The sequence below is a fragment of the Rissa tridactyla genome, chromosome 4, assembly GCF_028500815.1.
Source record: "Rissa tridactyla isolate bRisTri1 chromosome 4, bRisTri1.patW.cur.20221130, whole genome shotgun sequence".
Lineage (NCBI taxonomy): Eukaryota > Metazoa > Chordata > Aves > Charadriiformes > Laridae > Rissa > Rissa tridactyla.
In genome coordinates this window covers 83996504-84047655 of record NC_071469.1, presented here as the reverse complement: position 1 = coordinate 84047655, position 51152 = coordinate 83996504, and the positions used below count along the sequence as shown (strand labels likewise).

General features: G+C 40.8%; 1 protein-coding gene across 1 annotated transcript; it reads right to left on the bottom strand.

Annotated features, from left to right (window-relative positions):
• Positions 1–20951: 20951 nt before the first annotated feature.
• Positions 20952–44579, bottom strand: GPI (glucose-6-phosphate isomerase). The gene is made up of 18 exons (XM_054200555.1): positions 44390–44579; positions 39333–39423; positions 38341–38409; positions 35372–35491; positions 33196–33279; positions 32944–33090; positions 31098–31169; positions 29988–30032; positions 29135–29188; positions 28162–28222; positions 26433–26476; positions 26065–26217; positions 25595–25724; positions 25200–25276; positions 23729–23857; positions 23136–23211; positions 22985–23051; positions 20952–21395 (listed from the first exon to the last, which is right to left on the bottom strand). Exons 1-18 carry the CDS (start codon positions 44506–44508, stop codon positions 21272–21274), a joined length of 1662 nt encoding a protein of 553 aa, XP_054056530.1. The 5' UTR covers positions 44509–44579; the 3' UTR covers positions 20952–21271.
• Positions 44580–51152: the final 6573 nt, after the last annotated feature.

Genomic DNA, 51152 nt, shown 5'->3' with positions numbered 1-51152 from the left:
GCTAATTCAGACTAACAACTTGAGTGAAACATTAGCAAAGTCCTGAGAACGCTACAAGTATTGAAGTGGACTGAGTAAACAACATGATGAAGCCTGAGTTGTGATAGTGACTGATGTGACATTTTAAAAGAACCACAAGATACCTAATTCTATACTGAAGAAAAAAGAACAGAGATGTCACCTTGAATGTGAAAGTAGCTAGAGCATACCTAGCAATAGACCATAAAAAGTCAACTGAATTGGAAGAGATTTACTATATAATATACACTGATACATAACATTTTTAACCTTGGAGGTTAAAAAAAACCCCAAGTAATTTTATGTGGATTTATGCCATACATGGAGATTGACTGTTTTCCTCACTCAAGCCTACCTTCTGTGCCATTATGTTTGTTTTGCAAGCATGTAAGGAAACCCAGTTCAACTGTGCTCAGCTCTTGTTTCTCCCTCTGCCCATCAGGCAGGCTTCCCTACTAATCAGAGTTGCACCGACTCCATCTCAAATACTGCCTTCAACTCTTTTCTCTCCAGAAAACAGGAAGACCAAGAGTATCACCACCTTTCCTATGAGTGAGACAAGGGATAGACATACTTTCAATTTTAGTTGTTAAATTAGAAGCTTCTACCTCATATCTCTTCCCAGGAGAAAAAAAGAAATGTTTTTGATTCATCCAAAAGCCTTCTAGGACAACCAAGGTCTGGCAACAGCTCCTACTGCATTCCCCAACCAGGCACAAGCACGGATTCAACACCATCATGTACTTGTAGAAAAATTCAAGTTAGCTATTCCAGCTGAATTTAATGCCTGGTGAGCTGTTATAACAGTTATCACCCAGATTTATGAAGATAAAAGGAGGAACTGAGAGATACTATCATACACCACTACCTCATGGCCACAACAACAAAAAAAAAAATGAAGGCATGACAGAAAACCTGTGTGACACCACAGAGCAGCACTGCCACCTCAGCACTGTACCACCCCTTTCCACAGCACGCAGGGACACTGCAGTCAGGATCTGAGTCCTGCAAGCACAGTCCTAAAAGAGCTGTCTGGTATGGGCATTCTCACGCAAACTTCATTACATGGCAGATTCACCATTCACAGATTGCTTTTTCTTTCACCTTCCACCACAAGCTCAGGGTTTAAATGCTCTTTAGTCATTCACTCATGCACCATACTTTTCATTCTCTGACTAGAGATCATTAGCCCAGACCCACTGTCGCTCTGGGAAACACGGGGGCAAAGCCCCAGGAACTGGGGAAACGGGCTTCCGCAACCACACACGAACTGTTCAAACATGAACTGTTCAAAAGCAAAGGTGAAAATAGAAGTAGTCTCTATTTCTCCAAAAAGGATGACCCTGGAGATTACAGCGATTCTCCCAGCTCCCTGAGCTTTCTGACATGGCCTGAGAGGCTGACACTGCCCCTCTCAGCAATGGTGCATTGCCACTGCCACCGCCACCGCCACCCTGCAAGCCAGGGAAAGCAAAGAGAAACCCTCATTGTCCCCATGGGGCCAAATTTGACTGGAAAAGTAGCATTAGCATTTCTGCTATCCCCAGGGTAATGTAAGCATGTTTTTAACAGAGAAATAATTAGCACATCAGAGCGCACAGTGCAAGTTAACATTCAGGTGCAGCTTGGTTTTAAACAGGAATCCAACAACATTCTATAGCAAGAGTCACATCCCCAAACCCCACCCCACTTGATTATGTTATAGAGATATTTGCAAGGGTGTAAACAAGCCAGCCAGATCTTTACTCTGAAAGCAGCACACGCATCAGGTTCCACCACTGCTGTGAAACTGTGATGCTCCTGTGCTGCTGTGGTTGATGTATTCCAGTGCACCTATGCAGACCTAGGTGAGAGACACAGGAAATGAGGTGAATGCAAACATTGTGGAGAGGGTTGAGATTTTTTCTCTTTGCCTTGGAAGAGACACAAATAGCTGAAGGCTGGAGGTCACTGGAGCCCCCAGCAAGTCTTTGTAATAATAGGCAGCAATCTCGAGGTCTGCAGGTGATAAGCTATCGTTTTTCAGAAATGTTTTGTATACCTCCTGCTGAGCTTTTCTGGCATTCAAGGGACAGATCAATATTTGGTATTTTCACTGCGCTTGAGGTGCTATTGTTCTTTGTATCTGAAAACAGAGTAACTGTTCAGATGTTTATAAAGGTAGCCAGGGCAGCGTCAGAAGGAATGCGAACCAGGAAAACACTAAAATATATTAAAACAAGTAAAAACATCTTCAAACTCAGGTTAGTCCAAAGGGTTCTACGAAATCAAAGAAACGATACAATATTTCTTGGGCAACACACAGAGCAACTGTCAAGTGGCCACAACTAGAAGCTACTGTTTCCCTTAGTGAAATTTTATCTAAAAATTTGAATACTCAAGTGAAGCCAAAACAAAAACCATAAATAAGGGGGGTTTATGTCTTCAGACAGCATTCTAGAATGGTATTTTTATAAATTAAAGAATAAGTGTATTAGAAAGGCTTACATATTTCTTGTGTTATAGCTAATGGACCTTGGGAACTTCTCTCACTTTTGAATTAATGAAGTCTAAGCCAGGTTACCTATTTGTGTGCATGAGGTGTGCTTAGGTGGAGTAGAGAGAAGGACCAACCATGCTTGTCCATGAGATCAGAAAATGAAAATAATTGACAATTCTACAGGATTTTTTTTTTCTCTAAAAACAGCCCCAAAACAGTCAATTGCTTAATTGTTACTTTCTAAAATGTCTGTGTTGCCTGAAGAAATTTCAATCTACAAAAGTTAATTTTGCCTATGTCTGTTTTAGTCTGTCTTTAACCACTCAGCACTGGGCTGCACCACTCCAGAGTGAGAAGCCGAGAACAGAGATCAGATGTTTCTGTGGTGCAACTCTCCTTATTTAAAGGGAACAGACCCAACCATGCTCCTCTGATATACATACCCGGTGCTAATCACAACAAGCAGCTGCTTACCTTACAAATCCCAAGCCCACCTTTTTAGTTAGGCGTGTGTCTCAGGAAATCCTGTCTCTCTGCTTCTGCCCAGAACCTCTTCCCTTTCCTCCCACCTTCTCTTCCCCACTGCTCACACCCACCCACGCAGCTACAGCTCGTCGTCCCTGACCCCTGTACACTTTCCATCACTCCCAGCTTGACTTCAGCTCATCCCATTGCCTCCAGCTCCCTATGGCTTTCTGCTACAACTCTAGAAAAGGCTTTTCATTTATTTTTCTGCTTGCTATGAAAGAAAGCATTTACCCTACTCACAAGCATCAACAAGGCCTATGATTGCCTACATATCAAACAGCTGTGGTCACTATAGTCCTAAGGATACAAGGACAGAATTAAATTAAATGGAAAAAAATGGGATTCACAAAGAGTCTGTCACTGTTCCCTACGTGCCCTCTGCAAGCACTCAAAATCAGACTCTGGCTGTACACATGCATGCTTTTGCTTGCTGCTGTTCTAGGGAAGGGAAATACCTGCCTGCCAGCCTGCTCCAGGCTCTTTGTTATCATACTCCGTTCTACATGTTGGTCACTTGCTATTAGAAAGCACCCACATTTTCATTAATGTAAAGTCAAAAATTGCATTGTTGGAAAAAAACAAACAAACAAACAAACATCAAAAAGACAAGCAAGGGGTTCTGCACTTCCCAGGCTACTCATCGAACTACGCTATATTGTCTGGGCTTTGCAGACAAAAATGACACTAAAAATGTTTGTTTCTTTACTAACGTGTAGTCGCTACAGCAACAACGCCATCACCTTGTCAGTCAGCAGCCACCACTCAGCCTCACAGTTTCACATGACATTGGTAACAATCTGGACTTGGCTCTAGTCAGCAGTAGCTTAAGTTGGTTTAGTGATGTGGCAGGACTACATATAAAATTTAACCATATATAAAATGGTTGCAGGCATTGGATCTGAGGACTATAGCGAGTATGTAGCTGTACAGGCCAGCCTTCAAGTCTCAGGATCCTGTCTCCTAGTCATCGTGTTCATTGTGGTACAGCAGGAATGAGGCTAAAACCTCAGTTCTGACAAGTACAGACTGCAATAGATGGTTGACAGAAAGGCAATATGTCCATTTTTAGATATTGCCCTCGTTGCAGTGGTATTGCATCATCTCATCCTTTTTTCTGTGTACTTTCAGCCCTTAAAACACACAGCAATATCGCACCATCCCATCCTTTTTTATGTCTGCTTTCAGCTCTATAGCATATGGAAACACAAGGGCAAAATGAGGTATAAAGGGACTAAATGGCTTATCAGAGGCTGAGGCAGAGCAGTAAACCAACCTGGTCACACCACACGCCCCCAGGGGCTGGGGTCCCTAGGGCTTCCTGGCCTTGAGCGTGTGCCCAACGTAAGGGCCACTCTTCTCTACAGCAAGTCAGTGAATAGTCCCGAGTAAGTCCCCTCAGTTACACAGCCTAGATCTGCATTATGTGGCATGGCCCCCTCTGGAGGAAACAGGTATTTATTCTCTTGAGGTCTTTTGCGCGTTGAAGGTGATGGGGTGGTCTGCAGGGGAAGCAGGAATCAACCTTAGCACCACATGAAACGCTCAGGCCAAAAGGATTTACCCAATCCCCAGGTGGAACTAAGTGGGAACAAAGGATAAAAGCAGAGATTAAACCTTCCTGCTGTATTTTCTGTTGGTGTAATCCTGGAAAAGATTAAATTAAAAAAAGAGAGAAGATTCAGGAAAGAGTTATAAGGCAATGTCAAGTACCAATACAAGAGACCAAGTGAGAGGCTGAGGGAGGCTGGTCTATTTAGTTTGTTCTTGTCTGAATTGAATGTGCTGTTTTAATCTTAAAGAGATTGTGCTTGTTGCACCATATTTGTGTTGTATTCCTGTTGTCCAAAATAGGCTAGGAAACTGTATATATTTATCCCTTTTACCTATAGCTTGACTTTTTAGGACTTGTGGTGGAAGAGGTAAAATTGATGCCTGAAGTAGCAGACATTAGGTATAGCCAGGGTATTCAAGTTCTTGATGGTATTGAACATCTTTGATGCACAGGGTTAGGCTTTTAATTTGGATCAGATTGTTAAGGAACATGACAATAATTGTTTTGTCTTCTTGTGTACTGTAGTGCATAGTTTGCTTTCCAGATAATCTGAGAATGTCACTTAACAAGTTCTATGTTAATGTGAGGATCTAAGAGCAGAATGAAGCTCTTACTCACTCCAGATCTCCTCCAGTGGGACATGGCAGTTTGCAGCTTTTGATCTTTTACATAAGATTAATAGTTTTAAGTTTGTTACAGGGTGTGTTTTGCAACCTGCGGTTTGTAGAAGCATGTGTAGTGGGTGTTGCGAAGAACATTCTGGACTTCCCAGACATAACTACAACATGGTGGCAGCAGGCAAGGCTTGATGAAAAGGTGATTCCTACTAATCTTCTAGTCCTACCTACATGACCAGAACAGAATTGTAATGTTCCGTGACAGCAAATCCTCTGGAGGTTTTGAGCAAGCTGTCTAATTTTGACCCTATTGTTTCTGTATCAGGTCAGGTCAGGAGAAAACAGAGCTCCTTTACTCCACAACAGAGTGGGATCAGCTAACGCGAGTAAAGCTCCTGAAGATGGTATATGTTGGGTAATGAAGATACAGGCAAAGAATTTGATTCTCATAAAGGGAGTTCCCTTTGCAGCACTGTGAGAAACACAAAGAAATCCTGTTTTGACTAGTTAATTGAACAAACATTCCATCCTGCCCTAAAATATGCTTGCTATGCTTTTTCAGAATTTTTTTTTTTTTGGAAGTGTATCACCCCTTAGCATGTTCATGTCTTCACCAGTCTGAAGAGCAACTGTCTGTTCCAGCCCCTGGGGCTCACCTGCTGCTCTCCCACTCCTGTCAGGTTGTATTTCTTTAAAGAGCATGTCGGTTGCAGCAAATTGTTTCATGCACTGGGAAAGGGAAGATTTTTCTATTTCCCACCAGATTGGTTGTGCTGTCTACTCCCCCACCAAGCTTCTACCTCCCTTCCTCCCTTGACTGTCCTCTGTAGTGCTATTTAGCGCACACTGTCAGCCCTGCCTTTGCTTGCCTGTCTCTCCCAGAAATGCTGGCTGAGTGCTTTTCCACCAGGTGCTGCTTCATCTGTGCCAGACTGCCCTTCTGCCCTCCTCCATACAAAATCCGAGCCTCTCCCATCACTGGCAAAACTCCTACCTCTGGTGCTCTGGTTTCTCCCCCTCTCCTCGCTGTGCTTTTTCATCACACACAAGCCCCCTTTGCCAGCTCCCTGGCCTGTCCCCTCAGCCTGTTGTCCCCGTGCTGTGCCACCCTGTGCCTGCATTCCCGGCCCCCTCCCTGAAGAACTATATCCCAATAGACGTGCCAGGCCTGGACCACATCACCGGGCTCTCTCTGTTTTCTGTACTGTACTCTTGACGTGTTTTCAGCCTGATGCAAAGCTCTTTCAACCAACAGAAAGAGCTCCTTTGACTTTAATGGATTTCAAATGAAGACTTTAGACTATGTCTCCACAGCAGCACAGAAATAATGACAGTGTTGTATAGAGATACCCAAGCCAGCTTTAAACTAATTAGGTTGGATCCCAATAACCACTTAATCATAGAAAAAGGGAGCTCAGTACTGGGTAATTTACCCTAATGAGACTGCAAGCTTGTCAAAGGAGAAAGCCTGTGTTTACTTTAGTCCAGTTCCAATTTAACACCATATGCCTACTGCCTTTTAAGAAACACCTACTACTATTTAAAATCAAACCAGCACATGTCAAGATAATCTCTCCTTTTGTAGTAATGCACCTATACAGAGCAACTGTCTAAAACATTCAGTGTCTCATTGTTGATTTTCTCCTCTCTTATCTGCCCTTCTGCACACAAAACAAACATTATATGTACCTAAAAAGGAAAGTTTTACAAAAAGAGTACAAGAGAATATGTGATTTATCCATCAACTTATTAGGGAAAAAAAAAAAGCAACAAATCCTTTGTTCCCCAGTACACACAGAGATAGCTATACCTTTCCTTGTAAAAAGTATAAATGTTGATTAGTATTATTTTATCCTTTCAAAATGCACAAACAAGATACAGGGCTCTCCAGTCAGAAGCATAGGTTTTTCCCTTGGAAACCAGAGGTAATCACACCTGCAGTCTTCAGACACAGAAAAACCTGCTAAATTCCATGTAAGAAGAAAAGCACGTTGAGTGGACATACACAGGATGTTTCCTATGTTTCAGCATGTACTCCAAATTCCAGTTATGCAAAACTTACACCTTGGGCTTCACTTCAAAATGTTATTTTCTGTCTTATACTTGCATATAATTTTCTGGGGTTTTTTCCCCATTCTGATTTAAGGAAAGCTTTGATTGTGTTTTAAGTCCATACACAAGTGTCATTGTCACATTCATTGTAACAAAATTGTCTGAAACAAGTGTTCGCATTTCTGAAAGGAGACGCCTGTCTTCTTGTAGGTAATGGGCTTTGCATTCAGCAGCCACCACTGAAGCCAAAAGGTATCTCATCTCCATACTCTTAAAAACCAGACAACATAAGCAGCAGCCTAAACACGGATTTGGGAGTCTAATTTTGGGTTTCCAGCTTTGAAAGGTGTGATTTGACTTTGCTAATTACTCCTTAAACCGTGTAGTCACCACAAATGCCTTAATTCCTGAAAGCAAAGCAGAAGAGGAAGGAGCAACATTAGAGGCATATATATGAGCATCTTCTATATGATACTGTTAGGCCTAAGAAGATTAGCAGCTACACCTGCAAAAATACCTCCTCTGAAACAGCAGGCTGTGAGCAAAGGCAGACATGAGTATCAGTGTGGTAGCAGAAGCTGGAGAGCTCTGGGCTTGTGTTGCCTTGTTTGATTTTGTTACCCAAAATTGTTTGGTGCCTTCCCCATATTGCTTCCTTTCCTTCAATGTGAAGTCAAAGGAAAATTCTGAACTGAGAACTGAGAGTATTTGTGAGTTTTCCATCAGCTTTAGGAAGAGAAAGTTAAGCCTCTAGCTAGGCTGGAAACAAGTTCCTTCTCGTCCCCCCCCACTCCCAAAACAAACTGAAGCTTGTGAGCAACTACTAGTTAAGACACCATCCTTTGGAATTGCTCCCTTTCCTCAAGGTGAGACCTGTCACAGGTTGCTGGTGGTTTTGGAGCTCCTGCTTCTCATCAACTACAGCCTCTCTGACGAGTGAGAGACAAAACTTAGGAAAAGCAAAAAATAGGGTGTGCTGATGAAATGCCTGCTAACATCCAAACTGGACCACGGTGAGCCTGGGACAGCAGCTGTACAACACAGAGTTAGCAGGACCTTGCGGACACTGCCATGTCCTCAATGTGCCCCGCTGGGTCAGGGAGGGGATAGTTTCCCAAATGGCAGAGGCCAAATTCAGAGCTGCTCAGCTTTGTCCCGCTCACATCTCCTCAGAGCATTTGTGGTAGTCTTGTTGATCTGAATGCATTTAATGCTAATACCAGGTGTACAATGAAGATAAATGTCCTACTCATTTGTAGGATATGTAATATTTACTCCACTATTTCTAGTCTCCCTGAGCAAATACCTCCGCTACCTCCACTATAACTTTGGGTTTCTACTGTGTTTTGAATATTCTTCTATGTCTTTTCTGGTACAAGCAATAGACAATAGATCCAAAGTCTTAAAAATATAGGTTATGTATGAATTGTGCCACTGTTCTTTTTTTAAAAAAAACAAACAAACTATAAAACCTCCAATTTCCCCCCCCCCTTTTTTTTTCGAATTGAAAATAGTAAGGTTTTATTTAACATTTTCTGGAGAAAACAGTTCAAGTATTTCAGCAAGTATATCCTAAAGAGTGAAACCCTGTATTTTGTCAGAGTTGTACACATCTTTACAAAGTTCAGACTGTTCTATTTATTTTTCAAATCTCATCCACAAGGCACTTACATATTTTTAAAATACAGAAATATATGCCAAAAGAGAAAATAATTTGTTTTCTATAATCCTGAATCATTCTCAAGAGCTTTAATAAAGTTAATGATTATCTGTCTCCATAATTAACATATTAGGCAACATGCTTCATTTCACCTAATGTTAATGTTTTACTTTTGAGGGAGAAGTGTAAGAATGCTGAAATATAACTGATTTGCTAAGGGAATTGTTTTGGTTTTTTTCCCCAGTCACACAAATATAAGGTATTAGAAATCAGTTTAAATTGGCAAATGAGAATTACACCAAATAGAGCCAATAAGAGAATTAAGCACATACAGATAGGGGGAAAAAAATGTATTTAAAAACCAATCACTGTTAAGAACAAAAATATACCCACAGGGAGATTAATTGTATTTTTCTTAGAGTCAAAATGCAGTCAGTTGGCTAGTGGGCAAAGCAAGGTATGTTATAGATCTGATAGATTCTGATAGACGTATTTCCTACTCCAAGTGAATTCTAGCAAATACAGTCCTTGACCATGGCACCGATTTGCCCAAACCATTATGCACACAAAGAAATGCATTTAAACTAATAGGCTCTATGCCAACTCAAAATCCCATCTTCATGGGTGAGATTTCGGGATCAAGAACATGAAAACCAAATTTTAGTGTTGTTAATGTTGGTGTTCTTATTACAATGACAGGCTTAGTAAAATTAGATTAAGTTACATAGCACAGGTTGACAAGAAATATAATTGGGAAGGACAGAATTGCATGCATTTAATAGTTTGCTTCTGTGAAAAACAAAATCTGCTTCAAAATACGGAATATGACTCATCTCCATTGCCAGCATCAAAACAGTAATATCTATTGTCCTTGTAAAGCCTTCATTTATACCAGTGACATTACTGCACTATTTTGAGTCTAGAGTTAATACTGGGGCTTAAATGTACTTTGAACTCTATCGACACTTGAAGGGAGAAAAACACCTGATTGAGAGAGAGAAGGCAAGATGATGAAAGCAGCAATCGCACAGCATGCCTCCAGACTGAGTTCAAACTGCGTGGGGGGAAATAAAATACAGCCAATCCCCCTGAAATGTATTGACATAGTGGGTCTCCCCCACCTCTGGCTTGCAATTTTGCTCATTACCTGGAATTGTGTCAGCCTCTATAGACTTACCATAACCTCAAGTTTGGTATGACTTAAGGCTTTACAGCTGAATGATCACCATGGCTGCAACACAAGGACACGGCCTCTCTGCCACCTCTCTCCCAGTGGCCACATGCCACCTGCAGGCAGGACCTGCCGCAGCTGCACTCCCTTCTCCAGCAGCCCTGCACACTCCCAAAGCTCACAAAAACATCAGGGCTCCTGCCGCAAGGCAGGGCTGCCCAGTGCCTGCCGTGCCCATCCACGCTTCCGCAGCACTGGGGGTGGAAGTAGCCTCCCCACTACCCCAGTAAAGGTTGCTGATGCTTGGAATAAGATACTCATGTCTTTCTCTTTCTCATCATCTATCCATCTCAAATGAATACTACAGATTAACATGGCGAACAATCCTGAACTACCTGAGCAAAATGTGGACCAGATAACCCAGAATACAACACCGAAATTTAATATTTATCAGTTGAAAGCTAAATTTTCTTTTGCATTTTTAAATATTCATACCAACTTCAAAATTATAATTCTTTTTCAGGTTGACATTCCCAAGCACATTTTTCAGAATTTTTTTAAGGTCTGTAAAAACAATACCAGAATTTTTACTTTTGATCCCAAAGTGAGTTGGGGTTGCAACATCTTCAGAGACAGACCTTTGCAGTTTTGCCCATCTCTATCTGTTATCCTACTACATACTGGCTTGTTTCATAGACTCACAAATGAAAAGTGGGATGAAACTACTCTGTATTTGAGCAGGAGTTTTCTAGTGGGCACCCCTAGATTTTGCAGGAAGGAAGTAATGGTACTCAGTTAATCTTTGAGTCCAGGAAGACCTGATGTTTGATCTTGGTGTTACAAAACATTTTGCTTCTGGCAACACTATCTTCTTCAGAAGATACAGAAATTTAGCTGATTTCTAGAGTCAGGAGATTAAATTTTTCTTAAGTCATTCTCTCCAAATTCTAGATCAAACAATCATGTTCTTTCTTCCCTAAATTCCCTTTTCAGTTTGGGTTAATTTCTAGCCCAACAGTTTCAATCCTAGACACCATGATATACTGTTAAACAAAGGCTTCATCATAAATCTTGCCATACTTAATTGATTTTAAATGCCCCTCAGCTTTTGTTTCCCCACAAACCACCTTGGGTGACAAATTCACCTTCAAATTGAAGCCAATAACAACCCTTTATCATCCAGTCATTCCTTCAGTTTCGTGTGTCATTTGGGCCAAAGATTGCAATTTACTATGATGAAGATTTTTAGAATAACTGGAGGTAGTGGCAGTTGAACGTGGTTATTCATAATGAATGCTCAACAATTTCAGAAACCATCACAAAACTTACAAAAAGACATTATACACATGTACCACTGGATAAAGCACATCTATACAAGGCTTTTGTGCACTGCCAGAAGCTACATATTAAACCTTAAGATTTACTAAGTTCTGTTTTCTTTGAAAACTCTGTAGATTCTCAGATCCAAAGTTTCTCATTACTTCGTGTTCAAAATTTCATTCCAGCAGAAGGGAGCGAAGATTTAGCAACCGGCATTACCACCTAGTGGGCACAGGCTGCTGCTCCAGCTCGGCTCCAGCCCTCTCACCTCCATCCTCACGGGGTAACCCAATGTTTCCCGTTGTTCATGTATTAATCAACAGATAAACTGCTGTATCTGTGTTTGGATCATAATTATTTGTTCTTAGTATGCTACCACTGAAGCCCCACATCTAATGAACCACAAAGACACCCATTAAATCTCCAAGCACAGGATAAATCAATCCTCCCAAAGTTATTAAGTCTCAGCTTGACGGTCCCCGTCATTTTTCAACCTTTCCTTAACGCTTTCTACTTTATATTAAAACACCTAGCATTGCAGAACTCTGAAAAATCCCAAGCTATCCTTTAGGATTCTTCATTTAATAAATATATTAAGGACACTACTAACATGCTTTGGTTCAAAAGGAAATTAATGCCCTGTTAAATTTAAAACCACATGAAACCTAAAAGGAACATAAGAGTCCAAAGTAAAGCATCTGGGACTACACTGCAAAGCTATTTAGGTACCGGACTCCTGCTGATTTAGGAACCAACATACCTTGTAGACTAAAGCTGATTTATGGTTCCCTCGGGGAATTCTGTGTTTCATCACTGAATTTTCTGTTACCATAACACTTTGTCAACATCCTCATTCCCTCCTTTGCACCTCTCCCTGAATTGTTAATCTTAATTCTGTAAAGTCCATTAAAGGACGCTCTTTTTCTTCCATTTCCTTTCATACTGTTTAATTGCTTTGAATGCTTCTGCTGCATTCCAGTCCTATCATACTCCTGCAATGCCTGTAGGTTTATGGTCTTGTATTTATTAAGAGATTACACAAATTTAAATCAGTTTACAACTCCGATTCTCCTATTTTGGACGTTGCCTGTTTTTTCCTGCACTTCTATAATCCAGGAACCTCTGTCCACCTGGACTCATTAGTATCCCTCAGAACTGTAGCAGGATTCAGACATTTATGTCCACTATCGAGATCCCCAAGATCCCTATTTTTCTGCTACCCTCTCACTACTCATTTTTCCAGCAGCATCTGCCTTTCTCCAACGACTATATTTTATTGCAGAAGAACAGCTCCATGCAATATCTAAAATTTAGGTAAAAATCCTGTGTTTTAACTGGACAGGTAAGTCTCAAAAAGAATGCTCTGCCACTTCTAAATCTGAAAGCTTTGAGAAACATATCAGGGTATATTTCCCAGCTAAAGCCAAGTCTAGCAAGGGAGTCAACAGGGACTATGCGATTACAGAGGTATATGTCTCTAAATGTGCTGTTACAGTGGCCAGACAGAAGCACTTTGAGTATTTGAGGAGCCTTCAGTCTTTTTTCTACCTGAATGCTGCATATTTCTGACTTAGAAGTAATTTTAATTACAGCCTACCGATCACAAAATGTAACAGACTGACAGCCAGGAGGCTCTTTGGCATGTGACCAAATACAGAAAATGAGACTATGTTGAAAATCAAACCAGGTTGTCGTCTTCCCATATGCCATCCTCAGCTGTTGGCTTAACACTGTACCCCGCCAGGGTCACCTCTCCTGAAGCTGAATCCTGACTGCATGGTGAAGTGATCCTGACTGCACCCAGAACAGCAGCCCTTCATACACTCTGCCATGCAGCCTTTAATCGGGAACCCCAGATAAGGCATACGTACAGCAGCAAACAGTGCAGTACGTGCACCAGGAGAGAGTGGCTCTGCTCAGGCACAGCACAGGCGGTGGGAAGGAATGCTTTTCCCACTGGTGCACATTAGTCAAAGCCCAGTGCTGTTTTTAACATCCTGCTGAGGCTCACAAACTTTCCCCAGATTCCTAAATGCAAACTAACCTTCTCTTCCCATTTGTTTTACTTTGCCCTAGCAAGTTTAGGTAACTTTACTTTAGTGAATACTTCCTTTTGGTTTTGTAGAGTCATCGCCCATTTACATAACAGACTGCAAGACAAAAATAAAAAAATATGATAAAAGATACATTTCTCTAATGAAGTATGATTATTACTCCTATTGTAGTAACAAGCAAGAGGCAGAGTCCAGCTCTTTCTGTTAAGGCCACACCAAAATCTTTTATTTTGATTTAACATGACTGGATTAAAAAAAGCCAATTAATGCTTGCACAGTGTCCAATAATACATCTAACCATCAGAGTGCCATTCTGCATTAGGGCAGCAGAAACCCCCAGTGCTGGAGGAAGAACTGTGTGTGTACTTGTGCTGAGCGGAAAGCTAATGCTACTAACCCTTTCGTGCGTGGAACAAATCCTGCACCTTTGCTGGAAAACATCCTTTCAGGCAGAGGAAGTTTCCTGCTAATGGAAGTCACACAAACCTCTCGATCATTTGTTTGGTTTCTTCACCTGTGAAGATACATGGGGAGATGAAGCTGTGTGCAACTACACAACCACCTGTCATATAGTGAGGAAATTGGCTTGTTTTCCTGCAACTGCCCTTAAGTTAGCTTGTAGCTACATCACACAGAAGGGTGATTTCTTATTAGAAGAAAGGGGTATTTTGTAAAGCACCTTACTTCTGATATACATACACCAGGATGCCAAAGACTACCATGCATCCACCACAGCCTACGTGCTGAAGATCGCAGGGAGGCCAGTGATCCTGTTACAGTTAGTGCTGTCACTCTAATCTCTCAGGGAAATAAACTCTATCCAATTAGCAGCTCTGTACCAATAAAACTGCACCCAAACTGAAGGGGATATATTAATTTCATTGTACTGGTTTAATTACAGTGGTACAACCTGTGAGCACACAAGGCTTCAGTATATATAAAGAAAACATGTTTTCTCTCGAGACAGTGGGGTAGGATTTAATTCCATTAAAGTCACAAAATTACTCTGGAGGTGATTGAGGCCCAGTGCCTCTGATAATGAATATTCCTGTAGCTGAATCCCCTTGCAGGCCAATTAATTACCTCCATACCCTGCTGGTGCGTTCCAAATTTTATTTTTATTTCAAAATCAAAGCTAAATAACTAGAAAAATCATGTGGCTGAGCCAAACTGTGACTTTATGGGTTTTAATTTTTGAGATTAAAGCGAAGTACAAAGACACACCCAGTCAGCAAAGTCTGGAGACAATAAGATGTAAAGCAATCCTCCTCCTGACCTCACATTAACACAGAAATCACCCTACAGCATGCAAGTGTCAGCCAACAACGGCACCTACTTATTTCCTGTCAGCTTGTCCCTTTGATCTAACCTGATCCTTCTTCACTTTATTAAAAACGTTCTAATCTTTTGTCTTTGATCTCCCTGTAGGATTCTTCAAAGAGCTTCAAATTAGCAAACATGCAAACAACAAAAAAATGTACTCTGTATCTGTATCTGCAAGAAACAATGCTGTGGAGAGCTGTTTCCTTCCTCAACACACAAGTTTAACAAGGGGCAGCATTTTAAAGCCAAAAGATGCCATAGTTATCTGTTGTTTATTGGCATTAGGGTGGATGACAGAGCCCAAGCATTTTTACTGGGGGGTGGTTTGCTCTGAAGGTGTAACAAGGCAGCCCAGCAGGGGTAGCAAAAAAGCCATGTGCATACTTCATTCAGCATGCCAGATGAAAGGATTATGTCACATTCAAGAGCAACAAAGAGCTCTGTTTAAGTTTGTACCAGGCTGGAACTGTGGGGCAGCCGTTAAAGACCACCAAGGTTTTAAATAAAACCGGACACTTTTAAGTTTCCTCTAGCTTTCCTTGCGGTAAATCCACCCAATATGAAGGGAATGTCAGTATCTCCCAGGAGGAAGATCTCTGAGGCATTAAAGAGGAAACCAAGCTTAATGTATTTTTATATACGTAAAACCCATATCTATATTTTAAATATGTATCTATATATGCATTTATTTCTTATTAAAGGTACCATCAAATTTAAGGGCATCACCATACGGCAAAATGTTTAGTGACAAAATATTTTTTAGCAAGGAAGAGCACTGCTCTAGGACCTCTTCTACCGCATCACTCCTCTCCTATAACTTTAATTTAGCCCCAAAGGTACACTTGCTCCAAATAAAATTGATGCTTTTTGTTGAATACTGCTCACCTCTGAAAAGAGTTGTGAAGCCAGGTTAGAAAGACTCTATAGGCTACACTGTAAGTTTCTTGCATGTGCGTCTGCCTCTCAGCGCAGAGACTTTTTAACTCTCGCTCCATAGAGAAGTAGATCTGTAGCCAGGCTGAAACAGTCCAAAATATCTGCCAAGTAATCCAGGTCACCCGAACCCCCTCATGATTGCAGTTAACAGTCCAAGGCCCAGACCAATATCTACTGAAGTCAATGAGACATTTTAACTGGTCCATGAAATCCTAGTTAAGAGTTGTGAGACAAGTCTTCTCAGTAAAGCTCAGTCCCGTGGAAATATAACTAAGCAGGATCTGACCCAAGCTGTACCTTGGCCACTGGTCCTTATCCCATGCTCTATACTTCTAAAATTAAAATGGATAAAGTTCCCATACCCATTCTTTTTTCCACTTCTTTATCATCCTAAGAACTACTATGATTACAGGTAGCAAGCGTATATCCTGAGAATTAAACATGACTTAGGCAATAAATAATTATAACTCTTCCAACTCAAAATGATGTAATTTATGTTAAAAGGCTATTGAAGATCAACACTGATATAACTATTTATGGAGAGCTCCAATGAGGCTCCAGATGATGCCCTGTACTCTCTCCTGTAACACTAGTTTTCATAGCAGTTCAGGAAACACTGCTGCTAGCTAAAGCAAACATTAAAAAGACCTATTAGATAATGTATCAAGAGAAAAAAGGCAAAACTGCACAGAGATTAGTCTGTATAATTAAAAAAATGGTATGGCTATAGATGCATTTCTTGAAAAGCCCGGAGGAACAGTTCGAAAATGAGCAGCTCTACTAGCACAGCAAAGCACTTCAGTTAATCTAGGAGTCCCTGCATAAAATTTAAGAATAAATTAGACCAACCGTAAATCGATATTTTTATGAAAAGTCATATTCGAGGTTTGAACTTGCCAAACTCATTAACTACTTAGACATTGATTACCCCCTTTACTGACTTATAAAGACAAAAGTGGTGATTTTAATTAGTCCAAAACCACACAGGAATATTCAGCAAAACACTACTGGAATTACTACTAAGATTTTTTTTTTTTTTTTACGGTTCACTAGCACTCAAAATCTATCCAACAACAAATGATATGCTATGCTTTCATCCTGTATAAGTGAGAGGGATCTTTCTACCAGATATTGTCCCTTGTGGCTGTTGTTAATGATGAAAGGCAGAGCTCAGCCTTTCTAGGAATTACCGCATACTTGAGAGTGCTCCAGATGCATGGTCCCAGGCCAACTTCTTAGCAGGCTTCTCGACAGCTAGCTCTTACCTTGGCTGAATCTCCCGCGCAGCCTGCCTCCAGCCTCTGCGAGGGTTATCCATTCCCGAGCTCCTCTCCTTTCTCACAGCCTGGGACAGCCCCATTCAGCAGGAACTGAATGGGCAGCCACACTGCGTGTTTTCTCCACACAGGACTCATTGGTCCACAAGTCTAGGCTCAAATTATTTCCTTAGAGGTAATATTACATAAATCTCAAAAAATACAATTTAGAGAAATACTGAGAAACGTGTCTACTTGTGAAATCGTCAAGTAAAATCCAGATACCATGACTGACAACCTGACTACAAATACTTTTTAGAGTATACTTTTTGAAATTCCACGTACATTCAGCAGGTCTGGGAACTGTTATTTCATTGTCGTTTATGAGAACCTCTGAATTTTCTATTTTTCTTGTGTCAGAAAACTCAAACTGAGAAAGAACACAGGAATAAATGAAGACACAATAAAGCTATGTGGACATGAGCAGCCCTCTGGAAATGTTTAGCTCTGGAACTATTTTTTATCTGATCCGTTTTGAAAATCCTCACATGCCACAAAACTAACAGAAACTTGAAAAGCCTCTCTCAAAGAGGGTAGAGTAATATGATTACTGGCATTCAAGTTTGACTGAGACAACAGCTAAAAAGAGTGCTCTTCTCTGCTGAATTTTCATTAATAATCCAAGTTGCTTAACACTTAACTCTGGAAGCCAAACTACTTGCTATTTGTCACACTGTAATCCATAAAATACTTACTAGCACAGCCTGCAAGCCAGTTCACTTTTATCTGCATAAGAGTTGACAAGATGCACACACCCTGTCAATATTCTGAAACTTCACAAAACCAGACTTACACAAAACTTCAATGCTCTAGGCTTCACTACTCTATTGTACTTACCTAACCCTCCAAAATCAATTTCCTTTTAACAAAAAATAACAGCAGAAATTGCCAAAGCAGAATGTTTTTAAGAACATCTAAATATAAGCACTTTGCCTGGAAGAACATAAAGATAAAAATGAATGAACAAGGTAAAACTATCTTCTTTTTACTTGACTGATCTATACAGAGTCATGGCCTGGGTGCTTCAGCTCCGATGCTGCAGATCCGTAAGTGCTTTTTGCTCCTGCAGAACAGCAACATGTTCAACTGAGGCTCTTGGTGTAGCTTGGAAAGTTTTACTCATCTTATCCTCCTTCAAGCAGTCTAAGCTCAAACCATTACCATCCTTGAGTCTGCAGGAACTCTGCATGCAGCAATAGATAGTTTGGAAATTGGAACAACCCCAGCAGATCAGATCATTGTGAACTGGGCCAAAGGGCATCACTTATTGATTATTCCTGCTAAATTCTCTTTGAAGAAGAGAGCCAGAAAGTGTCTTCACTGCAATTGTAGCTCTCAGACAGTCTTTTTAGATGAATTACAATGCAAACATATTCCTCTAACCTCGTACTCACACAGTCTATATTAAGTGTGTCCAATGGGAATACAATATGAATTTAACACAATTTTCTTTAAAAATATTAAAATTTTCCCTTGAATGCAGTAATTACCTTCTCAAGAACTCTTAAAGTCTATTCATAGATGAATTTTGACTTTGAAAAGTTATGATTAGTCAAATTAGCATTGCAAGTGTAAAAGCAGTGTTTTATATACATATATCATTCACTTAACTACTTACAGTGACTGAAGCATCCTCACACTGTATTTCTTCAGAGGCCTTCAAGAAGAATGTCTGTCTCATGGCTAATGTACTGGGCTGAGGATTGGGATCTTGTTCCTGCTTACAGGTCTGAGAAGTGTCTGCTTACTTTGAGCGCATTACTACCTTTCATTCTCTCTTTAGTATGACAATACAGTTTCAACAGGGAGCTCAGCCATGACCATTACACTTTCCCAATTAGAATTGACTGGGTCGGACCTTCTCATTACTGATTTAGGAAGAAATCTATTTTGTTCTTGCAGGAGTTGTCTGGCTTGATATGATACAGAAGGATTTAAACCGATTCACTGGAAGTCAAGGACTGGAAACTGAGTAAAAAGCTTGTTCCATTTTTTATTCAACGGGACGTATCTCACCGCCAAAGACAAGACCAGCAGTACCAGGCTGGGGCGCTATGGCCTCCAACATGGCTGTAAGGACATGCCCCAGGAAGAGCAACACGCAGGCAGGCACGCCATGATTTCCATGGCTCTTGGCCTCCAAACTCTTGTCACCAAGTGCCTTCCTGAACCATGTGTGGTTTTTAATGCCATCTCATCTTCAAGATGTAGCCACAGGATACTCCCTTGCACTTTGTGACCTCTCAGACCATGCCCTCTTCAACTGCTGCAGGGAAAAAAAATTTCTCCTTTTAAAGCTTCTGACTACAGCCAGGAGCTGTTTGGCCACAGAGCAGCCATTTTCACACTCCGTAAACTTTCATGTAATAATTTTGGCATCCAGGTTGATAAAAACAGCAAGCTGCTGTTAAGTGTCCCTTCACTTACCCCGGTAGTTTCACCACCAGTTAATAAATACCGTGCGCACCGAAGAGGATCTGTAACCCCAGGCCCAGCCGAGGCCTCTGCACGCGCTACCTCAGAGGAGCGCTCGCGCAGGGCGGGGCCGCTCCCGCGCGCCGCCAGGGGGCGCCCTGCCGCGTGCAGCTGCGGGCGCTGGGGCCGCAGGCAGTGTTCTGGGGGTGGTTTGGAGCGTTTTGGGTTAAAAGGGGGTGGCAAGAACACCTGATGTGTTATAGTCAGACATGTTATATTGTACATCAGTAAACCCTCTGCAAGGGGAAAAAAAAAAATAGTTTTTGGAAACAACTGCAAAGTTAGAGAAAAAGCAAGGAGTTAAAGAACACACACAGCTGCCTTCCTTCTGCAAGAGCAGCTGCTGGGGTCTAATTGCTGAGAGGAACAGACAAAAGGTGAAACAGCTGTACTGAAACAAACCAGTAGGGTTTACCCTTGAAGTGAGAAGGTGTGAGTTCCCAGCGCGCGCCCCCCCACCCCCCCCACCCCCGAGAAAGAGGACAGGGCTGTGCTTTAGTTTCAAACCTCATATGAAAACGTGATGCCTCCCTCTAGTGGGTTCTCTTTTCGTGACCATGTTTTACATGGAGAAATTGCTCCACAGAGTTGATCAGAAGCAAAGCATCTTAGCACTATATATATACTTGAGTCTAACGACTCCAATCCATGGAGACAGACAAGCGCTACATGTTTGCGCCATGTCAGTGACATCAAGCTTTTGATCCTGCCCGTGACTGTGCAGCAAACATGCATTGAGAATTACACTCTCAGACTCTGTAGCCACAGTAGCCTTTGTCATGAAGAGATCAGGGTATGAGAACCACAGCGAACATATTTTTCCTTTCAATGCTTGTGTCTTACCTTTATTAAAGGTGTTACAGAACAATAGCAACAGCATGCTAGTCTGCTAGCAGAGAGGGTTAACAGCGGTAGAGAATGAAAGCAGGTAAGCAACTCGTTTACAAGTAGTTAAGTTGTTCTCAATTCATTTTTTTTCTGTTGGAACAGTGATGCCCATTTAAGAAGCATGAGAGAAACTGCCTCTGGAGGAGACCAAAAATACATTTCTTCTGCAAGTGATCCCAAGCTTATGCTTCACAAACTCTTGAAAACTGTTTGGAAAATAAAGATATCCCTGTCACTCCAGCAACTAACTTCCTTTTTGAATAACTGTCCACACAGGGCTTCCATAGCTTATAGACAAATCAAAGAGGTCTTTTGCCAAACATTAGTAAGCTTTCCTTTCCACAGTAGCATTGGAAAAAGCCGTATCTTGCTCAAATGCACCAAACTGTGCAGTCTGAACAATCTACAGCTATAGACTTGATTCTCTGAACACATTCTAGTTTCCAGTTACAGCAGAACCGGTCCAAAGAGGCAGAAGTTCATTTACTTGGCTTCAGAGGGCCTTACAGAGTCAGCAAGGCAAGTATTCCTAGGTCTGCACATTGAAGTTAGAGTGAAGAAGTTTTACTCATCCATCATACCTTTTATTTTCTAATACCAATATGTGATCATCTTTAAGGAAGTCAAGGGATAAGAACTGAGGGACGTACCAGCTGCACTTTACAGATTAACAGCCACAAAAATAGAAAGCAACTATACAATCTCTGGGTTTCACAAAACTAGTTTTCATTTGTAACACTTGACGCAACAAGATTAAATGCAACAAGTGAAGAAGCTACCTCTGTAAAGTGCTACTTTTGTTAGAAGTGGCTAAAAAAGCACAACTACAACAGATCTGGGTATCCGGTGGTTAGATTGTCGATGTCTTCCAAATCTTTCATTTCAGGCTCTGTGTTTTTTGATGAAGCTGATGAGCCCATTTGTTGAGCTGTCATGAGATGTCACTGGAGCATCTGACTCCAGTTCAGGCTCAATTTTCTTGGCAAGTTGTTTTCCAAGCTCGACTCTGCATTTATAAGAACAGGAGAAGAAAGAAGAAAAACGCCATTAGTGCTAACAACTTAAAGTATTTACTATAAGCCATTGATGTTAAAAATAGGTGCCAGTAAAAAGTAAGTTGACAGTGAACACTATGACAAATGTTTTTTCCTTCACAAATTGACAAACTTAATATTATTCAACTCAGTGCCAGCCATGGACAACTGGAGTCCTCACAGCTGTTTAGCTGAACAGACAGCTCTCAAATTACAGAATGTCTAAAGAGAGAAAGTTTTGTTTTAATAATTAAGTAGAGTCTTTTCCCCTTGGTACTCATTTGTGTTACACAGCCTGCGCCAATGCAGAAGGCGTTCAGCCTGCTCCTCATTGCTGTTGAACATGACATCACTCACAACACTTATCTGTAGCACCAAGACAATAAACAACAGTTTGAGTTGCAGGCCTGGAAGCCCTCCCCAACACTACAGCGTGCTATCCAGGAGCTACCACTGCAGACAGGGCAAGAACCTAGGATATTCCAACAGCTGCAAGGAACTAGCCTGGTTCAGCGTCCCCATACTCAATAGTTTTGGATGCCGTTTTAGATTTTGATGTGTTGCAGTAAAAGCCGTACTTACTCCTATCTCACTCCTGATTTCAGAGTTTATAGCAGACATCAGCTTTTATTAGACAGTCTTCCATTTTCAGTTTCTACTACAATATCTTAGTTAAAGAACTTGCTGTGGTAGCACAGTTCTAATAAAACATATTCAGAGACAGAACTACCTTTCAGCCTTTAAGAAGAAAGCTTAGTGTAAACTGCTGTTCAAAACCTGTAGAGCAAACTTTCTCTTCCAAATAACCCCTCACAGCATAGGCAGGTTTCACCTGGAAAAATCTTACTAATTTCCCAATCCCCCTTTCTCCTGCATAAGTCTTCATACAGTATATTGAACAGTTAATATTACTACAGATTAAAAAGAATCTGATTAGCTCCCGATTAAGTCTTCAATTTTTGAAAGCAACAAAGTGACAAACTCCTCATAAAGCTGCTGTCTCTCTCTACATGGTGGGTCTACCATGAATCTTGGTCACAGGCGCAGCTTTGCATGAGACCTTGGGCTCCTATATATGAAGACATCTGCTGAGAATGTTCTCGTATCTCCAATTAGGAAAATTAAGATGTGGTCAGTCTTTTGCTTAATAGATGCCATTCAAATGCCTACTGAATGTTTCCACAGGTAAAATAATTCTCCTTTCACTTCTGTAAGGGAAATTACTTCCCTAATTCTCAGAGCATGTGTTCAGCCTGCTTGACTATTTTACTCATTACTACTGGCTCTTTTCTGCATTCACAGTATTTTATTTTTTTTTTTTTAAATCAGACTAAACAAAGGTCCTTAGCTTAAGTTGTACCCACAACACCATCGTGCATGGCTGAATAAGGATACCTGCTGACTTATCCCCAGAAAATCTGTTTTCATTTAGAACTATCCTGTAATAATTTGCTCTAAGGATAACACCTTTTTTTTCCCCTAATGTCTTTTCTCTAAATCATGACAGATTAAGGAATACCACAGTCAGTAAGTACACAAGAAACAGATCGAGGAGACTTACCCCCACTGGTCATAACTGTTGATATCCCAGACAATTCCTTGAACAAATATCTTGTGCTCATACATGGCTGTAAGCAGAAAAAGAGATTTATCAATAAACTTCATCAGAAAATCTTAACGAACACTCACAGATGAGAGATCTATTTACTTACCAATGATGGCTCCCAGCGTGAATGGGTTGAGTTTTGTAAACATGATGGAATTGGTTGGTCGATTTCCCTCAAAGACCTTTTAAGACAAGAGTTACATTGTTATTTAGTATGTTGCAAAACACACTTGGGTAAACTTGCAGTTTATATTTTCCTTATAACCCACATTGGATTATTTGTATTAGTAGCAAATGCTAAACCCTGAAAGCTTTAAGGTTAACAACTTCAACCACTAAACTGTTATGCTTTATTACAAACACAATGGCAAAATGTGATCTCCAAAGCACCATTACTGGCTATTATGGGCTACCGGAAGAAATAAGACACAAGTCAATATCCCAGGGGCTCATCCTTTCTGAGATGCCTCAGAAGGCTTCCAGATGCACGTGCTTTAGCAAGAGTGCCATTCACGGGCTGCTCCACCAGACCTGACAAGGTAGAACCCGTAACACAACCTTCACAGCAGCCAAGACAGTAGCACTTGGCAGCCAGCGGAGGGCACTGCCCCACTCGCAAACTCCACCGAGCAGTGTCCAACACTGGGCCCTCACCACCGAGCACAGCAGCTAACCAGAGGAGCGCCAACGCCTGGTTACCTTATGGGGAAGGAGCTTCTCCAGAGCATCTCCACTGAGGCCTGCCGCTTGAAGTTCCTTGCGAGCTTCATCAGCAGTCTTTCCCTTCATCAAGGCCTCAGTCTGAGCAAGGAAGTTGGCCAAAAGGATCTAGCAGGTAGAAGTAAAGGCATCGACTCAAGCTACTGTTTTCTTAGCTGGAACAGCGATACCTAGAGTTTTGAATCTAGACCAAGACCTAGGCTAGAGTTACAACTCTTGTTTTTAGCACTATGGCAGTAAAGTCTCCGGTAGGTTTACCTGCATGCCGGCTATTGCTTTTTACCTCAGAGTGACAGAGATTTGATTACTATTTTAATAGCACACATAAACAGAGACAACCAGGACCATTCTGCAGAATCCTGCCCCGGCTGAAGCTGACAGCAAGCCTCCCAGGGAGAGCAGAGGAGCCAGGACTTCCCACCCCCCTTTCACCCAATACAGCCTGTACTTATATCCCATACTACACCATATGCATGGAAAGCCAGGTGCAGAGATTAGTTAGAGGTAAACAGCTAAGCTGTACTTACTCTATATGAAGAAAATCCCCACAGCAAACCATATACCAATCCCTACCAATACAGTAGGAGTTTTTAGTTTCCTGTTCCCTGCCTAATGTTAGCTTGCAAATTCATGTGTGGTTTCCTCCTACCCATTACATTGAAGATAAACTTTGACTATACCTACAGTCAAATGAAACCTTTCCCCCCTTTCTTTTGCAAAGTCATGTTCTAAAACTTTCATCTGTACTTGGTGTTACTTGACAAAAAAATAAAAAAGACTATTACACAATTTAAATAGCACTTGTAAACTGAAATCATGACAAGACTGAAATTTATTGAGTAAACATGCTTTTTTCAGAAGCATGCACTAAGTAGTAGACCTGGACATGTTTCTACCTATGGAACTTAAAAAATTGTTACACACTGTTCACTGAAAATCTTTAGTTGGATGCTACATTAAATTAAAAAAATGGACTGGTTAAAAAAATATCTATGTGCAGAAGGCTACTACCATAGCCATGCTAGTATACTCACTAAATTTTGTCCTAGAGTTTAAGACTTGCAACAGCATCTCTAAGGAAGTTTTCATCAGCTCTGAGAATCTGCTTCTTCCTACTCTGCAAGAATTACACTCCTTCTAATTCCTACAAGGACTTTTGTCTCCAAATACTTAGTTGCTCAACTCTTTCCAGCCTCAGCAGCCCAACAGGCAACACCATTGACCTGCCTCAAGAACCATGGCTGCAATTTCTTCAAGAAGAGAAATACCACTGTATTACATACAATATGTAATTATAATTTAGGTATTTTCAAACCTATTGTGAATGTTCACAGAGCCTATGTGTATAGTTCCCAGAGGGACATCTAGAAATCTCACCCACTGCAATACTGAATAAGCTTCAGCGCCTTCAGACAAGAAAATATGGGTGCCCTACCAAAGAACTTATTACCTTGTGATGCAAGCCATTTCTGATTGGATGCTGGGTCTGCACTGGGATCAGAAAGTCACAGGGAATCATGCGAGTTCCTATAAGAAAAGCCTTATTAATAACCCTGCAACCATAAAGTCTTAGAAAATCTTCAATTCTCACTCCATTTTCAGAGTTACTGGAAGACCCAGCCACTTCAAAAAGCTTTTTTTATTAAGAGCAGAGGGGAGTGACAATACAGCTCAGTAGTTTCAGCTTTAGTTGACCCTGCTTATTGCAGAATTAAAACCTGCAATGTTATGCTAGGTTAGATAAGAACCCAACCTCTAAACCAGTGTCAATTCTGTAGACTCTTGCAGCTTTGTAGCCATTCAGAATTTAGTTCCAAACCAAGGTATTGAACAGTTTCGGTTTACCTTGATGAATGAGCTGGTAAAAAGCATGCTGCCCGTTGGTGCCAGGCTCTCCCCACACAATAGGGCCAGTACTGTAGTCCACACGAGAGCCTTTCTTGGTAATGTATTTGCCATTAGATTCCATATCACCCTAAAATAAGGGAACATCAGCTTTCTTGCAGAACCACACAGTTTCCATACATACTTCAGCTATAATCAGTGCTGCTTGTTTATAGAAATTTCTTAAGTGTCAGGGATGTAGCTGCTTAATTTATGGACATCAAGATAACAAAGGCCTGAGAAAAAATATCTCTAAATTAGCTGAACAAATAAGCTAATATGAATTTTGGCAACAGTCTCTTTAGGTCCTTGATTACATGAATTTAAGTGACTGTAATTTTAACCTAGAAACATGGATTCTGGTTCTAGAAATAGGACGATGCATATATACATATTTGCCTCTTGGAATCTTTACTCTGTCTGAGCCTCACCTGCTGGAAGTAGGCAGCAAAGCGGTGCATGTATTGGTCATAGGGCAGAAGGGCATGGGTTTCACATCCATAGCAGTTTATATACCAGACCCCGAGCATGGCCAACAGAACAGGCACGTTCTTCTCCAATGGGGCAGTATGGAAGTGATTATCCTATGTGACACATAGGAAAAGAATTACACTTCGATAAAGCAATTGTCACCCCTCCCAACTCTTAAGTTGTTTAATTGTTGCTTTGATCCAGGGAGAGTTTCCCAAGCACGGTCATCTTAGAAGCATCGAGAGGACATGGGGAAACCAACCTGCCTTCAGTTATCTTCTAACAACTGGTAAGAGGAGCAAATCTGAAACAGGCATCACATACTCACCATCCAGTGGGCTCCTGCAAGCAGATTCTCAAAGTTGTCAAAACCTAACAACAGAAAAAGTCAGTTCATATTTACTATTAGAACTCAAGCTTCATTTTTCTTGTAGAGACAACCGTAAAACAGTTGAGATTCCTTTTATGCAGCAAAGCTCCCAACTACTAATTGAGTTTAAAGCTGCACTTTGATTTCTAAAATTTGCATCCTGTAAGACAGATATATTTTGTTATGATTAAAGCCTGAACTTCAGAGCAAGCCCAACTTCATACTTTATATGTACAACATACTTCAAAAACTTTTGCCTAAAATCCCCATTCAGGCAGAATGAGCAACTGGAAGGAAAACAGAGGCATTAAAACCAGGCTCTGTATTAAACACTACATAGTTCTCAGCAAGTTTGAACACTTAGTCACTTCACAGCCACAATGGGAGAGATATTCCAAAAAAACAGGGCAAGGCTACCACAGCAGGGATTTCTGTGTTGGTCCAAGGAAAAACAACTGTAATAAGATCTTTTCAAATAAAAAGGTTTCCCTCCCTTCCCTGTTCTCTTCACAATTCACCTGATTTTTTTTTTGCTCTATAATTAGAGTATTCAAATCACCATTAATTTTCACTAATGAGTAGTTTAACTAATACCATCATTTACTGCAAAGCCAGAAATCCCAATTCTTATACAGAAAAGTGGAGGTGAAGTGTTTGGCAATCAAAGCAGCAGCTCTACCTATGGTCAGAAGCCAACTTTGGGAGACGAAGGACACAAAGGCAAGAAGTGCAGACAGACTGGCACGTCAACAGTCAGCACCAAATCTGTCTGACAGCAGAGATGAACAGTTTATTGCAGACAAAACAGTAAGTGCCTGACTGAAGTTTATTTTGCTGTTCACATAAGTTTTCCTACACATGACAACTTCTATTCATATCATTCCAAAAACACCAAAACCAATGTTTTTCCAACCTCAGACTAAGGGAATTCTAGCTTTTATTTAGAAAAATAAATGACATTATGGTTTCAGACTTTAAATATCCAAAAGAGGTGATGAGGGAACAACTGCAAGTCTGATGAACAGCCTGCTCACCAGGAAACAGCAGTTCTTAGAGCTCTTTCACATTCATTGTGTATTTGAGATCTGCGTATCAGAAATGCCAATGCTACCCCATAAAAACACAAGCAGGTGGGGATCAATTTAGAGGATCTATGGTTGCTCCCCAGTCAAGTACAGATAGAAACAGCATTCCTGTATCATTGGGCCCTATAGCCTAGGAGAACAAGTACTGGGGGCAAAAGGAAGTAATGGGAGAAGGGGATAGTTAACGATGCTAAATAGAGCTCATATACAGAACTGGAGACATAGGATTTTGATGTTTAGTGTGTATGTACTCACAGAAACTAAATACCCTACTCTTAAACGGTTTAAGAATGTCAGATGCAAGGTCTAATTTTCAAGACTGACATGGCTTTATATAAATCAGGCACTTTTGGCTATGCAAGTGACTAAATAGAGGCAATTTGACTATTGTACCTAAGTATGGGTAAATTCCCAAACTGCATTTACAGTACTAATATCTCAACACTTCCATTGCATTAAAGATTGTTTTTTAGCACTAACATGCAACTACTCAGAGCAGGCTGGGTAAAATAATATTTGCCCCAAAACTGATCCACAATCTGCTATTGTTAATGCATTCCACAGATTAATTCTTGGCATTGTTGTATCAGAGTTATACCTACCAATATGCAGGGCAATGGAGAGACCAATGGCGGACCACAAAGAGTAGCGGCCACCAACCCACTGAAAATAAGAGATTGGTTTAGACAGGAGAAGTGAAAGGCTTTTAAATTCAAACTTGTTCAAATTATTAGAAAATATCAGCTTGTGTTTACACTATTTTCAGAAAAATCAGTATTTTTTCAAGGGAAACACCTTACAGTAGTCCCCTAATGAATCCTTAAGTATGCATTTTTTGATACTTCAAAGTTATCCCACTTGTCTGATTTATATAACATCTGTTGAAGTAGATCCTTGATTCCAGTTCACTTACAATTACTAATTTGCAGCTTATATTAACCACTTTCCTAATATCACTCCTCTATACGTAAAGCCTGCTTCAGCAACTCTACAACACTATCTAGGGAAAGGTAATGCTCTAGGTAATTTCTAAACAGCAGCTTTAGAACCTAGTTTTTCAGGCCCACAGTCAGAAACAGGTTGGTTTACATCTCATTGATTAAGTGTAAGGGCCAAGACTAAAGGCAGTATACTTAAAATATGCATCTGCTACAAAATATCAATTTGGGCTCCCGTTTCTGATGTTTGACCTTTACAGGCCTAGATTATATACAGTTAGACCCCAACAGTGAAATGTCACAGCTTATAATAACTACTTACACAGAGGAATAAGCTAAGGCTTGTATCTCCTGTTACCCAACAGCTGATGAGACAGCCAAGAATACAGAATGCTCCTATTCAGACCTTTGACTGCAGGATTTTAACGGAATGGCCAAGAGACAAGAATGTTTTGCTTTCCTGACATGTTCTCAATTTGCCTTTCATTACAAGTTTTTAGATGTCTCACTACAGAGAACATAACTACTATAATTTAAGTATTTTGGCAGCTCTGTGACATCTAGTTCACATTTTCTGAAGCAAGTTAGATAATTCTAACAGTTAACATTTACCACATAACATTAGACATTTACTTACATCCCAAAACTCAAACATGTTCTCTGGGTCAATTCCAAAGTCTTTAACTTTAGGCTAGAATAAAAAAAAAAGCATGTAAGAACACCATAAGTAAAACGAACATTCTCAAAAATCTTTGTGTCTAGCAAATACAAGTTTGGTACCTATTAAATACCCAATTCCCCAACTACATGCATCCATCAGAAAAAAGTACACCTTCATTCCCAGAGATCACTATCGCTACTCAGTAGTCTCAAATAAAATCAGTGACATACACTCATTTTCTGGTCAATCTAAGTGGCAATAGAGTTAGGAGTTGGACTGACATTCAGTTCACACTTAACAGAAACAGAATGGATGAAAGGAATTTTACACCACAGTACCCAACAGCCTCTCAATTATTGCAGAGACTTTTTCTAATTGCTATTGGTCTTTCTACTTCATACTTTTGCATGAAACACCACTCAGGATACATTATGCTCACCATAGGCTACAGATTATTCACACAAACTATCTGCATCACTTAGCACTTACTTGAGTCTCAGAGAGTAATATTTATTTACATAACTGCATTCACACACGCTTAAGCAGTTACAGGTAACACTCACTGATAACAGAACAGTCATTTCAGGAGTAAGAAAACTTGATTTCCAACTTAAAGCTCTAGCAGAAAAAGCACAAATCTATAATGAAGGTCCAATCTTACTACAGTTCATCACTCTAGAAGTGATTCAGTAGAAAAAAAATATGCTTCCTTTCAAGATGAAGGCTAACTATTGGTATTCAAGTAGCAGTGCCTTAAAAGACAGGCTTCCTTATATGATTTTAAAATGAGGACAAAATCAGGAAAATAAAATAGATTTGTTATACTTACGCCATTGGTAGATAAGGCAACAAAATGCTTGGCCACAGCTGAAGGCTTAATAAAAATAAACAGATTGTTAGATCTAGAATGCCAATTATTTTGATTTCTGGTCATAAAGCTGATCTGCTACCATTTACATTTAAACAAAATACTGTTGACTATCAGCAGAGATTTTTGCATTGTCAACTTGAAGTCATCTTATGCACATTCAGTGTGGGATTTGGCAGCATGCCTGCCTGAAGATAATGTTCTGATAATATTCTTGTGAAGCCCTCTGGAAGCAGTCACTTGCTTAGAGCAGCACACGAGTTCCTTAAGAGTACGTTATCAGTTTGGAACGCCACTACCACTGCTTTGGAGCAGATGGAGTTTGCTGTACATGCGCTACCCTTCTGGCAAGGGTCAAAAAAAAAATCAAGACAATTCAAAGTACTTATTAATCTCAAGCTTCAGATTTAGACTTTGGTCTTTCAGGAAATGTTCTGGTGAATAAAGATGAGTCATCTGCAACAGCAGCGTAACAAGGAATTTCAAAGCCTAGCTTCCAAACTAAGTACAACTACCCTGACTGGAACAGGTTAAAGACCGTCTTAATTACCTGAGTAGGCAGTACCTGCTTCTTTCTTTTAAAGGTTAGAAATAGGAGAGAATGAGCCAAATACAAGGTTTCTATTCATAGCACAGCCATCTGCCATAGAAATGTCAGTATATCACTACAACCATAGCTTCACTTCTAGTTTTTAAAGATTTGCCAAGAATTGGAAGGTAATGCCACATAGACACCATACTCTTGGATTTCCCCTATCAGTTGTCCCACCAAATTATTAGCCAGCTCTAATGCAAATACTACACTCTTATTTAGCAGGCAGGATTTAGGGGAACAATGTACAACCACCACTTATAATGAAAAACTGGCGGTTTTGTCACTTTGATCAGATATAACAGCCTGTTACTAAGCATGAAGCACTCAAATGTTGTATGTACAGCATTTGCTGAGCTCTACAGCTCACATTTGGGCAGCTACTGGCTCTGCTCCAAAGCACGCAGGCTGACCACAGAGAAACTGCACAATGAAAAGCTGTTGCGTTCTCTTACGAGGCCTAAACATATTAGACTTACATCATTAGCAGCACGCAAGAACCACTCTTTGGCCGTTTCTGCATTGGTGATAGTTTCTTGGGTGGTGAAAGTCTGCACATTGGAAAACAAGAAAGTATGTAAAACACTGTACTTAAACAAGTTCAGGCTGCTAAAACATATGTTCCAAATAATCAGAGCAGAGTGATTCTAGATGTTCATAATACAGCTGCTGCCAGATTTCAGAAAAAAGCAAGCTTATCAACCCAGTAAGGACTAGTATGCTAGTTTAGATAGGTAAATCTAGCAATATCTCTGGAATGTGAATAATTATTCCCCATTTCCTACCTTCCCTCGCCCAAACTGTTATGCAAAACCTTGAGACTAACGTTTTCTACTTTAGTCTTTGACTAAATATGAAGTTTTATCATTCAACTAAAACGGAACTAATTGAGCATCAAAACAGAACAACCTAGCTGGATTGTCCTCTTGTTCTTTAATTCCTACTCTTCATGCAGGAACACGCATTTCTGCTAAGAGTCTTGCCATAATTTTGTTTTGCTGATTAGAGGAAAACATTTTCCTGCTTCATGAAGTGTGCACAGAAGTTCAGTCATGCAGTTTTGCAAGTATCTACAACCATTCTGATTTACTCAACCATCAAAATTTAGCTTTAAGGTTGAACACTAGATTCAACCTACTCTCATCCATCTCCCAAAATATTTTATTATGAAACACAAGCCTGTTATGGAAAACAAAAAAATGCCATTCATCCTCTTCCAAATATATCCAATTATTTAACTACAGTCTGGCAAACAGAAACTGAAGTCTTACTCTTTCAATTTCAAGGCAGTCTTCTAAGCCTTTGAACCGTGATCCTTGAACTCAATTATCAAAGTGACCATTAGTATTACTTTGTGAAGTTTCCTTATTATTCCATAAGTTGTTGCTCAGCTGCAGTATTGCCAAGATAAGTAATGAGCAGCACTGCAGACCATGGCCAGCGTTACACCCATGTTCATTTGTTGAAGATTCTTTCTTCAACAGCAGAAAGGTTCTACTGTGCTTTACAAATGAAGGTGACCCAAATTGCATAAGTATGAAGCTTGTCTTCATCAGTTTCCTCTGCTAAGACAGAAGCATTCCTCAAAGGCAGATGACAGCCAGCAATTATGTTTACAGAATAAGCTATTAGCAAGGCAAGACTTAAAGAGGCAGCTAGTAAGCCTGTATTCAGAAATAAGTGTCATCTTATAAACTACCAGCAGACTATCTTCACCTCTTTATAAGTAAAGAAGCTTAGCATTTACAGTGCTCAAGGAACCCAGCTTTGAAGTTATTTAGGTGAAGACATTTTGATAATACCCTAAAACAGAATGAAGATCCCGAACTACATACAATTCATTTATGCAAAACATAAACTCAAAAAAACCCCACTGTTAACAAGTAACACTGTACCTAAGATAAATGACCAAGAGTAACCTTAAATAAAAGTAAGGAATGAGGCAACAAGATCTTAAATTTCAAAGAAATACCCACATAGGATCCTACGTTCCAACCACAGAGAAGTACAATGAATGAAATAAACTTTTGTGAATAAAGCTTAAACTTGTGTTGACTGAGAAATACATCCTAAACAACATGAAATTGCTTATGTGTCTTACTTGTTTAGGCCAAGTCGTTTTCAGCACTTGACTTCTAGATCCTCAAGTATTTCAGTAGCAACACAACCTTATACTGTAAGTTTAGGATGAATCACAACAGGCCTGTATAGAAATAGTCCACACTAGAAGTCCCTGATCTAGATCCTCCTGCGGACAGATCTCTATTCTGACTGAATCCTTTACCATTAGAGACAGTCACAGCACAGTGCTTGTATTAGACATACCTTTGATGCAATGATGAAGAGCGTAGTGTCTGGTTTAAGCTCAGCCAGGGTTTTGGCTATGTGAGTACCATCAATGTTGGATACAAACCAAACACGAGGGCCTCCCTTGGAATATGGTTTCAGGGCTTCAGTTACCATCAGAGGGCCCTAGACAGAAGCAACAATTAGATTTTATCTTCACCACAAGCATGCACACACACAAAAAGATGTGGAAGATATAGATAGTTATATATATATGTGTCAGAAACTTACCAAGTCAGAGCCACCAATCCCAATATTGACCACATCAGTGATTGCCTTTCCAGTGTAGCCTTTCCATTCACCGCTACGGACTCTCTGTGGCAAAAAAAAAAAACACCCCACCATTGCAATGACTATTTTATACTTGCACTAGAGTGAGTGATATAACACTGGGAATAGGCTGTGTTTTCAGGATTGTTGTAGGAAGACCCTGAGGAAACAACTTTCAAGCTTCTAGACTTTAAAGCCTACACTCACGTTCTTAGCTAGACATTTGGTTATGTCTAAGATGACACCTCATTAAGTGTTAAAAGCCTAACACACATATTTAAAAAACACACTGCAAGATCAAACTCTCCTCTGCGGACTGCTACAGCGTTTATAACAGAGTGTTGGCAAAGGCAAGAGAAATCAAGGTAAAAGTTGAAGTCTTGCGCATTAAACTAGTTGCAACAAATATTTGAACCTGAAGGTGTTCTTTAAGTGTCTTTAATTAGAAGCAACTTCGCTAACTAAACTGCAAGGACATTAAAATATGAATAAAGCCACAGAGATAGAGATTTATTGGCAAACCAAATATTCAAAAAGCTTTTCTATTGCATGTATGTTTTGCATTAAGATTTATTTCTGGGCATCACCTTAACAGCACATAGTACAGGTTTCTGCTCTATAATTGCTGTTTTAAACAGTTACTGAGAGTTCTGACAGAGAAAGTTACAATCACTAAGTAATAGCAAAACACTGCATTGAGTTTTGTCCATCATGTACCACCTATGCATTAGATTTGTTCCAATCACAAAAGGAATCTTTCCAGTATCATGCACACTTCTACATACATTCCCCAATTCTAAAGCAATTTTTCCAGAAATCACCTGGTTATGCTGATAGTTGCTCTTCTTCCCTGCAGCTGTATAAGTTATTTTTTTGTTTGGAAAACAAAAAGCTTTCATTTTTAGTATACACCATTCCTGTCGCCTGTAGACGATGGTGCCATAGTTTTTAAATCCCATCTGCTTAAGTGAGTTAACTAAAGCAAGCATCTTTGTTAATCTTTCCAAAGGAACTGCTTAACATGATTTTTACTTTGCAGAAAAGACATCTGCATGGAAAGTGATGTTCACAGGGTCTGGTGATTGAAACCATCTACCAATAAAGAGGGTGGCACCGCTGAAAACTCTTGTTTTGCGCTACCAAAATCTCAACCAGTAGATTGAGACTCAAAAACTCTACAGTGGAAAACAGGCCATTGAGTTTCTGCGGCCACTCAATTCTTGCACTATCTGAAGAAACTACCAAATTCAGACCAGTTAGTGTCAGTTATTGTGGGTTTGGCATTCATCCATTAGGAACTGGACATCATCCAGGCTCATTTTGCATAGGTTAACAATGAGTTGGCAGTGACACTGGCCACTACCACCTGGTTAAGACAATAGTAAGCAAGCAGGTCCAGTTCCTTGCAGCCGTGTTTAAAATGCACTGAAACTATTAGTTGAGCTTTTATTGATTAGTTTTATCAAACAAGTTTGACTTTGTTAGAGTGCTCTATGAAGTTCTTCAGAGCATTTCCTCAACCAATCTGACAGATGCCTACATTTTAAAGATGTACAGAATAAAAGAACAATTATATTTGAAGATAACAGCTGCTCTATTAACTAGGGAACAACAACAACAAAAACTTTCATGCTGCTAAAGCTACAAACAATAGAATCATGAAGTTTTTCTGGCTTTAGGTCAGATTCCTTTAAGAAACTATTTAACTAGAGCATAATCAAATTGCAAGTGAGCTGGGAGGTTCTACCTCTCTCCTGACTTTACAAAAATTTTAAGAAGCAGTTTCTACTTGATAGAGTCGAGTAGTTAAAAAATTAGCAAGAAGAAATAAGGCAATATTTTAGTGACACTTAATGATGTATGAGTCTTCTGAAATAAATGCAAGACTACTGCTAAAAGAATAAGATCTAGAGAGCTTATTAAAGAAAAAATAACAATTAGAAGCAGAGAGAAAAGTGAATCGTGCTAAAAAACCAGCTCCAACTGCATGCTTGAGCCAGAAATATTATAAGCCTCAAACAAGGGCACAATAATTCATGTGAACCAGCCTACAAACAATGCTTCACAATACACACATAAGAACCTAGTTAGGTATAGAACAAATATATGAAAAATAAGCTAAGGTGATACTCTATACCTGGCAGAAGTGTTTCATTTTGTCCAACACTTTGTTCACTTCTGGAACAACATCCTTCCCATCTACAAGTATTGGTGTATTGGAACGATTTCTCAGAGCAATATGAAGCACAGCTCGGTTCTGAAACAAGAAGGGAAAAACTCATGAAGCTATTTCCAAACTATACTGAGGGACCACAGGTGCCTCATCCAGAAGGTAGTATAATCTTCAAACTTTAAAATCCTTTACATTAACTGGAATTAGTAGAGCAGTAGTGCGTGTATGTGTATACACACTCACCACCAGCTATCTAAATCACCCTCTCGCTTCACAGAATCAGTGCAGAGGGCTTACAAAAGCATATCATATGCTAAATAAACCAATAGCTTATTTGTTTACTTTGAAAAGAAAGCTCAAAATCCCTTGAAAGGCATTTAACGATTGAGGTTCAGAATTCAGCAATATTCAGTAGTCAGTGATCTTAGTCATTTTGGCATGCTTCAGGTATACAAGGATGTTGTTTCCTATTAATGACGATACTGAAAAAAAAAAATCAATCATAACAAGCAGCCAAAGTTATTTTCTCAATTACCTTGCGTAGTCCACTTCATATAGGAAGAGACAAATATGCATTGAAACATTTGACTAAAAGGAATACAATAGCTGCATTATTCTATCCACTGCTCACAATTAAACACTCCCTGAATACTTGCACACCACAAGAGTAGGTAGTAGGTGTGTTATGAGAAAAAATCTGTTAGCATACACCATGTTATACTAATTCTCCAGTTATACAGAAGTCAAAGCACTGAAATCTGGCCTCTGATTCACCTGTTCAGGAACTTAACAGCTTTAATCTAGAATGAAGGAGTTAGCCAATACTAATGAACAAATTAAAAAATTAGTCTGCCCTACCTCATTGTTCCTTGCTACAATGAGAGGCATTGTGAGACAAAGACAACACAGACAATATGAACTGCCAAGTCATGATTTAAATACCAAATGCTAATTCAAAAATCATTGAGTTTGCGGTTACTGACTTGGAATATGAAAAAGCTCTTTAAATTTGGGATGAACAAGGGCAATTTTTTTTTGCAGCACTCAGCCATGGAATAGTATTATTTGGTAAATACTGCTCACTACCAGACTTGAAAGAAGCTTTGTCTTGATCAAGACAAGCAGTCACGTTTGACCTGATGCCCACTGTTAAATAGAATTATTTTTCTATTGGGTGGGCTATGACGACCATCCCCATAACAAGTGGTCAGAGATCAGTTACCTTGTAATGCACTGTCTTTGTGCCATGTCAAGCTGCAAGTTTTAACTCATCTGGGACAAACACCTGGCAATGACATGCTTGGGCGCATTAGAAAGAACTTCCACATAAGCACACACCATGCAGCCAATGCCTGCAGCACCAAATACAGACAAGTCTTAAATACTTTAGACAAATAGCTTAAAAGTGTTCTAAATCAGAACAAGAGTAGCAGACAAGTTAGTTCTTGCTATTAAGCAGCTCCCTTCTGTCTTATTGCGTTAGGTTTATTCAGTCATGCTGTTTGACAGCATCCTGTTTTTAAGGTCTCATGACAATTTCACATTGTCCACATGCTCATATTCCAGAGTCAAACCAACTTGATATGATATTCTACACAAACAGAAGAAATTAAATAAACTAAATCTAATGCCATGTTAACTTCTGATTGTAAATTAGAAAATCTGATAATAAGAAAGATGTTTCTAGACTCATCATGCAGGTAATTGCTACATAAAGTTGCCATACCAAGACAGTAGCTAAATAGGGAGCCAAACACATCACAGTTTAGTATTGTATTTAAGTGCTTCCTGTGAAAATTGCATCCTTCTGAGAAGGCTTCAGCTGCTACGTTTGCTCTCCTGTAGACAATGAAGAGTAATACGTTCCATAATAATACAGTCAGAGATGGGCTAACCCCATAACAATTTGAGTTACATGAGGCTAGTGAGAGGCAATATCTGAGAAACCAATCCTCCAGGCAGATTTAAGTCTCATCACTCTCTTTTCCTGCTTCTTTTTTCACTAGCTAGAATTACATCTGTGAATTGAAGGCATGGAAGAGGAACCATTTCTCCAAGTGAAGCTTTATCTCTTTCTGTCTCTGGATTTTTACAAATATGTAGCATTCACAAACAATACAACGTCCAACTGCTGAGTTATTTTAAGCAAAGAGCTTGTGCAACAGCTAAATTAGTCAATAACCGAGTCAAAGGAAATACTGATTTCTGTGAATTTACCTCAAACGTACTAAACAGCCTTTAATATTTAAGGCAGACTAATAAATCATGCTATACTGTTGAGTTTCCAGTTTTCATCCTATTTTTAATTTCAGGAAAAAGGTACCATTGGTTTTATGTATGTTTTAGTGAAGATTTAACCACAATTACAACCTTCAGACCTATAAAAAGAGGAAGATACTCATCCTCTTACTGAAAGGGGTGGCTAATTTCCCAAGATCGTTTATAGTCTGTACTGGTAAATGTACCCAGAGATACGTAGCATCAGCAATCCAAAGCATAAGGTCTTACACAATCCTCACTAAAACTTTGCGGGCAGTTTACTAAGCTTTACGAACACTGACATGAGGCAAAAGCATGTAAGGGATACCTGGAATGCAACACTCTGCTCCATGCCCTTTCCAAGATCTAACTCATCTTCCTCTCTACAAAAGGAGGAAGAGAAGACAAGAAAAAAAAAATGCAGCACCAAATCTCAAAAAAAAAATGCATGCTGAAGGGAGGATTGAATAGCTTTATTCACACACATTTTCTTACATCTTTTTGTCAGAGCTGTAAAAATTTCTCACGTAAGTAGCAAGACAAACATTACAACCACTCAGCATTTCAGAGTAGTGACTAGAGTAAGTTTTTTCAAGACTTCTCTTACACAGCATGAGCATCCATAATATATAGGCATAACTGAGGGTGAGAACCATGGACAGAAATAGCCTTACCTCAGTGAAGTTGATCTTCTCTCCACTGAACATGCGCTCTCTGGCACTTTCCACACCCCTTGACTTTGCCTGAGAAATGTAAAAATAGATTCCTCTTAAAAATAGTAAGAAGTCAACATGCACTACAAAGGGCGGCTACAGTAAAGAATGTAGCTTTACTGTACCACGTAAGACAGTGAAGCAAAAATTATGATATTAAAGACCCACTAGATCCTACCTTAAAAATCAATTATTTTATTTTAAAGCAAGTATTTTTATGCATGCTGTTTATTTCCTTAAAAGGTTACAGTAACATATGCTGAATGACCAAGATGCAATGAATCCACCTTAATTGCTCAGTTTCATCTTGTCACACTGCTACAGGATTCATTAGTGATTCTTTGTACCAGCTTAGAATTTCTTTTTTAAAAATGAAGAGTAGCAAAATTACTTTTGCTATGGCTATTTTCGCTAGTTCTTCCCTTTCTAAAAGTCTGTGTCCTATCTGGTCTAAGCCTTTGGATGGACCAATAGTTAAGGAAGGGTTATAAATATAGGCACCATGCTAAATTGAAGTTAATGACACAAACTTCTTTCTTGAAATGCATCCAATTGCAAATGAATCTCAAAATTGAGATTGCATGACCTATGAAGTAGCATTTCAATTGCACATATAGGAGACATCACCTTCTCTTACAACTGTATATGGATCTCTTATTTTACTGTAGACCTCAATAACAGCGCCATATGCCAGCTGGTCTGTTACAGACAAAAATCCTTCCGGTGAGCACAAGAAGCAGATCTGTGCATTGAAAACTGGCCTTGTACCTTGGGACTAAAGGACAGTGCAAGACTTCAAACAGTGCCAAGATTTGTAAACAGATACCTTTTAACTTTGACAGCCTCTCAAATTTAGAGCTAAATGCATAAAAACAATGCTAGAATAATCAGTTCCAGGTAAAAGTTAACTTTAAAAAAAACCTATTTATTAATTCAACATTTTAAAGAATTACCAGTTCCATCAGCATTTTCATCACTTCTTCTGTAACAAGGTTCTTCGAATAATCCAGTAAGATATCCCCATGATCAGTATTCAGAGTCAAGCTGCCAAAACAAACAGGTCATTTAATCACACATTCCTGAAGAGACTGTTTTAAAGAAGACAATGATAACTCCTCTACAGATTACAAAATAATTGTGAACGTAATTATACCAAGTTAGTAAAGATTAACTGAGGGACCAATTTGCCCCACAAGTTTCCTAAAATGACTTACTAGTGTGTTTTAATTTAAGAGCATGGTTTTCAACAAGGTAAATTATAGTTTCCATTTTCTGCTTGTGAAAGTCCAAATACAATGAAGTACATTTAATGCACAGTTGGACAATCACATTCTGTTTTCATGGAGCCACTAGCATTCTCTAGCAATTATTAGCTTTTTCCTAATGTATCACAGGTAAAAAGCTTGCCACATTCTTTTGCTACTAAAAAATTAAACTGTCTACCCACAGGTCCTTTCAACAAATATACTCATGCTTTTATATGGAGACCTTAATAAGCCAAATTTAAAATCTGTACAACTTCATGTACAGAAACATTCTGTCAACTACTAAGCAGAATTAAATCTCATTTGTGCATGATGTAGTCTCACCGTCCTCACTGACTCAGTGGAAGTCTCCAAATTATTTAACTAATCCTCCTCTGAAAGGTACAGCCTACCACTTCAGAATACAAGCACTTTAAGGTTTACATGCGAGATGAAACACAGAAATCATAGTCTAATAGAAATCAAGTGAGTCCCTTCGTATTTACCAGCCTTGTATCTATGTGAGAAGTTATACAGTCCCCCTAGTCCTTTACAGCACAGTTTTCTACCCATTTCTTCTTTGCACTAATTTACAGCCAAATATACACATTTACTCTAAACTGAAGAATCAAAGTTCTGTAAGTAATTCAGTAGGCCTTCTATAAAAGCACAGCCAGCCATTTATCTCTTACTCCCACTTTTGCTCCACATGCACAAGCCACGGGAAATTGCATGCATGTAAATTCTCAATGTTTCCGCATTGTTCATTATCTCCCCTGCTTTTTCTTTCCCAATATTTGAGCACAGAAATATGCACTGTTATCTTAGTGACCACGTAATGCCAGAGACTTTGCAGGAACAAACCATGGCATAATTGGTAATCCAAACAGACATGATAGGACAGAGCAGGCAAGATTCTGCAAAGCAAGAACAGAGCTGAACTTGCAGTAACAGTAATAATCAGCAAGGCCTAGAAACTTCGGTGGTCTCATTAACTTGAAGAAACACATAGTAACATGTGCTTTTTCTGGTCTTAAAATACAAGAGACACTAAATAAGGAAAGGAAGGTGTCTTCAAGCACAATCTTAGAAGAGTGTTTCTTTTATAGGTGAGAACACAAGGCAAGTAAGGAAAACCAGCATCAATACCGTTAATCACCCTGCTCTTCAGTGGGCTGCAAAGAGTAATCCTGAAACCTTGACCACCCAGCACCAGGATACCTGAAATATGGCTGGCTAAGGGAGGGATTGTTAGCTCTCACCTGCCAAATGTGCTGTTTATCAATACAGTACAGAAGAAAAAGAACAAATCCTGCAAGTCCTTCTATTTGAGATTTGATGCAATTTATTTAAAGATCTGAACACGTTTTACGAATGATACAGCAAGACCATTAGTACACTAACACTTCAACTGTTTAGAGCAGTAGAACTCTTAAGTCTCATACTAGTTTAATACACAAAGATAGTCTTTCCCAGTGTTCTACTCCATAAACAGGAAATCCTTACAATCTTTTCTTGGTATTTACCTGACATATGGCTTACTTGTACATTTCATTGTTATTTTACTTATATGAATAAACATCCATCTCACTAGACCTAGACAACCAAGTACACCATGAAATTCTGGCTGGATTCAAATCACTGCTCATTTGAGGAAACTGCAGGAAGATGGCATCCCGAGACATTTCATGCAAAAAAGCAAGCAATGGCTAACAGATCTAACTTACACACACACAAGATGGAACGCGCAGCATGCAATGGAATCTCATCCTAAACCCTCACACCAAGGGATCCACCCCTTATTTAAACAGAAACCCAAACCCCTGCAGAGCACTTGCATTCTGCTACACTACCCATTCTGCAATGCAGCAGCTAATGGTAGCGCTACCCAGGTGGAACAAGAGACTTGTCACGTAAGCCACATCCACATTTCAGTGATGCAGCCCTTTATCGGCAGGTCACCTGCAGCATCTCAGAATGATTTTACCTCCCATTAAACACAAACTAAAGCAGCTGTATGCAACCCCTAAATGGATTAGACATGGATTCCCTGGTGGTATGTTTTCCATTTAGATTGGAGGCTCTTTCTGATCCTTCATAATGGACAAGCCAGCTAGCAGGAGTGTAATACCAGGGCTTTATATCTTGCACCAGCTATTTGCATCAAGAGTACCTTAATCTGCATCCAGGCATCAATTATCTGCTGAGTTTTACAATGGCTGCATCGTATCAGTTCTAACCCCTTCAAAACTAGTGGAGTGTTTCTAGTGAACAAGCCATGTTGTTAAGACCCACTGTTCCTACCAGACCTTACATTTGGGCAGCAAAGAAAGCCAAAGCATACCCTCCAGGTCTGACTACACTCCCCATCAGGAAAAAGGAATAATCAAGTTCTGAGGAAGAAAAAAAGGACAAAATGAAAAAAGGATCTTCTATCTATACTCTGTAGGACACAGTGAGTGTAAGGATCTCATAATAACATTAACAAGATATTTGTGCTCAGTGATAAAAATATTCAGACTAAAAATTGTTCAGACCAGTCTGAAATTTCTCCAGAACCAGTACTGGGAAGCACTTTTATGTGGGTATAGGTTTCTCTTTTCCTTCTGAAGGAAGGGAGACAGTCAATGATTCTATGATAATACCTAGCAGAACTTAGTGAAAGGTATTCATAAAGATTAATTTCACATGAGGAGAGAGGCGAAAATTACAGAGGACCTTGTGGCCAAGCCTCCAGACTGCTTAGGCTTCCAACACACATTAACTACCATCATCCTGCTGATCTGGCTGACAAAGTGGCAATCAGCGAGAAGTACACAAGCAGATCCATCAAACTAACCCCAGCTGCCATTTCTGTAGTTGTACTTTGCTATGAGAAAGTTCTCCTGGTGGTCCAGAATGTGTAGGTTTATCAGGAAACAGGACTGAAATCATGAAAAGAAAGGATTAAGATAGATTAAGTAAATTTCAAACATTTTGACTTTTTACTATCCTTATGGGCAGCACAAAAGGACATTAAGTTGGGCAGCTATTTGAAATAGATAACCTTGGTAAAAAAATGTTTCACAAAAAAGTCAGATAAACACGTTCTAGGAGACACACTGATTTCTTTCAGCATGGAGAAAACGTGTTAGAGATGAGCATGTGTGCCTGAAAGGACAGTTGTCAAATATCTTCTCCTTGGTTAACTGTACACTGTGACAGTTTAACACTCAAAAAGAGTCTAAATATATTACACATTCACAAGAGCAATTAAATACAAACTATCTGAGACTGAGAGTATATTTTATGGTTAAAGTAGCTTAGTTAATATGAAAGTGACGGCCAATGAGATTAAGATGCAGTGCTATCCTCAATAGGAGTACTTGCTCAAACCATTGAGGAAGGAGCCTTGAAAGAAACTTCTTGATGATACCTTTTGATTTATTTAGCTAGCTTGTCTCAGCTCTCTTTTGTTCCAAGGATGTTACCAAATTCAGTCTCTTGGGATATACTGGAGATAAGGAAAATTTGCAACCAGAACTAGCTCTATAAGAGAAGAGCTAGTAGATTCGTATAAGGTAATATTAATAAAGATCTTAACAGCATAAAGAGTTAGAAGAGCCACATAAAGTCCATACTCTAAAAATTCAGCATACCTTTTCAATCCTTTCAAATGACATTTTAGCTCTTGTATACTGGTATGCAGGACTTCATATGTGATGTTTAATTACAATTTAAGAAGCAGCTAATGAGCTCGAGAGGAAAGAGAAGTCGCTTTACCTAGGTTACTAATGGAAAGTTTCATACATGCAACAAGTCACCTCAACACTGGAGAGCAGCAGCCCACTGTACCTGTATTACCCAGGCTTGCTTTAAAACTCACGTCAGGGATGCATTAAATAGCATTAGGCTTATCAAATTGCTGTTGCAGTCCAACACCGTAACCACACACGCTTCTCAGCACAGCCTGCAGTGCACAGACAGTGCGAGTCCCGCTTTACAGGATCAAACCGCTGAACACTACTACATCGCTTCCACGTCTTACTTCCTCCTCTAGCAAAACCGCTGCCATGCACGCTCCGTAACGCTAGCAGCATGAGGCGAGGGAGGGATAAACCTGCCAGACACCCCCGGCCCCCGTGTGGTGCAGGGGGAGGCACGCCCGCGCTGCTGACAGGCGGGGGCACAGGCGGATGGACGGCTGCTGGCGATCCTATCGCGGGGCTTATCGTGACTAAGCACGGCGGGTGTGAGAGGCGCGGGACCCACAATGCCGCTGTGCGAGCCGCAGCCCGGCGCTGTGCTTCCCGGCACGTACCCTGCTGCAAGGATGAGTCAAGGACGAGCGGGCAGGGCCGCCCTCAGCGGGGGCTGCCGGGGCGAGCCCCTCCGACCAGGGCTACCCCCGCCCGACCGGGGCCTGTACCCCGCCGGACCCCCGCCGGCCTCCCCCTGCCCCCACACAGGCCAGCGAGACGGGGGCGAGCCCAGCAGCGTGCGCGGTGCTCTCCCCCGCCGGGCCCCGCTGCCATCCCGGCCCCGCGCCGGCGGGAGGGAGCGGAAAATGCCGGGGCTCCGCACTCTGAGGGCGCATCCCGCCAGCCCGCCCGCGGCGAGGCCCACCTGAGGGAGGGGGGTGGGGGGGCACCCCGCACCGCCCCGGGCCCCGCACACGGAAGCGCCCGTGAGGGCCCGTCGGGCCGCGGCGGTGGCTGGGGCGGGCGGGGGCGGCTGCTGCGCAGCTCGGCCGCGGGGAAAGGCGGGCGGGGGCCGCCCAGCCTCACCTGAACTTCTGGAAGCGATCCTTGTCGGCCTCAAAGAGCTGCCGCAGAACCAGCTTGGAGGCGTTCGCCTTGTGCCACTCCACCAGCTTCTTGAAATGAGGGTCGCCGGAGAGCGCCATGTTAGCGGGCAGGGAGCGCTGAGACGGATGCGGTCTAAAGCGCGGAAGCGAGCACAGCTGCCGCCGCCGCCGCCTCCGCCTTTATACCGGCGAGCTCGGCCTCCCGCCGCCGGCCCCGCCCCGGCCCCCCTCCCCTCGGCGGGCCGCCGGGATTCCCTCGCTGCCGTGCCAGCGGGGGTGGGGGGGCAGCGCTCCGCCCGCCGGTCCCGCGCAGGGGGGAGGCCCGCAGCGGCGGGGCGGGCAGGGCTAGTGGCCCTCGCGGAGGGGTGGCCGGCCCTGGGCGCTGCGCCGCGCGCCCCGAGTGAGCGGTTCGCCTTTCACGAGGCGGCGGGGACCTCGCTGACCGCTCTGCTCGCCCGCGGGCGGCCGCCGCGGCGGCATCAGGGCCTGGCGCGCAGGGAGCTGCCCTGGTTAAAACCAGCGTCGCCTCCTCGGGGTTCATTTCTAACCGTGTCGGCCGCAGGGCCCGGCCCTGCGAGGCGGAGACCGAGGAGCGCGGTGAGGGAAGCGCCGCTCCGCTCTGGGGCCGGCACCAGGCCGCAGGGATGGGATGTGGCGCTGAACCCCTGCTCGGCATCAGCGCCATCCCGAAACCTGTCCTGCACCCCCCAAAGGGGCGCCCACCCTTTTTGCTGGCATCATCTGCCAGCTGCTCGAGACGTTCCCTGCACGACATGTCGGCTGCGCCCAGAGCCTTGGCTTTCCCCGGCCGTTGCGTAAGGAGCTTAGGGGCCGAGCCGGGGCTGGACGCACGGCAGGCCAGGGCAGGCCGGCGCGCAGCTGCGCCCGGCTTCGGGGGGGAAAAAAGGCTGTTCTGGGCATAAAAGCAGAATGTTGTTTCAACACGGGCGTGTACAGGAGCATGTCAGATTGCAGAGATTGCACTCTGCGGCTTAGGTGAATAAATCGCAGTGAAGTCGTATTTTAAGCAGCTAAGCCCCTTTATGGATCTGTGCCTAAATCAGAGTCACAGAGCATGAACTTGGCGCAGATTACTAAAATCACAGCCTGAGTCTTAAGCAGCAGAATCAGCATTTTTTCCTTGCTGCTGAACAACAAATATTATTAATTGATCCTTAATTATATTAACAAGTGTGTACCTCTGGTATAGCGATAACAGACTGTCTAAAAAAAGTCCTTCCTTAGCTCACACTCACTTGTTCCAAAGATTTACTTTTTCAGACTTAACTGTTTAATAGGCCAAAGCCTTTTTCTTCAGCAAAATAAATTTTAATCGCCTTATACGTTTTCATTTTTTTTACATTTTTGGAGGCCCCTCTCATCCCTGCCAGTCATAGGTTTGTGCAATTTCTCCAAGGCAAAGCTGCTTCTCTCATGGTGCCCAAATCTACCTGACCATCCATGAATGCATGTGGTTCCCTGCCTACCTTCGTTGAAGGAAGGAAAGTGAAACAACAAGTAGCAGCTATGGACTTGATCCCACAAAGAAGCACACAAGTGCCCAGAAGGTCTTTAAGAGGACACTTAGGTCATTGTACACATTGCCATGTAAACTTCACACATTTTCCTTCCTTTCCAAGGCCTTCATGATACACCCCTCAATAATCCTAGACTCCTGTTCATAGTCACATGGTAACCCAGGATGTAAAGTTCTTTGGCCTAATAGATATCTCCTATTAGTCATAGGGAGAGAACAAATACCCTTTTTAAAATGTTAGCCTTACTGACAGCATTTGATAGCCAGCCATGAAACACTCCTGACTTACCTGTCTGATTTTTCTCCAATCAGGGCAAATGGGATTTCATTAAAGTGGTCTCAACAGAGATCCCTTAACGTACATTTTTCCTGAGTTTCTCTCCTGCTATCAGCAGTAGTTGTTGTTCTCAGAGCACCTTCCCCTCTTCCTACCGACTAGCCTCAAGCTGAAGGTCTGCCACATATACAAATTTACATTCACTCCTCTTGCAGGTCCTCCCCGCTATCCTGTTATTTTCTTACATGATGATGATGTCTTTTCTGCTTTTCTGCATTTATTGTTTCAAAATTGACAATTCCCCTGTCCTGCCTTTCACTGTAAAACTTGGGTGGTATCTCAGGTGTTACTCTTCACATTCAGGATTTCACTGCCTCTTGTACTTGACCTGCTAAAATGTCTTTCAACGATTCCTTTCTTAAATCCTCATTCATTACTATAGTTCTCTTTTTTTCACCTCACTTTTCCACTTCCTTTCCAAACTGCCAAATCACAGTATAGCTCTGTAGCTTCTTACTACTCTGATCACATAGCAATCATCAATCTTGTAATTGTTCTTTTCCTTTTCACGTGAAATGTGAATCCCACATCCTTACGCAGCACAACTGTACCTTAGCCCAAGTTTCAACACAGCTCTCTTCAATTTTGTTTCCCCTTCTCTGTCTTTTGTCACGGTCCTTGCACTACTTGAATTGTCTCCAAATCCTCCAGACCTTAAACCTTGAAGATCTTCAAGTTTATCCAAGCCAAACCCAAAGTCAGCAGGATTTTGTTGGCTTCACATCCCAAATCTACAAGCATTCTTCTCATACTTCATTGTATCTGCACAAGAATGTATAGACTCAGGTAATCAATAATGTAATCAATAATGTATTAATTCTGTTTCACAGTAGGGACAAACTGTGATTGAACATCAATGTCTTGCTACCGTTTCTGCTTTCTGAAACGCTTATTTTGTTACTCGTAACTAATGTGTTTGCTGCTCACATAATGTAAATTCCATTTACTTTCTTTCGTAGTACTTTATTCTAGGATTTTGAGATATTCTCTCTCATTTCATTAGCCTTAAAGTTTATAAACTATCTGCCATTCATATTTTCTTTCCTTAGACCTCCTCCTTTCTTACTTCCTCTCTTCTTTCCCTAGGATATAGGGTATCATGCCTCAGACAGTTCTAGAGTTCAAACTACTCCTGCAGCAGACCATGCAAATTTTATGACATATGAGAAAGATATCCAGGCCAAGGTCCTAATTCTAATCTTTAAAGACCACAGGATAAGGTTTGTAGCTGTTCCAGGAGTTGCTTGTCTCTCCATAAGCTGTGCAACAGCTGACCATGACAGGGACAGTAAGGCCTTGTCTATGTTGAAAAGACCAATTGATTTCATTGTGGATGGGAGACGCAGGGTTTGGACCTGGGAGGTTCAGCAGTTGGGACAGCTGTTTCTTTGACAGCTGATAGCTGTCATACTAATGTCCCTCAAGATTAATTTTCAGGCAGCTCTAATGTAGATGGGAGCACTAATGTGGAGTCAAGGCAAAACCTTAACCTAATGGAAGACAGATAGTGTGAACGTAGCAGTGCTTCAGCTCTTGTAAAATAACTGGCTGAAACACATTCCCATTCCAAAAAGGCCAAAGGCTATCATAGCGAGGGATGATACCCTTTGGGGCTGAGAAAGGGCATTTTAATAAAGGATATTCTGTAATTGATGGAGATCAGTTTTGTGACCTATAGGGTACAATGGTGGATTTACCATTTTACAAATGCCAGCCTCTATTAACAACAGCTGCACAATGGCCTACTTATAAAAAAGAGAAGTGAAAATTCCATTTTGGAAGGCAGCTGCATAGAAATTAATATTTCCAAATGAATGTGTAGAGCCTAAATACTACTGCCTGGGGCACTTATGGCAGAAAGGTTAAGTGGCACGTTTAATAGATAATCTCTATGATTAATTTATCAGAAAGAACCAAGTGGTTAATTTCCCCTAATTGAAATTTTCTGGCATGATAAAAAATTTTCATATATAATTCCACTTCCATTTAAATCCATTGTACTAACTTATTTTATTACATGAAAGCAAACAAAACCACAGTCTTGAATCCCCCTTTCGTTTTCCACTAATTAAACAAAATACTTGAGTGGCTGCAGAGAAAGTAGTAGAATGGATTCTTCTGAGGACTGACAATAAGAAATAGGACCAGACTTTCAAATCCAGTCCCAGGTTTCAAATACAAAAAAAGGAGACAGATCTACAGAGTGCTTCACAGCCACCAGCTTTTGGTTTTAGCAGTGGGAGAAACCCGATCGCACGCTCACTGCAGTGAATCGGGTGGAATAGGGTTCACTCAGATCAGCAAAGAAACTCATACTTTTTATGAGATTGGAGCAGGCTTCAGGAAAAAAACACATAGCAATTTGAGGTCAGGACTGACTGTGTCAATGTACTAATTCTGAAATATATGAGCTGATCATCTATACCTACATTTTTAACTATTTCTAATAAATTTAAGTGCCCTAAATTTTTAAGAAATGGATGGCTTGCAAGGAGAGATAATATTTTTACTCAGACTGTGATAGATACAAATTCTTCAGATCTGGCACAGAGAGAGCAAACCATACTAAGGACAGACGGGAAGAAATTGCTCTGAATTTAACTTTGCTAGGTAAATCTGTTAAATGATTTGAGGGAAAAAAGGGGTACCTGGAATCTGCAACAGTGGAGAAAATTCGCAAGGGGAGAAGTAATACAGGTCTTACACAGAACAGAGAACAGCAGTTACCCTTTTCCTTTGGGCCATGAGGTAGTATATGCGTGGAAAATGTCTCCATTATATCCATGTTTCTTCTGCCCTGTCATTTTTATTCCTGGGCTTGTCTTTTCAGAATACTTTTCAAGTCTTGCTTGATGGTCAGGACAGTAATCACAGGTGGCAATTCCTTTGTTTAAGGCTCCCACTGCTAGTTCTTTCTATGTTTTATCATTTGCCTATTGTAATTAATTTCTGTATGTAGTAATTGTTTGATTGTAGTAATTGTATGGTTCATATAGTCCTCATAAAGACTTTTCGTTCATTAGATAAAACAAAATTTTTGAATGTGCATGTTTAGGAACCATGGATATTGATGGATCTTGTGCAGAGGTATCAGATCTCGAATCCACTGTACAGATGCTTGGCACTCTTGAAACTTGCTGCAGAGCAATTTTGGCAGTGCTGAAAAAGTGAACCACTACATGGTTCTCTGAGGGTTTCCTAATAAGTCGCTGTAACTAGAACTCCACACTCCTGATTCCAGGTCTTGTGCCATATCTTTTGTACTAAAAAGTATTGTCATTGATTAGATTCATGATATACAAACACTTCTTCGCTAGAAAGTAGGAAGTGTTTTTGATATACTTTTTGTCTGTTGCAGGTTTTAAAACTCACGCAGAGAAATTTTGCAGATTCCACTCTCTCCTCTTTCCCCCTGAGAGGGGTGGGAGGGATTCTTAAATATCCCTACCTGCCTTTTGCAGACTTTGTCTCAGATGTGGAAGAGGGTCTGAACAACTTGGGCTAGATCTGGGAGCCAGAGGGCCCCTGTCCTGGCCAGCCAGTTCCCCAGCAATGCAGCAGTACAGGGCAAGTGCCCTGCCAAGGAAACGTAGCCTCTCGGAAGCAGAAAACAGTTATAATCTACAGCAAGTCAGCGTGACGGTTCATCGTCCAAGGCTGTGGAGCAGTTCTGCAGCTCTGCTAAGCAGCTACCAACAGATGGCAATACTGCACTGAGTATTCCCATCTGCCTGCCGTCCTATGGACTTCCCCTGTCCTTACCAGGGAACTGCAAAATGGTTACTACCTTGTCTTAATCGTTCTAAAAAAAATTATGAACATCACTTGTTTTGATGATTATAGACAGGGGCAGTGCTTTTGAATGCCATCAGTGGTGGCCCACCTCCCATTGAAAGTAACGGGAAATGAAGAGGTTTCACTGGGGGAGTCTGTTAACAATAAACATTTTTGAAAGATGTCACCCTTAAAATACCAGAGATTTGTCCGAAGGACCAAATTCTTTTTTTTTATACATGTAAAACTCAAGTTTCAAAAGTTTGAAATTACATTTTTTTTAATAAGGCATCTTTCTCCTTTCAAGAAATAATTACATGGGCCAAAACCTCCGTAACACAGGCATCCTAAGAACCTAAATTGTACTACGGTGGGAAAAAATTTATAATTATGCCAGATTCATGGTTCATAATAGAAATATTTTTATAAGTTTCTTATTATTACAGATAGCTTTTCATCTATGAAAAAGGGAGCCAGAGTATAAACAGGCATTAAGCCACCATATTTTAATTACTTGGCATTCTAAAATAAGTAATGGCAATAAGAGTTTAAAAAACAGATAGGAAATGGGCTAACTTTCTCAGAGACACAAAAATTGTCAAACGAGCTTTTTTAGAGTTATAATCACAATCTTACTAAGGAAAATAATAGTTCACTGTGTTTTAATATATTTATTACTGATCTGGAAAGAAAGCAAAGATCTGAAAAGGGGGAAGCAAAATCTGTAGATGACGTTATTTATATTAAGGTTAGAGAGGACTAGAAAGAACTTCAAAAGACACAATTAGACAGCATCGCATGGGCAGACTGATGCAGAGCAAAACTCTATTTTGATAACTACAAAGTATTGTGTTGAGGAAGGGAAGAAAAGAAGTTATTTAGATGATTCACAGCATTCTAAAAAAGTGTATCAGCTTAGAAAGCTGACTGAGGTCATATTTAGCAGTGGTCAAAACAAATAAAATGTTGGGAGGCATAAGAAAAGTGATAATGAGTAAGTTGAAGAATGTTAGAGAAATCAATATTGATATCTTCATCTGGAAGAAAGTGTTATGATACGGGCTGCAAAGATCTCAATAAAGGATACTGCATAGC

Coding starts and splice junctions, on each gene's coding strand:
- GPI (XM_054200555.1), bottom strand. CDS start 44,508: ATGGCGCTCTCCGGCGACCCTCATTTCAAGAAGCTGGTGGAGTGGCAC. Junction 26,218..26,432: donor TTGCAGGAGCCCACTGGATG/GTGAGTATGTGA, acceptor TGTGTCACATAG/GATAATCACTTCCATACTGC. Junction 25,725..26,064: donor TTGCTGCCTACTTCCAGCAG/GTGAGGCTCAGA, acceptor CCCTTATTTTAG/GGTGATATGGAATCTAATGG.